The sequence below is a fragment of the Rosa chinensis genome, unplaced genomic scaffold (assembly GCF_002994745.2).
Source record: "Rosa chinensis cultivar Old Blush unplaced genomic scaffold, RchiOBHm-V2 RchiOBHmChr0c17, whole genome shotgun sequence".
In the NCBI taxonomy this organism is placed as follows: Eukaryota; Viridiplantae; Streptophyta; class Magnoliopsida; order Rosales; family Rosaceae; genus Rosa; species Rosa chinensis.
In genome coordinates this window covers 120,093-192,181 of record NW_020126830.1, presented here as the reverse complement: position 1 = coordinate 192,181, position 72,089 = coordinate 120,093, and the positions used below count along the sequence as shown (strand labels likewise).

Here is a 72,089-nt window from a genome sequence, read left to right as displayed (position 1 = left end):
GTTGATGCTTGGATCCGTTGGGGATCTAATTAACGTAAGTAAGAGAGAGAGGGAGAGAGTGACACGAGATGTATAGTGGTTCACCTCCCGCCTTAGCGGGAGACTACGTCCACTTGAAAGCTTATACTAGTGTGTCGAGCCTTGCGGCCTAACAAGATTACAAGAGATGTAATGGGATTATGTTGAATGGTGTTTAAGTGGGAGGAGGCATTCCTTTTATAGGTGAAGGAATGCTTCTCCTTTACATTGTTTTCGATGTGGGACAAGCAACCATAACTATTCTAGTCTAGAGAGCCTATTTGTGAGGGCATGTTGGCAAGGCCGGGAAGGTGGCTTCCCGGCGACGGATTTGCGACTTCCGGATACCGTAGCGTAGCTTGAACATAGGGCTACAAGATGCATATCTCGGTTGGGCCTCACCATGGCTTGTGGGTGTCTCAAAGAGGGTGTTACTTATGCTTGGTGATGTAGAGAACTAGCTTGCTAGTGTAGGTATAAACAAGTCCCCGAAGTCCCCGAGTAAGAGTAGCTTCTTAGTTGGGGAGTTCAAATCATGAAGTCATCAAGCATAAGTAATACCCGAGAGGCGCACGGCCCCTACAAGTCCCCGAGCTCCGCAAGCAAGAAGGGACTCGCTATCTTGTATCACAAAAGACAAAAATTCGTATATGTAGTTACATCGAAGGTGCACTAATGTATGAAGTGCATGAGATAATGGGGCGTCGTCCTGCCGCATGGCGGTAGGTCGCAGACCATAGACTCGTGGAGCCCGGAGGATAGATCATATGTAAGAAGACATGAAAAAGTGTGGTGCCCGGAGGCTAGACCACATGTGTGAAGCATTGTGAACCGAGAGCGTAACTAAAGCATGTTGGATAAGTGGAGCGAGTTAGGTGTTCGAGCGAGTTGGGTGTAGGCGCTGTACGAGCGTGCGGGGCGTAGCCCAAGCGAGTCGCGGCCATGCTTTGATACCCAAGCTAGTCGTAACCGTTTCGCAAGCGTTTATCCGAGTATGTTTAATTGAGCTATAAGTGTCACAAGGTTCTAGATGAATGTCACATGAAAGTGAATTTAAGCATGTATGTGTGTAGCATGTACTTGTAGGAAAGTTGCTAATTAATAACATGTTGTAGGCATGCTTGAGGGTTATAGAGACATGTATAGTCATGGCATCAGCGGTAGCTCAAATTGCAAGAGCGTAAAGATAAGAGGAAGGTACTTATCTGGCGGATGCGGGGTGTCGAGGACGTGCATCAACTCGTAGTGGAGGTGGAATGATTGAAGGAATTGATTTTCCGTGCATGCAGTAGGTATACCGCCCAGAGAATGCAGCGGAGGAGGTGCATCTTGTAGCGTTGATTGTGGTTCTGCAATGTTGACCATGCACCCAAGCGTTGACTTGGAGTGGATTGTTGACTTGGGAGCTTAGTTCGTAGCGTCGGTGCCCAGCGGCGTTTCCCATGGGAGGACCGAAGCTAGGAGGGCGGAGCTGCAGTTGGAGGGTTCCCAGCGGTGCAGCGCAGCGAGCAGCAGTCTAGCAGTGGCGGAACGGAGCTGTGCAGTGGAACTGCAGCAGAGCCATGCAGATTGTGCAGCGGAGGAGGAGTTGGGCGGAGGATAGCCGGCGGAGATGGACCTTTGCCGCTGGTGGTGCTTAGCGGAGGACGGCTGACACGAGCGGTGTCGCGGTCCGAAAGTTTGGCGGAGCGGAGTGGAGAAAACCAGTGGAGGATGCCGGCGGGGGTCCCCTGGCGGACGACTTTCCGGCGGAGGACCTGGAGCTGCAACCTGGCGGAGGAGTAGGCCAGCGGAGCACGAAGCTAGTTGAAGCTGGTGGAGTCGGCGGAGCACCAGTTCGGCGGGGAACCGATTCGGCGGAGAACCAGTTCGGCGGAGCGGAGGTTGTCCGGCTAGTGGTGGAGGTTTTGGTCAGCGGTGGTGCTCAGCGGTGACTCAGTGGAGTCGTATAGTTCAGCGGTGCCGCTGACCAAGTTCGGCGGAAGTGATGTCCGGAGCGGATGAATGCAGAGGGAGCGAAGATGGCTAGCGGAGGGGGCTGCATTCAGGTCCGGCGGAGCTGCAAAGCAGAGCGGAGGTTCCGAGCTCGCGTTCAGCGGAGCGGAGTCCGAGCTTGAGTCCGGCGGAGATGGAAGTTGGGCGGTGCAGCACTGGGCGGAGCAAGGCGCTGGGGATGCTGAGAAGGAGGGTTGGGCAGTCTGTCTACTGATAAAGTACAGCGGAACAAGTCCGGCGGAGCTTTGCGGAGCGGAGGCTCGAGCTCGCTAGCGGAGACCGGATGCATGGACGCTGACCCAGCAGGTGGATGAAGCAACTTGGCCATGGCTGCTGGCATATCGAAGAAGGAGGAGCTCAGCGGAGTTTGGAGGCTCAGCGGGGGATCTGCAGCGGTGAAGGCTGCAGAGGTTTGCAGTTGCAGAGGAGAAGTGCAGCGAAGATGGTTCCCAGTGGCTGGGTGCCCATAGCAAATCTCTGGGTGTCCAGAGAAGTTTGCCGCCAATTTTTCAATTTTTTTTTTTTTTTTTTTTTGGTGTTTTGAAGTTCTGCGTTGACTAACCATGGTCAGCGTTGACCAAGCTAGCCCGGCGTTGATCAGCCATGTTGGGCGTTGACGGGACCCTATATATGGGCGTTGACCGGCTCCGCTGGGCGTTGACCGACCCCGCCGGGCGTTGACCGACCCGCGCGGGCGTTGACCGACTCCGATTTGATGTTGAATGAGTGTTGACTCGACACTTTCGGGTCAAAGTTCGTGGTAGGTGACGAAGCCTTTGTGTTGGCTTCCCACAGACGGCGCCAATGTTAATGCTTGGATCCGTTGGGGATCTAATTAACGTAAGTAAGAGAGAGAGGGAGAGAGTGACACGAGATGTATAGTGGTTCACCTCCCGCCTTAGCGGGAGACTACGTCCACTTGAAAGCTTATACTAGTGTGTCGAGCCTTGCGGCCTAACAAGATTACAAGAGATGTAATGGGATTATGTTGAATGGTGTTTAAGTGGGAGGAGGCATTCCTTTTATAGGTGAAGGAATGCTTCTCCTTTACATTGTTTTCGATGTGGGACAAGCAACCATAACTATTCTAGTCTAGAGAGCCTATTTGTGAGGGCATGTTGGCAAGGCCGGGAAGGTGGCTTCCCGGCGACGGATTTGCGACTTCCGGATACCGTAGCGTAGCTTGAACATAGGGCTACAAGATGCATGTCTCGGTTGGGCCTCACCATGGCTTGTGGGTGTCTCAAAGAGGGTGTTACTTATGCTTGGTGATGTAGAGAACTAGCTTGCTAGTGTAGGTATAAACACGTTGGAAACTTGCTTGGTAAGCCTTCCTCCATTTCGCAGGGTTTCCTGGTTGGAACAGGAAAGCTTATTTCTTCATTTCTGCTCAATTGTGTGGCCCTTTTCGTCTCATATTCGCTCGTCTTGATGTTCGCAAGCTCCTCTTTCCATTCGTGAGTTCATTTCCACTTTTTAGCTCGGAGGTCCTGAAAATAGAAACTACCATTAAAAATAGAAACTTTCCTAAAACGAAAATAGAAACTTTCTAAAAATGAAAAATAGAAACTTACTAAAAGTGAGAAATAGAAAGTTTCCTAAACTAAGAATGGAAACTTGCCAGAAATGAGAAATGGAAACTTTCTACAATAAGGAACTTTCCCAATCAAAGAATGGAAACTTTCCCAAACAGGGATTTTTCAAGGAAATGGCGCAGAAAATGTAGGGAAATGCAGTTAAAACGTCGCATTAAAATGCTCCTATCAAATTCCGCCACACTTAGCTTTTGCTAGTCCCTTAGCAAAATCACAACACAGACACGACTACGACTCAACGAAAACTAAAGACTCGACACATAACAGACTCTATTGCCCTTCAACTATTTGTCTCAGCAATCTCTTACTTTCACAACACCAAGATTAGCACTTCACCAAAAATCAATGTTTAGGCATTCGAGAGTTAATTAAAACACATAATTTTCATATACACAAGTAGGACTTGGTTGGAACAATGGTGATGGTTTCTGTTAAGCATATTTTAGACAAGTATGATTCAAATCCTCACAAGGTATATCCACTCTTTCTTCTCTCAAATCATGGCAATGCTTAAAAGCTTATACACTCAAGTATATGTGAAAGATAGCAATTATATCACATAATGTAAGAAACGAAAGCACATGTATAAATTTCTCTTTTAAAGATCTCATGAAAGATACCAACTACTTGCATAGATGGACCCAAGCCATAGGTTCAACTCTTGTAACTCATCTCCACATCAAGGGCTGTCCCATCTTAAGGATCAAGAAGGTCTTATCAAGGGTTCTAATGGGGTTATGGCTCAAGGTTTTAAAGAAACGAAGGGTAAGGACTTTAACAAAGTGTCCTAAAAACCTAGCAGAGCTCATGTAAATGTAGAGAGACTTCTAGAAATCCACCAAGTATGCAAAAACGTCACTATTCCATGGGGGTGTTATAAAGGGGCCTAATGTCTTCATGTTGGGCCCAAACTTCACTATAAACTTCCTTTGATCTCTAGTAAGTTGGACAAAGGCCAAATTTTTCTGTAATGGGCCTTCAATTCAAAGTAAACTCCAAACTTACCAAGTATGGGGGACTAAAATCCATAGAAATTTCTTTCTTTTCTTTTTCTTTTAGCCGTGCAAATTTTTTTTTTTTTTTTTTTTTCACTTTCTTTTTCTCGGCTTTTTCACACATTTTTCTTTTATGGACAAGACTACCCCCACACTTGAACTTTCACCTCTTCTCATCCTTTAGTATTGACGCCAAAAATCTTCAAGTAAAGTCTCAATTTAGCTCCACTAAGTTCTTAGAACAAAGGGTAGGGTTATAGCTATACTAAGGTTCAAAGTTAAAGATTTTTAAGGGTGATGAAAGAAAATGCTTAACGTTGGCTCAAAGGGGTTTATCTAAGGGAGTCCCACGACGGGCACAAATAGGGACACAAGTTCATTTGACAATGGTGATAATTCCTAGGGTGCCTCTATCCTTTCCAGAATCAGGGCCATGTATTGATAAAACGTCTCAACAAGCACAAGAGTGAATTCTAGCATTCTCTAGTCCATCAAACTTAATCTATGGCAAGTAGTCAATCAAGATGAAAGAATAATGAGATCATCAAAACATCGCCAAGAAAATAAGAATATATTTTTCATTTCACTCCAAGAAAAAGGGACATGGGCTCAAATATCTCATATGGGTTGTTATGAATCAAAACTCATCTTAACATGCTCATATTCTGTACCAAAGTCACGAAATCCATATCCACTACAAGGCACACATTTTTCATATATCTCAATTAACCAAAGAATACCATTTTAAAATCATCTCAATCGTGTGATCCTCTTTTAGCCATAATTTCAGAGATATAGAATCATCCTAAACAGTTGAAAGGGCATCCTAAGACTCAAAACAAAATGACTCAAGACAAAGACTCAATGGACGCCAACTAGGGACTAGGGTTATTTCCTTTCTCCTTTCGGTAACTCCTTTGGGATGTGACCAGGTAAGGAAGGGAACGATTTTGGCGGAGCTCAGCTCACTTGTTTAGCAGGGGACGAGACCCTTTGCTAGCACTTCTCGTATCCAAACCAGACCTAGACATCACACCTTAATAGATGCGCCTACGATGAAGAAATTATTTCACCCAAAACATGACTCAATGACTCAATAAAGCAACGAAATTTTTGTTATTTTTGACATTTTTCGATTTTTTTTTGTATTTTCCAATACATATGACTCAAGACAAAAGTATAAATCCCTTCCCCCACACTTAAATATTGCATTGTCCTCAATGTAATCAATCAAAAGCATGCAATGAGACACTTAAGCATATAGGGTAGAAATTTACGAAAATAACTACTAAAACAAATAAGCAAAAACGAAAAATAAAGATAAGGATAAAGAAAGCAAATCTGATTTGATTGGGTTGCCTCCCAAATAGCGCTTGGTTTTAACGTCTTCTCAGCCTAGACGTGGTTTCCTCTTGTCCTCAGTTGGTGGGACCTTCAAAACCTCTCTTTGGGTTTGGAATTGTGTTGCTTGGAAGCTTACCATTTTCATGAAACTTGGTCATGAAATCCACCACTTGTCCCATTTTCTTCTTGAGGTCTGCAATGTCCTTGGTATGGTTCTGTTGTCCTTGAACCAAGGCTTGAGTGGAATTGGTTAGTGCCTCAATAATCTGATCATAGTTAAGATTCGAACTTCCTGAGGCATGTTGATTCTGCATAAAAGGCCTTTGAAAGGGTGGTCCTTGAGGACGTTGGAAGTTACTTCCAAGGGGATTCTGAGTGTTCTCAGTGTTTGTCCATTTGAAGTTGGGGTGGTCCCTCCATCCAGGGTTGTAGGTATTCGAATAAGGATCATACCTTGGACGTGGGGGACCTCCATGGTTCCCTTGGTATCCTCCTATGGCGTTCACAGATTCCCATCCTCCATTTTCCTTGAGTTGGGGCATTGATCAGTCACGTGCCCTTGCATAGAGCATACCCCACAAGCTTGCTTTGGTCCCTTGGCGTTTACAACTTGGTCCATGAGAAGGGTGAGTTTGTTCAATCTTTCCTCAATGACCGAGTTGGTACCTATCTCATTCACCCTTCGAGTTGTGAGACCTACACCTTCATACTGTTGGGCATTCTTGGCTCGATTCTCAATCATGGCTCTTCCTTCAGTAGGTGACTTATCCACAAAAGCTCCTCCAGCTGCAGCATCTAACATGTCACGTTCCAGAGGTAGGAGACCTTCGTAGAAGCAAGTAAGCAAGGTTTCTTCCTTCATTTGGTGTTGAGGGCATTGGGCAATCAAGGACTGAAACCTTTCATAATAAGCAGAGTAAGATTCATCTTGAGCTTGTTTTATTCCACTTATCTTCTTCCTGAGTGTAATGATCTTGGAAGCTGGGAAGTATTTCTTGAGGAAGGCCTTCATCATAGTTTCCCAAGATGTGATGCGCCCAGAAGGAATCTCATATAGCCAATCTTTGGCACGGTCAGCTAGAGAGAAGGGGAATGCCTTCATCTTAAGGATATTCTCATCTGCTCGTTGTGGTAACATGTTGATACACACAAACTGGATATTCCATTATGGTCAAAAACTTATAATAAAATTTATACTCTCATAAACCATGTTTTTCACTATTCACGAAAATCATGTATAATTTCTATCTTTTCTTTTCTTTTATTTACAATTATTTCAACACTTAGGTACGGGAACAGGGAGTCTCGATGTGCAATGGGACTGAAACAGCTACCCTTTTCAAGACTATGTTTAATCCAATATACCTTAGTGTAACACAACATTTTCTTTTGTTATAAATATCATTGATATCAAATTAAATTCCAAGTGGTAAATCAAGTGGACGTGCAGCCCAAGTATAGTTGTCTAGACACAAAGTCCCTCCTACATCCTTTGGGCAACCTTACTGAAATGGCCAGGTAGGGGAGGGTGAACACAAGAGGCAGAATCCATTTTGGAATGAGCTACTCCCACAATGTGGTTTAGGCCCATTTGTACACACTTCTAGATCCAAAACCCGTTATGAACGTTGTCCCTTTCCTAGACACTATTCCACATAGGCTATACTTAGATGAAAAAGGTCCTAAGTGTGAAGACAGTTCACTGAATATTAATAAAAACCGCCCTCAACCTTAAGGGACCTGAACTAGGTACCAATAAGGGGTTTAGGTCAATATTAATAAACACGACTTCACCTATTCCTCTTTAATTTACAACTCACAATAAAAATTCGTATTCAATAATATAAATAACAACCTAAGTAATATATTAACAAATTTTTCGAACACATATAAGCACATATAAGATATTTACGAAATCAACAATATATCCAACGATTATTCACACTTCAACAAGTGATTTTTCAATCCCCGGCAATGGCGCCAAAAATTGATACGCTCAAAGCAAGCATATAATTTAACCCTAGAAATATCATTAGTAGTACAAGCAAGTAGGGATCGTTCTATTCCGGGGATTGAGGGTACACCTGTCAATGTAAGACAATTTAAACAATTAAAATAAAAACAAAGTATAATATTCACACATATAAACATCATTTACGATTTAACGGGGGGTTTTAGGTTTTTGGTTTTCGAAAATTAAAAACTAGAATTAAAACTAAGTATAAACAAAAACACAAATACAAGAATGAAATGTAAGAAACAAAGATTAAAACCAAGTTCATGATTAAATTCGAATTAACCTTATAGTTGTTCTTCCAAGTCATGTGAAAGGAGTTGATCATGTGAAACATTAGAAAGCAAACGATTTCCCATATTTTACTTTCAACACTAATTAATCTAAGTGAAAGCACAAAGACTAATCCTATCAAACATGCATTCAAGCTCTAGAAAGCTAGACAATCAAACATATTCAACGCATGAAGTACATAGAAAGGCTATCAACTCAAGTGTACAACTTAGAATGAATAAGTTCACCTAATTGCAATCATTTTCAATTGAATTCGATTTTTGTCCAAAACCTTTCCTACTTTCGATTTAAGTTCATAACACAAGAAGTTGAATCATGTTCTTAAATCTAGCACCACTCATACATAAACCCTAAAAGTTTCGAACCAATTAAGATTAACATACAAGAGATATCAATTAAGCAAATTCAATCGAACAATCACACATAAGCAACTTTGGAATCACAACATAGGAATTGAAATTCTTTATTCAATCATAAATTTTCAGAATATAAACCTTGTTCAAACATCAATGTTAACTAGAACAATCTCTAAAGAAATCAAACAAGGAGAATCAAAAGTGATTACAAGAAAGAAGGTTGAATTACACCGTGAATGGAGATGGTGATGAAGAACTCGAATGATGAACTAACGAAACTCGAAAGCAAGCTTCAAAGGAGCACGGCTTCAAGGTAGAATGATGGAGATGACACGGCTTGGTCTTGCTTCTTCCTTCCTTGCTTGAAAACGCAGAAGATGAACTAGAGAATGGAGAGAGCTTTTGTGTATGAAGTAATTTCTGAATTAGGGGCGTTATGTGAGACATCTAGGGTAGAGAGTATATATAGGGAATGGCCAAACTTGGTGTCCAAGCTGTGGATTTTCTGTTTATTTTCCCAAGGAATTAAATTAATAATTCCACATAGCTTCCACCAATGAGAAATTGTCAAATAAGCCCTAGTGTGTCATGCAACCAATCACAAAACTCCAAGATGATTCCCTAATATATTCTTGCCGAAATTCCTTTAATATATTTCTGATTTTCTTCTTGTAATTCGGCCAAAATACCATTAGGGTTTCTAGGAATGAATCTAGACGCCATTTGGTCCTTTTCTTGATTTCTTTCCTTAAACTCCACCCTAGAAAATCTCTTGGCGTAATCTTTTATTTTCCTCTTGATTTTCACGCCATCTTTCTCTTCTCCCTTTGGTTTTCACCGCAAAGCATCCCTAGGGTTTAGGTTTTGCGTCACAAACCCTAATTCCCTGGGCTTTCATGGGCCTTGATCCATTTTGCCGAAAATCCAACTCAAATCCATAGAGTTCTTGGGCCTTGTTGCTTCAACTTCAAGACTTTTCATCCTCCAACGTCAAGACACTTCATTTTTCCATTTCTTTTTCATGGTTGCGTTGGAAACGTGCTTGGTAAGCCTTCCTCCATTTCGCAGGGTTTCCTGGTTGGAACAGGAAAGCTTATTTCTTCATTTCTGCTCAATTGTGTGGCCCTTTTCGTCTCATATTCGCTCGTCTTGATGTTCGCAAGCTCCTCTTTCCATTCGTGAGTTCATTTCCACTTTTTAGCTCGGAGGTCCTGAAAATAGAAACTACCATTAAAAATAGAAACTTTCCTAAAACGAAAATAGAAACTTTCTAAAAATGAAAAATAGAAACTTACTAAAAGTGAGAAATAGAAACTTTCCTAAACTAAGAATGGAAACTTGCCAGAAATGAGAAATGGAAACTACAAAAATGGAAACTTTCTACAATAAGGAACTTTCCCAATCAAAGAATGGAAACTTTCCCAAACAGGGATTTTTCAAGGAAATGGCGCAGAAAATGTAGGGAAATGCAGTTAAAACATCGCATTAAAATGCTCCTATCAATCTAATGCTGTAAATCTATCTCAGTAAGAGCACTTGTAAACAATGTTATATACGTAAACTTTATTTAGGATTGCAATAGTAAACGCATAGTAAATTAGGATTGCAGAAACATATCTATCCTAATATATGGATGAACTATTTAGGAGTGATATACTAGTCGTATCCTAATATAGGACTGAAACAACATTTCTATCCTGATATCTGTAATGTATATAAACTGTACAATATGTAAAGGAGTCTTACACGATGCACTTGAATCATTCATCTTAGTCTTCTCCTGATTCCACCTCTAGTATTCTCTTAGTATGATGGTACTAATTTATGAGAACAGATCGTGTATCAGAAGGGACTAAAACGTTATGTATAAAGCAATGTAATAACAGTTTCTTCCATCAAGAAACTGCCATCACCCTTTAACTGCCATTTCAAATATATATAACTTCTTGCAACTGTCCTAATTTGATTTCAAATCAATCCAAACATATTAGGATAAGTATTTAAACTTATTTTAAATACAAACTCCAACAAATACGTTTACTTAAGTGTATATGATGTACATACAAGGTTTTCTATGTAATGTCCTGTTTATCAGGCTTTCTAACAATCTCCCACTGAACTTGACATTGCTTAGAAATTGATATGTGCATATACATGTATCAGTTAGCTAAATTGTGCACATTCAGTTTGTATTCCCTGCCTGTTCCAAATTCTGTCAATCATGTTTGTTGTCAAGAATCATAGAACAACACAATGAATCAGAGAAAACATTAGTGTTCCATGATCACATTGCAGCAACCAAAATCACATGAATCATCCTTATTACAGCTGCACTGTAATCAAGCTTAAATCATCATACCATATATGATATAAGCATGCATAATGTAGTACCAAAATATCTAATCATATAGAACTGAAGCAAATTATATTTCACTCGCCTAATATCATGAATCTGCATATTTGCTGTTTATAAACAACAATATGAAATTGTACAACTTAATCATGCAAATACACAATGAAGTGAAAACTCAAGATTGTAATAATATTTAACTGATCATTGTCTGAAAATCCACAAATTGCAATGAGTGAGATACCATCAGACTTCATCACGATTGAAATTGTCCAACACTCCCATATTTTTGGTGTGTCTAATAAAATCAGAAACTGCCAAGGCTTTTGTCAAAGGATCAGCCAATTGATCTTTAGTTCCAATCTTCACTACCTCTCTCTCCTCATCTCTGACACTTTCTCTCACTGCAAAGTATTTCACATCAAAGTTCTTAGAAACTGAAGACCTTTTATTATTCTTTGAAACGAATACCGCAGATGCATTATCACAGTAGATTGTTATAGGCCTTGACACAGATTCTACAATATTTAAGTGAGCAATGAAATTCTTCAACCATAGTGCATGCCCAGTAGCTTCAAAGATGGCAATATATTCTGCCTGAAATGTTGAAGTTGCTGTCAGAGTCTGTTTAGCTGTTTTCCATGAAATTGCTCCTCCAGTCATAACAAATATATAACCTGATGTCTATTTCAAGTCATCTGAATCTGCCTTGTATGATGCATAAGTATAAGCTTTCACTTCAAGTTCTTGATCTTCAATTCTTCTGTAAACTAACATGTGACTTTTGGTTTTCTTCAAATACCTTAATACTTTCTTACCAGCCACCTAATATGCATGACCTACACTTGACTGATACCTTGATAACATATTCACAGCAAAGGATATATCAGGCCTTATACACACTTGAGCATACATCAAACTCCCAACCAATCTAGCATATGGCATGTTCTGCATATTCTTCCTCTCTAATGCATTCTTAGGACATTGACCTTTATGCAACTTGTCTCCTTTTGACATTGGTGACTCTCCTAAATTACAATTCTGCATCCCAAATCTCTGAAGTATTTTATCAACATAATTCTTCTGAGACAAGCCTAAGGCATACTGTTTTCTCTCCCTTGTTATCTCAATCCTGATAGGAGCATTTTAATGCGACGTTTTAACTGCCATTTCCCTACATTTCTTGCGTCATTTCCTTGAAAAATCCCTGTTTGGGAAAGTTTCCATTCTTTGATTGGGAAAGTTCCTCATTGTAGAAAGTTTCCATTTCTGTAGTTTCTATTTCTCATTTTTGGCAAGTTTCCATTCTTAGTTTAGGAAAGTTTCTATTTTTCAATTTTAGAAAGTTTCTATTTTTCATTTTTAGAAAGTTTCTATTTTTCGTTTTAGGAAAGTTTCTATTTTCAGTAATAGTTTCTATTTTCAGGACCTCCGAGCTAAAAAGTGGAAATGAATTCACGAATGGAAAGAGGAGCTTGCGAACGTTAAGACAAGTGAATATGAAACACAGTGGGTCACACAAATGAGCAGAAATGAAGAAATAAGCTTTCCTATTCCAACCAGGAAACCCTGCGAAAAGGAGGAAGGCCTACCAAGCAAGTTTCCAACGCAACCATGAAAAAGAAATGGAAAAATGAAGTGTCTTGACGTTGGAGGATGAAAAGGCTTGAAGTTGAAGCAACAAGGCCCAAGAACTCTATGGATTTGAGTTGGATTTTCGGCAAAATGGATCAAGGCCCATGAAAGCCCATGAAATTAGGGTTTGTGACGCAAAACCTAAACCCTAGGGATGCTTTGCCGTGAAAACCAAAGGGAAGAGAGAAAGTGGCGTGAAAAATCAAGAAGAAAATAAAAGATTACGCAAGAGATTTTCTAAGGTGAAGTTTATGGAAAGAAAAAGTGTGGACATCAAGAAACGAACCAAAAGGCATCTAGATTCATTCCTATATTCCCTAAGAATATTTTGGCCGAAATAAGAGAAGAAAATCAGAAATATATTCAAGGAATTTCGGCAAGAATATATTAGGGAATCATCTTGGAGTTTTGTGATTGGTTGGATGACACACTAGGGCTTACTTGGCAATTTCTCATTGGTGGAAGCTATGTGGAATTATTAATTTAATCCCTTGGAAAATAAACAGAAAATACACGGCTTAGAGGCCAAGCATTGCCATTCCCTATATATACTATGCACCCTAGACGTCTCACATCTTCCCCTAATTCAGAAATCAGTTTATACGCGAAAGCTCTCTCCATTCTCTAGTTCATCTTTTGCGTTTTCAAGCAAGGAAGGAAGAAGCAAGACCCAGCCGTGAGCACTCTCCCATTCCACCTTGAAGCCATCAGGTTTTGAAGCTTGCTTTCAAGTTTCATTAGTTCATCATTCGAGTTCTTCATCACCATCTCCATTCAAGGTGTAATTCAACCTTCTTTCTTGTAATCACTTTTGATTTTCCTTGTTTGATTTCGTTAGAAGTTGTTCTAGTTAACATTGATGTTTGAACAAAGTTTAATTCTGAAATTTTATGATTGATTAAGGATTTTTGATTCTTATGTTGTGATTCCAAAGTTGCTTTTGTGTGATTGTTCGATTGAATTTGCTTAATTGATATCTCTTGTATGTTAATCTTAATTGGTTCGAAACACTTAGGGTTTATGTATGTGATAGGAGTATTTTAATACGACGTTTTAATTGTTATTTCCTCATATTTACTTAGTTATTTCCTTAAATAAATCCTTCTTGTTTAGGAAAGTTTCCATCTTTAGAAAGTTTCTATTTTTAGTAATTTTAATAAAAGTTTCTATTTTCTAGGTACCTTGGAATAAATGGAGCTGAAATGAGCTGACTAGGAATGGAGTTTTCCTGATCCGACTAGGAATCCCAGTCAACGTAAGAATCCTGATGAGGCTAGGAAACCTGAAGGCATTAGGAGACAACATGATGACGTGGGAGATATTTTGGGAGATTAAATCTGATTTTTGCATGGAAAATCAAGAAGATTACGTGGAGAATGTCAAGGGAGAATTTTAAGGAAGAAAAGTTTCAAAACAAGTCCAGATTTGTTCCTCAATTCCCTCAAGATATGTTGGCTGAAATTAGAGAATAAAATCTGCAATTTTAATGTGAAAATCAAGGGGAGGACATTAAGGATAAAGCCATGGAGAGATTTAAGGGAGAAAAGGTCCAAAATGCGTCCGGAGACATTGTCTAGGTTCATGCCTAGATATTTGGCTGAAAATGGTGAATAAAATTAGATAAAATCTTGGGAAATCAGCAATAATATATTTGGAAAGATTATGGAATTATTTTGGAGCTTTTTGATTGGTTGAGTGACATGGCAGAGCTGACGTGGCATTAATTCATTGGTTGGAGCTGTGTGGTGCAACCAGAAAATTCCTTGGAAATTAAATTCATGAAGCCTTGCCTTCCCCTATATATAGCCTCCTCTCTAGATGTTTTAACACCAACCACCACAACACACCACACCACCACAACAACACCAACACACCACACCATCACAACAACACCAACACCATCACACCACCACAATACACCTCTTCATTCAGAAAATTCTCTCCATAACGTCAAGCTTTCTCTCCATTCTCTAGTCTTCAGAAGCTCTACGTCTCAACCAAGGAGGAGAAGAAGTCATGCAATACATCAAGATCCTAACCGCCATCCACCCTTGTGTCGTCCCTAGAAGATTGCTTGCTTTCAAGGATTTTCGAGTTCTTCGTCTCAAGGCCATGTCATCCATCTTTCACGGTGTATTTCATCTTTTTCTTTTGTTTCCTTTGATTGATTTCGTAGAGTTATGAATTCTAGTTAACATGACGTTAAGGGCAAAGTTTAAAGCCCATTTATATGTTTTGAAATAAAGTTGTGATTTCTTTATGTTGATTTATATGTTGCTTATGTGAGATTGCTTAATTGATTTTGGATTATAGAAAACTTTTTCATGTTTATGTTCTTTGGTGGCCAACTTAGGATATATGCATGTAATTGGAGCTAATTTAAGTAGTAAAGGCTTTGGACAAAAGTCGAAATCAATTAAGGAGGATTGCAAATAGGTGAACTTATTCATAACTAGGTTGTGCACTTTGGTTGACATCCTTTCTTTGTTCTTCATGCGTTAAATGTGTTCTTGATTAGCTAGCTTTCTAGACTATAATTGCATGTTCAATAGGATTGATTTAGGTGCTTTCACTTAGATTAATTATTCAAGGAAAGTAAAAAATGGGAAATCGTTTGCTTTCTAACGTTTCACATGGTCAACTTCTTTCTCATGACATAGAAGATCAATTATAGGAATTGTGATTGGATTTCATTCATATGATTGTGGATTTGATCTTTGTTCCTTGCGTTCCACCCTTGTATATATGTTTTTAACTTTCTTTTATTTTATTTATTTTAATTTTCAATTATTAATCCTAAACCCCCTTCTTTATGTTTTCTTTTATATATTTCTATTCTTTGTTTTATTTTTGTAAATAATACTTTATACTTATTTTAATTCTTTAGTTGTTTTTACAATTACAGGTGTACCCTCAATCCCCGGTTAGAACGATCCCTACTTATTCTATGCTACTAATGATATTTTTAGGGTTAAATTATGCGCTTGCTTTTAGCGTGTCAGTATGAGTGGTGCTAGATTTAAAAACATGAATCAACTTATTGTTTTGTGAACTTGAATCGAAAGTAGTAAAGGTTTTAGACAAAAATCGAATTCAATTGAAAAGGATTGCAATTAGATGAACTTTTTCATACTAAGTTGTGCACTTGAGTTGATAGCCTTTCTATGTGCTTCATGCGTTGAACATGTTATGATTGTCTAGCTTTCTAGAGCTTGAATGCATGTTTAATAGGATTAGTCTTGATGCTTTCACTTAGATTAATTAGCATTGAAAGTAAAATATGGGAAATCGTTTGCTTCAAATGTTTCACATGATCAACTCTTTTCACATGACTTGGAAGAACAATGTAGGGTTTAATTCAAATTCAATTATGAACTTAGTTTTGATCTTTGTTTCTTATGTCTCATTCTTGTATTTGTGTTTTTGTTTGTACTTAATTTTTATTCTTTCTTTTAATTTTCGAAAACCAAAACCTAAAACCCCCCTAAATTCGTGAATACTGTTTATGTGTGAATATTATACTTTGTTTTTATTTTAATTGTTTAAATTGTCTTACATTGACGGGTGTACCCTCAATCCCCGGAATAGAACCATCCCTACTTGCTTATACTACTAATGATATTTATAGGGTTAAATTATATGCTTGCTTTGAGCGTATCAATAAATGAATTATAGGTACCAAACTTTAGTTCATTAAAAAATATAGCAGTATGAAGGATTATGGGTAAATGAACATGTCAGACATTACACTTGTATTGACAAATTGAGAAAGCAACATTCGTCAAAAGGAAAAGCAAAACACTATGAAATGAAACAAAAAGAACCCAGATTATTCTACTATGGTCTTTGGCTTTTTTTTTTTTCCTTGTCAATATATCATTTGTATGCCAGTAAAGGGAATGGAAACAATCTTTCAAACAAAGAGAAGCCTTGGAATATTGCAAGAGTATGATGCTACAGATAATAGATTAAATAAAACAAAACTTTAGGATCCTCTGTTATGAGACCATGGGCATTTGGATAGTTCAGTTGAAACTTCCATACCACTAAAACAAAAATGAGACAAGACCAAGATTGGCTACAAGTCATCCTTTGACGATATCATGAACTTGTGGCTCAGAAGCAAAAACTTTCCCTTGCAGCAGGGGCAATTGAAAAACGACCCAGTACTGCAATTATAGTTGTGCTACTTCCAAACTTCTCAATCCCTCTACAGATAATTGCAAACACCAAATTACTAGACCATCTAAACCAACTAGAATGTTACCAATGAATACAAAATTCAGCAAAATAATAAGTGGTGGACACGACTTGGAGTCTTACCCTAAAACATATGAGGAAATTTTCAATCACATAGATGCTATTATGAGATAAACCCAAATGAAATTTGCAATCCGTAACTGTAATCTAAGTAAGAAAATCAAACAATTAACCCCAATTTCACAATTGATATCCATAAACCGAAACCCAAAAACTAAATACAATTTCTCAAAAATCTTCAATCAAATAGATGCTTTCACAGGAAATAAACAATATGAGTAATACCCAAGAGAAAAATCGGACTCCAACCTGAGAAATCAATTGTTCTTGGACTAAAGGAGATGATTTCTCAATGTTCTAAACCTCAAACATGAAGAAGTGAAATGGAAATTGAGTTGAACCAAGATAATAAGAGATGGTATATATTGTTACCTCAAAGCTTTTAGACGATAGATTGAAACATTGAGTCTTGAGCTCAGAGTTTTTCTTTAAGTAGCTAGCATAGAGATAACGAGGCGGCGGAGCTGCGAGAGAGAGAGAGAGAGAGAGAGAGAGAGAGAGAGAGAGAGAGAGAGAGAGAGAGAGAGAGAGAGAGAACGAGAAGAAAAAAGTAAAGTGTTGAAAAGAATAAAAAATCCTTAATAAGATGACGGGCGCGAAACGAAAAGACCGAGAGCGGCAGATTAAAAACAATTGGGCATGGCTTTTAGGACGTTTCTAAACGTCATGGGCTCAAACAATTTTTATGACGTTTCCAAACGCCATTAAAAAACTTTTGGTGACGATTAGGAAAACGCCATAAATTTCAATGACATTTCAAAAACGCCGTTAAAATTTTTAAACTTCTATGGCATTTGCCAAACGCCACAACCATAAGATAACATTTTGGTATCAAATAAACAATGACGTTTCAGTAAAAAAAACGTCATTGAATGTACTTTTCATGACGTTTTTCATAAAATGCCATAAAAAAAATGTCATTAAAAGTACTCTTCCTAGTAGTGGGTTGGTGTCTCATATTGGTCTTCTCCAAAAGTCGTGAGCAATGGAGGGTCACCAAAGGGGATTTCCGTATCTTTTCTCCACATTTAGTTTAGTATAATTATGTAGGTTTTTCTTGGGCCTTCGCCCGGACTTCACTCTCATGCCTAACTCCGACTTGAATTTAGCTTTCGGGCTCACTTTACATCATTAAGGGCAATGTTGGTTTTAATTGTGTGGGTGAGTGATAGGAGCATTTTAATGCGACGTTTTAACTGCATTTCCCTACATTTTTCTGCGCCATTTCCTTGAAAAATCCCTGTTTGGGAAAGTTTCCATTCTTTGATTGGGAAAGTTCCTTATTGTAGAAAGTTTCCATTTTTGTCTTCATTTCTCATTTCTCATTTCTCATTTCTCATTTCTCATTTCTCATTTCTGGAAAGTTTCTATTTTTCATTTTTAGTAAGTTTCTATTTTTCATTTTTAGAAACTTTCCATTTCTCAATTTTAGAAAGTTTCTATTTTTCAAATTAGGTAAGTTTCCATTTTTCATATTAGTTTCTATTTTCAGGACCTCCGAGCTAAAAAGTGGAAATGAACGCACGAATGGAAAGAGGAGCTTGCGAACGTCAAGACAAACAAATATGAGAAGAACTGGGCCACACATTTGAGCAGAAATGAAGAAATAAGCTTTCCTAATCCAACTAGGAAACCCTGCGAAATGGAGGAAGGCTTCCCGAGCAAGTTTCCAACGCAACCATGAAAAAGAAATGGAAAAATAATGAGTTTTGCGTTGGAAGATGAGAAGACTTGAAGTTGAAGCAACGAGGCCCAAGAACTCTTTGGATTTTCGGCAAAATGGATCAAGGCCCATCAAAGCCCATGAAATTAGGGTTTGTGACGCAAGAAGTAAACCTTAGGGATGTGTTGCCGTGAAAACCAAAGAGAGGAGAGAAAAGTGGCGTGAAAACCAAAGAGAGGAGAGAAAAGTGGCGTGAAAATCAAGAAGAAAATAAAAGATTACACCAAGAGATTTTCTAGGGTGAAGTTTAAGGAAAGAAATCAAGAAAAGCACCAAATGGAGTCTAGATTCATTCCTAGAAACCCTAAGTATATTTTGGACGAAAATACAAGAAGAAAATCAGAAAATATTCAAGGTATTTCGGCAAGAATATATTAGGGAATCTTCTTGGAGTTTTATGATTGGTTGGATGACACACTAGGGCTTACTTGGCAATTTCTCATTGGTGGAAGCTATGTGGAATTATTAATTTAATTCCTTGGAAGAAAATCAGAAATTCACGGCTTGGAGACCAAGCATAGCCGTCCCCTATATAAACTCCACAACCCTAGACGTCTAAAACAGCCCCCCATAATTCAGAAAATTCTCTCTACGCGCGAAAGCTCTCTCCATCCTCTAGTGCATTCAACGTTTCAAGCAAGGAAGAAGAAGAAGAAGAACCAAGCCGTGAGCATCATCATCCATTCTCCACCTTGAAGCTTGCTTTCGAGATTCAAGACTCCATACGTTTTACCTTTCATCCCCATCTCCATCTCACGGTGTAATTCAACCTCTTTCTTTGTAATCTTGTTTGATTTCGTTGGAATTGTTCTAGTTGACATTGATGTTTGAACAAGGTTTTAATTCTGAAATTTTATGATTGAATGAAGATTTCGAATTCTATGTTGTGATTCCATAGTTGCTTATGTGAGTTTGTTCGATTGAATTTGCTTTACAGAAAACTTTTATATGTTTATGTTCTTTGGTGGCCAACTTAGGATATATGCATGTAATTGGTGCTAGATTTAAGAACATGAAATCAACTTTTTGTTTTGTGTAACTTGAATCAAAAGTAGTAAAGGTTTTGGACAAGAATCGAATTCAATTGATGAGGATTGCAAATAGATGAACTTTTTCATACTAGGTTGTGCACTTGAGTTGATAGCCTTTCTATGTGTTTCATGCGTTGAACATGTCATGATTGACTAGCTTTCTAGGGCTTGATTACATGTTTGATAGGATTAGTCTATGTGCTTTCATTTAGATTAATTAGCATTGAAAAGTAAAATATGGGAAATCGTTTGCTTTCTAACGTTTCACATGATCAACTCCTTTCTCATGACTTGGAAGAACAATGTAGGGTTTATTCGAATTCAATCATGAACTTAGTTTTGATCTTTGTTTCTTACATTTCATTCTTGTATTTGTGTTTTTGTTTATACTTTGTTTTAATTCTTGTTTTTAATTTTCGAAAACCAAAACCTAAAACCTCCCCTAAATCGTAAATTGTGTTTATATTATGTGAATATTATACTTTGTTTTATTTTAATTGTTTATATTGTCCTACATTGACAGGTGTACCCTCAATCCCCGGAATAGAACGATCCCTATTTGCTTATACTACTAATGATGTTTAAAGGGTTAAATTATATGCTTGCTTTGAGCGTATCAATTTTTGGCGCCGTTGCCGGGGATTGAAAAATCACTTGTTGCATTGTGAATATTGTTGTTTTCGTAAATATTATATATATGTTCATATTGTGATCGAAATTTAGTAAAGTAAATACTTAGGTTGTTATTTATATTATTGAATACGAGTTTTATTGTGAGTTGTAAATTAAAGAAGGAATAGGTGAAGTCGTGTTTATTAATATTGACCTAAACCCCTTATTGGTACCTAGTTCAGGTCCCTTAAGGTTGAGGGCGGTTTTTATTAATATTCATTGAACTGTCTTCACACCTAGGACCTTTTTCATCTAAGTAAGTATAGCCTATGTGGGATGGTGTCTAGGAAGGGGACAACGATCATGACGGTTTTTGAATCCAGAAGTGCTTACAAATGGGCTTAGCTCATGCCAAAATGGATTTTGTCTCTCGTGTTCGTCCTCCCCTACCTGGCCATTTCAGTAAGGTTGCCCAAAGGATGTAGGAGGGACTTTGTGTCGAGACAATTATACTTGGGCCGCACGTCCCCTTGATTTACCACTTGGAATTTAATTTGATATCAATGATATTTATAGCAAAAGAAATTGTTGTGATACACTAAGATATATTGGATTAAACATAGTCTTGAGAAGGGTAGCTGTTTCAGTCCCATTGCACATTGAGACTCCCTGTTCTCGTACCTAAGTGTTGAAATAATTGTAAATAAAAGAAAAGAAAAGATAGAATTGTACATGATTTTCGTGAATAGTGAAAAACATGGTTTAGGAGAGTATAAATTTTATTATAAGTTTTTGACCATAATGGAATAGGTGAAGGACTTTGTCTTTAACATTAGTCTTGCACCCTTCTCTCTCATGTGGCGCACCTTAGTAGCATAGGGTGTCTAGGTTGATTGGATATGAGAAGTGCTAGCAAAGGGTCTCGTCCCCTGCTAAACAAGTGAGCTGAGCTCCGCCAAAATCATTCATCTGCTACCTGGCTCTGTGTGAAAAGAGTTACCAAAAGATTGAGGAGGGCGACTAGTATTAAGGGTCGAGCCCTTGGGCCGCACGTCTAAACTTTGGTTAAGGATTTATAATGAGATTCATGCTTTTATTAATTATTTATTTCACACCCTAACTAAAATTTGTACATATATGTGACACTTTATTGTGTGGAAATTTTGTACATTATACTTTTCTTTATACTTGTAAAAATCGTGAATAGTAAATTGTGAATAGTATCGTGAATAGTGACGTTTTATTGTATAAATCATTATTTTGTATTTCTTTTATTGTATAGTCACTAACTTTATTAAATGGAGGTACAAGTCTAGGCTGAAAGACTATAAACATTAAGCGCTGCTTGGGAGGCAACCCAATTCAGAAGTAGTTGTGAAGGAGTCTACACACGCAGATTTGATTTCTCCTTCCCTATTTCTCTTTCTTTTCATGTTTTCGTTTTGAATTTAGTAGGTCTTTTCGTAAATCTCAACCCTATGTGCTTATGTGTTCATTGCATGCTTATGATTGATTACATTGAGGACAATGCAATATTTAAGTGTGGGGGAAGGGATTTATACTTTTGTTTTGAGTCATATATATTGAAAAATTTAAAAAAAAATTGAAAAAAAATGTCAAAAATCATAAAAATTTCGTTGCTTTTATTGAGTCTTTGTCTTTTGTTTTTGTTTTTGAGTCATAGGATGCCCTTTCAACTGTCTAGGATGATTCTATATCTCTGAAATTATGGCTAAAAGAGAATCACAAAATTGAGATGACTTTAAAATGGTATTCTTTGGTTAATTAAGATATATGAAAAATATGTGCCTTGTAGTGGATATGGATTTCGTGACTTTGGTACAGAAATATGAGCATGTTAAGATGAGTTTTGATTCATAAAAACCCATGTGAGATAATTGAGCCCATGTCCCTTTTTCTTGGAGTGATAATTGAAAATATATTCTTATTTTCTTGGCGATGTTTTGATGATCTCATTATTCTTTCATTTGATTGACTACTTGCCATAGATTAATTTTGATGGACTAGAGAATGCTAGAATTCACTCTTGTGCTTGTTGAGACGTTTTATCAATACATGGCCCTGATTCTGGAAAGGATAGAGGCACCCTAGGAATCATCACCATTGCCAAATAAACCTGTGTCCCTAATTGTGCCCGTCGTGGGACTCCCTTAGTAAAACCCCTTTGAGCCTACATTAAGCCTTTTCTTTCGTCACCCTTAAAAATCTTTAACCTAAACCTTAGTATAGCTATAACCCTACCCTTTGTTCTAAGAACTTAGTGGAGCTAAACTGAGACTTTACTTGAAGATTTTTGGCGTCCATAATGAAGAATAAGAAGAGGTAAAAACTCAAGTGTGGGGGTAGACTTGTCCATGAAAGAAAGAAAAAAAAAAAAATGTGTGAAAAAGCCGAGAAAAAGAAAGTGAAAAAGAAAAAGTGTACGGCTAGAAAACAAAAAGAAAGAAAAAGATGAAATATCTATGGATTTTAGTCCCCCATACTTGGTGAGTTTGGAGTTTACTTTGAATTGAAGGCCCATTACAGAAAAATTTGGCCTTTGTCCAACTCATTAGTAACCAAAGGAAGTTTAGAGTGAAGTTAGGGCCCAACATGAAGACATTAGGCCCCTTTATAACGCCCCCATGGGATAGTGACGTTTTTGCATACTTGGTGGAGTTCTAGAAGTCTCTCTACATTTACATAAGCTCTACTAGGTTTTTAGGACACTTTGTTAAATTCCTTACCCTTCGTTTCTTTAAACCTTGAGCCATGGCCCCATTACAACCCTTGATAAGACCTTCTTGATCCTTAAGATGGGACAGCCCTTGATGTGGAGATGAGTTACAAGAGTTGAACCTATGGCTTGGGTCCATCTGTGCAAGTAGTTAATATCCTTCATGAGATCTTTAAAAGAAAATTATACATGTGCTTTCGTTTCTTGCATTATGTGATACACTTGCTATCTTTCACATATACTTGAGTGTATAAGCTTTTAAGCATTGCCATGATCTGAGAGAAGAAAGAGTGGATATACTTTGTGAGGATTTGAATCATACTTGTTTGAAGCATGCTTAACAGAAACCATCACCATTGTTCCAACCAAGTCCTACTTGTGTATATGTAACTTATGTGTTTTAATTAACTCTCGAATGCTTAAACATTGATTCTTGGTGAAGTGCTAATCTTGGTGTTATGAAAGTAAGAGATTGCTGAGACAAAAAGTTAAAGGGCAATAGAGTCTGTTATGTGTCGAGTCTTTAATTTTTGTTGAGTCGTAGTCGTGTCTGTGTTGTGATTTTGCTAAGGGACTAGCAAAAGCTAAGTGTGGGGGAATTTGATAGGAGCATTTTAATGCGACGTTTTAACTGCATTTCCCTACATTTTTCTGCGCCATTTCCTTGAAAAATCCCTGTTTGGGAAAGTTTCCATTCTTTGATTGGGAAAGTTCCTTATTGTAGAAAGTTTCCATTTTTGTCTTCATTTCTCATTTCTCATTTCTCATTTCTCATTTCTCATTTCTCATTTCTGGAAAGTTTCTATTTTTCATTTTTAGTAAGTTTCTATTTTTCATTTTTAGAAACTTTCCATTTCTCAATTTTAGAAAGTTTCTATTTTTCAAATTAGGTAAGTTTCCATTTTTCATATTAGTTTCTATTTTCAGGACCTCCGAGCTAAAAAGTGGAAATGAACGCACGAATGGAAAGAGGAGCTTGCGAACGTCAAGACAAACAAATATGAGAAGAACTGGGCCACACATTTGAGCAGAAATGAAGAAATAAGCTTTCCTAATCCAACTAGGAAACCCTGCGAAATGGAGGAAGGCTTCCCGAGCAAGTTTCCAACGCAACCATGAAAAAGAAATGGAAAAATAATGAGTTTTGCGTTGGAAGATGAGAAGACTTGAAGTTGAAGCAACGAGGCCCAAGAACTCTTTGGATTTTCGGCAAAATGGATCAAGGCCCATCAAAGCCCATGAAATTAGGGTTTGTGACGCAAGAAGTAAACCTTAGGGATGTGTTGCCGTGAAAACCAAAGAGAGGAGAGAAAAGTGGCGTGAAAACCAAAGAGAGGAGAGAAAAGTGGCGTGAAAATCAAGAAGAAAATAAAAGATTACACCAAGAGATTTTCTAGGGTGAAGTTTAAGGAAAGAAATCAAGAAAAGCACCAAATGGAGTCTAGATTCATTCCTAGAAACCCTAAGTATATTTTGGACGAAAATACAAGAAGAAAATCAGAAAATATTCAAGGTATTTCGGCAAGAATATATTAGGGAATCTTCTTGGAGTTTTATGATTGGTTGGATGACACACTAGGGCTTACTTGGCAATTTCTCATTGGTGGAAGCTATGTGGAATTATTAATTTAATTCCTTGGAAGAAAATCAGAAATTCACGGCTTGGAGACCAAGCATAGCCGTCCCCTATATAAACTCCACAACCCTAGACGTCTAAAACAGCCCCCCATAATTCAGAAAATTCTCTCTACGCGCGAAAGCTCTCTCCATCCTCTAGTGCATTCAACGTTTCAAGCAAGGAAGAAGAAGAAGAAGAACCAAGCCGTGAGCATCATCATCCATTCTCCACCTTGAAGCTTGCTTTCGAGATTCAAGACTCCATACGTTTTACCTTTCATCCCCATCTCCATCTCACGGTGTAATTCAACCTCTTTCTTTGTAATCTTGTTTGATTTCGTTGGAATTGTTCTAGTTGACATTGATGTTTGAACAAGGTTTTAATTCTGAAATTTTATGATTGAATGAAGATTTCGAATTCTATGTTGTGATTCCATAGTTGCTTATGTGAGTTTGTTCGATTGAATTTGCTTTACAGAAAACTTTTATATGTTTATGTTCTTTGGTGGCCAACTTAGGATATATGCATGTAATTGGTGCTAGATTTAAGAACATGAAATCAACTTTTTGTTTTGTGTAACTTGAATCAAAAGTAGTAAAGGTTTTGGACAAGAATCGAATTCAATTGATGAGGATTGCAAATAGATGAACTTTTTCATACTAGGTTGTGCACTTGAGTTGATAGCCTTTCTATGTGTTTCATGCGTTGAACATGTCATGATTGACTAGCTTTCTAGGGCTTGATTACATGTTTGATAGGATTAGTCTATGTGCTTTCATTTAGATTAATTAGCATTGAAAAGTAAAATATGGGAAATCGTTTGCTTTCTAACGTTTCACATGATCAACTCCTTTCTCATGACTTGGAAGAACAATGTAGGGTTTATTCGAATTCAATCATGAACTTAGTTTTGATCTTTGTTTCTTACATTTCATTCTTGTATTTGTGTTTTTGTTTATACTTTGTTTTAATTCTTGTTTTTAATTTTCGAAAACCAAAACCTAAAACCTCCCCTAAATCGTAAATTGTGTTTATATTATGTGAATATTATACTTTGTTTTATTTTAATTGTTTATATTGTCCTACATTGACAGGTGTACCCTCAATCCCCGGAATAGAACGATCCCTATTTGCTTATACTACTAATGATGTTTAAAGGGTTAAATTATATGCTTGCTTTGAGCGTATCAGTGAGGGCTCGGGCGCCCCTTGTGTGGGTGAGGGCTCGGGCGCCCCTTGTAAAAAAAAAAAAAAAAGATAGCTTTTTGTAATTAGAATTTTAGTGGTTAATGCCTTTTCCAACCCCAATGACGAGACATGGACTTAAATTGTTATGATTGTGGATAGATTGAGCATGATCTAGGACTTTGAATTTGTTTTGTGATTAAGTGTATATGTGATCTATGCTTGATTATATGTGTGCTCATAGCTTATGTTAGGTTCGTTCATCATAGTTAGAGAAGCATATAGATTATTCGATTAACTTGCATGCCTTATTTGTGAGCTTTTGAGCCTAATATCTATAGTATATGCATTGTTCATTCACTTATTCTTTCATGTGTGTACAATTTCATGACATTGCGTATCTAGAACTTGCTTGAGACCTCTCGAGACTACTTTTCGCTTACAACGGGATAGAAAAGATTGAGGCAATTAGGCTTAATACCACCATGGCCAAAGAAGCATGTGCCCAAAAATGTTTCCCACTAGATTGCCACTTTGAGCCTATTTATATTTTTAGCTTTTTTGTTCATTCGCACCACAAATCTCTACCTAGCCTAAACACTTTTATCCTACCCTTTCATGATAGTTGGTGAAGCGATTCGAGAGAATGATTTTATGTTTGAGTGCTTCAAAAGAAAAGAAAAGTCAAAAGTGAGAGGTTACAAAAGAACAAGTGTGGGGGTGACTGAATTTTGTATAGAAAAGAAAGTTTTGAAAAAGTAAAAAAAAAAAAAAAGTCAAATAGAAGAAAATCCAAAAATAGAAATAAAGTAAAGTATTATATATAGTTTAGTGTGGGTTGTACATCGGGATTAGAGTGAGTGACATAGCATTCGAAAGCAAAAGTCATATATCTCTGCAAGAGAGAGTCGCTTCATGAGCTTCTATGGACTTTGTATTTCCTTATCTTTCATTTCTATGGATATCACATGCATATACTTGAGCATCTATCACATGTGCATCTTAATCGCCTTACAAATTCAAAAATCTTATGTTGTGCTTACATCTATTTCATGGTCATCTACATAATTAGTTCTCCGAGGGTTATGGTTGGAAAGGCTAATACTACACTACCTGTATGTTTGTGAGTTATTCGATTTTCGGATTTTATTTCATTTAGTTTGCTTGAGGACAAGCAAAATTCAAGTGTGGGGGTGTGATTGCACGCATTTCTATGTATGTAATTGTATCTAAAACACTAGAATTAAGTTAATCCTCAAGTAAATTATTATGTAATTAATCTATTTTTTATTTATTTTGTAGTAAATAAGCGGAGTTGTGAATTTCGGAAGAAGTTGTGCAAAAATGGAGCAATTTGGAGTTTCTAACAAAAAGACAAAATAGCCAACGCGGGTCAACCCATAGTCAAAGCCATCAAAAGAGCGGAATTCAATTGCCGCCAATAGTATATGCGGAATCACATTGAGAAGGGAGAAGAAGAAGAAGAAAGATAAAGAAAAAGGAAAAGGAAAGAGAGCGAGAAAATATATATATATATATATATATATATATGATTTTGCTGACCATTCCCTCTATCTCATGCATCTTTCTTTTCTTTCTCTCCTCCTCTCATAAGCTGACACGTCAGCTTAGCCTATCCTTTCTTTCCTCTTTCTCGACAACACCAGCCACTACAATTAATATCAATCTCATTCTTCCTCTTCATAACACCACCAGACCCATTAATTCCAATTCCAATTTTTCCTTCTCCTACAACACCGAACACACCTCTCATCAAAATCTCTTCCTTCTCCATTTTTCCATTCTCCTCACCAAGATCTACACCTCCTCACTAAGATTCATTCTTCTCATCTTTTCTTCTCCTCACCAAGATCCACACTTCCTCACTAAGATCCACCTCACCAAAATTCCATCTTCTCATCAATTTCACAAGATTCAAAGGATAAACACTTCAAACATAAGGGGTTTAATCACTACTTGGGTAAAAGGGAGAAATTATAATTCCAAGGTTTGTTATGTTTGCTTTTTAGCATTTGTAACTTGTCTTGGTTGTTCTCCCTCTTCTATACCTTTTCCTCTTTTGTTTGTATGAAATTGATGGAATTGATGATGTATATATTTATGGGTAGTGAGTAGAGATTTTGTTGGGGATTAGGGTTATGTGCCCTAGCCCAAATTTTATGTAAAGGATGCCTATTTTAATGTCATGATGCAATTTAATTTGATGGATGCTTATATCAATTTTTGTTGGGTTGAAATACATGCCTAGGAGCCTAGTCAACTCTATGGTATGTATTTTGAGCATGTCTAGGAAGGAGTTAGAGGCTTGACCTCATCTAATTCCTAAGCTAGAACCCTTAATTTGGTATTGTAGGGGTTATAAGCATGGTGATTTACACCCGCCGCGTGATTGCGAGGGTGAATCGCTTAATGGTCTAATTCTTGTGCTTTATGCCAATTAGAGTGATTTAGAAACCCTTGAACCGGCTCTAGCTCTCTCTAATTGAGCACTACTAGAAAAACACAATTTAAGGACACTGAAACTGTGTCCTTAAATACATACAAGGACTCTTTTTTAGAGTCCTCTATCCAGCAGTCATTATAAGTCTCAAACAAGGACACTGAAAACGTGTCCTCTTTTCTATACGAGGACACAGTTTGTGTGTCCTTAAAGCTCTAGATGCAGTGTCCTTAAATCCATAAGAGGACACCTAAATTGCATCCTTATATCTTCTAATAGGTGTCCTCTATTCTATACTAGGACACACAAACTGTGTCCTAAAAGCTCTGAAAATGGAGTCCTTAAAACCATAAGAGGACACAAAAAATACACTCATATGTGTCCTTAAAACTAAAACAGGACACTTAAAAGAGTCATAGAGGACATTTAAAACGTGTCCTTAAAACTTGTAAAAAACCCAAAAAAAAAAAAATTTATTAATAATAAAAGGAAGCTTTCTCCAATTGTACACCCCTCAAAATACACCACCAAATGCAATATTAACTGAATCAAAATACACCATATGCAAACAAATTTATAAAGTATAACAAATTACAGTTCAACAATTCTAGTCAAGTAAATCAATGTCCTGCACCTTGTCGGTTTATAGTTGCTTAATCTGCTTCCCAATATCTTCAATTATAACCTGATAAATATAGCACAAACCAATATCAAGTACATATTAACACTCCTGGAGCGTACTTGTGAAGACAAATACAACACAATGAGGTTATGAACATTAAAGATGAAACTGGAGCGTACTTGCCATTCAGTCTGTCCTTCCGCATTTTTTGTCTACAGGCTTTAGAATGAAACACATTGCACGATCCGGACCTCAGACTGTGATGGAAACAGTACAGATAATTCAAAATTGCATCATCAAGAAGAGAGATCGATGGAAAAACTACATGGGACATGATGAATACAACTTTTATCTCACATCAATAAAAATCAAATAAAAAAAACTCAAAAACTGTACATGGGTAGTAATATACAAATTTATGTTTCACAGGTCAGTAAGAAATAAGAATAGAACTGAAAATATAGGTACCATTTGTTCAACCCAGTTTTCTTGAGAATCTCGAAATTTCTAAATAAGCCATCAATGCCCACTAAGATGATAACAACAACAAAAAATGAGTTCTTTCTTGAAACAAAGATACTTATAATAATTATTATACTCATTTTCTTGAAACAAAAATGAGTATAATAATTATACTCAAATGAAAGGAAAACCGCATTTAAGTTGGTTAGTGTACTTGCATCAACATCTCCATACTTAAAGATTCCCACAGGAAAATGACCTATTTGAAAATGCGCAAAACAGAAATGAGATGCCTTTATATACAAACATCACAGCAATGTCATCCTCTTAGTCACACACACATGAAAACAATACCTCAAAACTGAACTGAAAATGGAGAACACAGAAAAATACTCACAGGCACACCGAAACAGAAACGAATACTTGACAACTGGAATTCAACGATTTCCCATATCTAATTACACAAAGCTGAGCTTAAATGTCAACCCTCACAAAACCTACAAAGAAAAATATCGTTCACCCACAAAACCAAAGTCAAAAGTGCATGCATCGAATTCAAAACTAACCAACAAAGGTCTAGATAGCAAAAACACCTATGAAAGGCGGTGTTTTTTGCCGAGCCTCTGACTAATCTATTCATGACAAATAGAAATATTAAAGGGGATCCATATTGAAGCACACTGAAATATTAAAGAACACAATGATGTAAGACACTACAACAGAAATGCCAATTTGCGAGGAACAAATTTGTCGCTGAAAACTGAGATTTCCTCGCCGTAGTGTTTTCGCGAGGAAAATATTTTTGTCACCAGTTCCTCGCGGTAGGGTGGTCAAGAAAAGTTTCCGCGAGAAAAATACTATTTCCTCGCCAATCCCTTTTCGCGATGAATATATTTTTTTTCTCGCCTTTATTTTTTAGCTACAATTTTTTTCCTCGCCTAAACTCATAATTTTTTCTCACTAAAAATTTTTGAAGGCCAGAAAATAGTCGTTAAATATATTTCCCGATAAAATAAATTTCATCGCTAAAGTATTATTTCCTCGCTAATGATATGTAAATAATTTAGAAATTATAAATAATAAAAAAATTGAAAAAATATTCCTCGCCAAAAGTACTCAATGACGAGGAAATTTACATTTGTTGATATACGTTATATGGTGTATTCCTCGCCAAAGGTACTCAATGACGAGGAAATTTACATTTGTCGATATAGGTTATATGGTGTATTCCTCGCCAAAGGTACTCAATGACGAGGAACTTTACATTTGTCGATATAGGTTATAAGGTTTATAGTGAGGAAATTTACTTTTGTCGTTGTAGGTTGTATTTGCTATAGCAAGGAAATTTACTTTTGTCGTTGTAAGTTGTATAGTCTATAGCGAGGAAATTTATCTTTTGTCGTTATAGGTTGTATAGTCTATAGCGAGAAATTTTACTTTTGTCGTTGTAAGTTGTATAGTCTATAGCGAGGAAATTTACTTTTGACGTTGTAGGTTGTATAGTCTATAGCGAGGAATGTTACTTTTGTCGTTTTAGGGTGTATAGTCTATAGCGAGAAATCTTACTTTTGTCGTTGTAGGTTGTAGTCTATAGCGAGAAAATTTACTTTCCTCGCTGTAGATACTATATTCTATAGCGAGGAAATTTACTTTTTGTCGTTGTAAATTGTATAACTTATAGCGATGAAATTTACTTTCATCGTTGTACATATTATAATCTTTAACGAGGAAATTTATTTTTGTCGTCATAAGTTGTGTATTGTATAGCGATGAAATTTATTTTCATCGTTATACATTCTATAGCCTATAGCGAGGAAATTCTTTTTCGTTACAATTGATTGTTTATTACGAGAAAAATGTTGACAATACATATGATTTTGTCACCAATTGTTCTCTACCATATTACATGAAAATAATCAAACCAATATAAAATAAACAAATTGAAATAATCAAACCAATATAAAATCTCATAATAATAAAACCAAAGTAACAATCAAAGTGTTTCCTAACATAAGGAGTAACAAAAATAGTCTAAAACCAATAACAAAATCAAGATGATGTAAAAAAATTATTTCTCCATGTTTAAGTTCTCTAATAAAGATACTAACTTGATGGATGTTGCCTAGAAAAGTTAGCCATGAACTCCTCAAACTTTTTGGCTTGCTCCTCCAATCTTTGGATCACCTCATTTTGTGCATCAATCTTTTGTTGTTGAGTCCCTACAAGGTGTTGGGTCTCTTGAAGCTGTTCTTGCAACTCTTTGTTCTTTTCAGACATTTCATTTATAGACGAATGAGAGACTCTTGATGGTGGAGGTCTAGGGCCAAAACCACAACCCTTGATGTAGCCTGATTTGACTCCGAGGACTTTTGCACAAATTTCATCATCTGTCATTGTCTGAGTTCCATCAGGTTGAGTTGTCTCAGTTCGCATCTTAATCATTTCATCCTACAATAAAAAATATATACAATTAGATATGATATGCAATTTCTCAATTACAACCTGATCAATTTAATCATATTTAGGGAATTTATATTAATTTCACCTATGGTCATGGTCAACATATATACATTATAGAACTTTTTTCCATACGTATGCATCATTAACAACTTACTTACCCACTTTGCTTTTGCTCCCAAGTCCCAACCTTTTTTAGTGCTTTTGTACTCTGTTTCAAAGCGATCAATTGCACCTTGCATCTCTCCAGTCTGTGCTGCCTATTGCATTCAAACATATTCTTTTAACATCTACAAATATATATTGAAGCTATAAATTTATTAACAAAATTTATAAATATCTTACAATTTGCTCTTGGTGAGACATAAATGACTTTGACCCAGCTTTGTGGTGATGTGTCAGCTTTGACCTATTTATAGCATTCTTCTCTGAACGAATCTGAAAATTATTATGAAATATCCAACAGTTAGTTGTAATCTGAATAAAAATGAAAACTAAGATAACAAAAAAGTGAACTGTGTTGAAAAATAGTTTAAAAAAATAAACAATATTGTACCTGAAACTTCTCACTAGAAAAACGAGCACAGAGAAACTCCCATTCTTCCTGAGTCTTGACATCATCGTGTTTGTTTTCAATTGCTTCCTCGATTGTTGAAAATTTCTCAAAATGTTTCTTCAACTTATAACGAAAATTACAAAATACAGTCTGACATGTTGTAATTACATATCTCTCGACCCAAAGGAGAGACATGTCAATGTCAAACTTGTTCTGCATATAAATAATTTCATGTCAAACAAAACATTTAATTAAAGTAATCAATGTAAACTTACATTTTAGAAAAACAAACTATCACTCACCGTTATTCTTTTAACCAACTTATCCACGTCAATTTTCGGAATCTTCTTCCATTTTTCCACATTTAGTGGGGCATGGTTTCGAACTGTGAAACCAATTTCATTGGCCAACATTTCAGCATATGGGCCTGTAGGCCTACCATTTTGTTCAGTCAGAGTGACAGGTATTTTAGCATTCAATTGAGAAAGCACTTTATCTGCATTCACTCCTCTTGTCTTTCCCCGCACCTTTTTTGTTGGACCTTTAACATAATTCTTAATTAATGTACACAAATATATTTAGTTCTCAAAATATAACAATATATATATAATATTGTATATACCTGTAGGAGGGTCTTGATTACTGGCTGACATCACATTATCATTTTGCTCTTCAGTTGTAACATTTATCAATGGCTGATCATTAGCAGTTTGATGCTGAAGACGTGAACTAATTCTGACCCCTGTCATTATACATATAATTTAGGTATACCCTTCTAATTTGCAATTCATGAAAACAAAATTGCATTTCGCTCTCTTTTCCCTATACTTCTTAGTACATAAATAATTAAAGTGATAAAAATTGAATTCAAGAAGACTGCAATACTACTTACCAGTAGTAGTTCGTTCTGTAGTGGTACCAATAGCAGAATTGAGTCCATCTTCTACATAATTTTCGCATGACTGATTAGTAGTTTGCACACGAGAGCGTTTACTCATTGCACTACCTGTTATTACACACATGTTAAATTAATTAATATGAGTCAAATAAATAAGTTAAATCTAACTTTTTGTAAATATTGTTGTAGCAAAACAAAATTGAAGAATTACCTGAAGTAGAACGGGATCCATTTGGACATGGCTGATCAGTAGTTTGCACACGAGAACGTTTACTCGGTGCATTACCTGTTGTTATACATACATGTTAAATTAAATTATTAATCAATCAATCAGCTAAATGAATTATAAACTTATAAAAAAAAACAAAATACAATACGTACCAGTAGTAGGCTTTTGGATGTTAGACACATTGGAACGGCGCATCTTGTGACTACTATTATAAAAATACAAAATCAACAAATAACAAACTTCTCTGTCAAAAAAGAAAAAAAAAATCTATAACGATAGATAAGAAAGCAGTAGCCAAAGAGGCATTTATAAACCTCAAATAAATATAAATAGAATAATTACCACTACAATTTGTCATTATAAATCTCAATCCCAAAACGTCACAGATTATAATAAGGTTTAGTCCATAAAAAAAAATGAATAACAAAAAATTAATATTAAGCTATATTATAAACTAATCACTATCTTCATCGCTTGAAATGATTTCTTCTTCATCACCGTCTTCAATATCATATTCTTCTTCTTCAATATCATTGCTTATGAAATTATCGCTCCTACCATCGTTCATCCATTCATTGTTCACAATATTTGAAGCAATAACATCCGGCTCAATATCGTCCAAATGCAATTCAGGAGTTTCAAGACCCTCTTCTTGAACAAACCACTGAATATCATTAAACTCATCTTGTTGATAAACATCATTTGCCACAGGATCAACACCATCCTCATCTACCTCTTCATTGGCATCCTCAACCTCTGGAACATCCCACACATGTCTCAATTGCACCTTTTGTACGACTTTCCAGTGAGAACCCAACTTATAATCATCAAGATAAAATACTTGTTGTGCTTCCGTAGTAAGTATAAAGGGTTCATCATCATACCAGGTACTGCTTGTATTAATGCTAGTAAGATTATAATCATATCGTATCATTCTCCTCCTTTCGTCCCTACTTGATTCGTCGGTGTTGAACCATTTACACTTAAATAAGAAGACCTGATTCATATCTAAGTACGTTAACTTCACAATACTTAGCAAAACACCATAATAATCATGACTTCCACCAGTGAAAACTCCAGAAACATATACCCCACTATTTTGTGTGGTTCGATGATCGTCAAGATCTTTTGTATGAAATCGAACTCCATCAACAATACAACCAGTGTATGTATGAACACGTAAATCCGGTTTACAAGCCAGAGAATAAAGCTTATCAGTTGCATCCACCAATCCACTTTCTCTCATGTTAGTTATCTATGAATGACATTAACAAAATTTAACATATTTATAAAAATATAATACAAAGTTCCTATTTAAAATTGAGCATGGATAACTTACTCGTTTCTCAAACCAAGTAGGAAACTCTTCTTCTTGTCTTTTATATAGGTTGGCATTACTTATTTGCCTCAACTCATCTTCATGTTCCCTACATGTGTAAATTAGACAATTAAATATCTAATTTGATTTAAAAAAATTGAACCTAATAAACATAAATGCACAAAGGACACTCACTTGAGATAAGGTTGCACCTCCTCACAGTTGTATAGCACATACCAATGAGCTTTATCCACTTCCTTCCGGTCCAGTAATATATATTCTTTTCCACTAAATGGACGAACTTTTTGAGAGAACACCGATAAATCACTGTCTACTTGGTCATGTTCTACATCAACATTCCGTTCTGCTTGATTGAAACGGGTTTCAATCTCACGAAAATACATAGAACAGAATGTAACTGCTTCATTAACAATATATGCTTCTGCAATAGAACCTTCAGGTCGAGCTTTATTTGTAACATACTTTTTATATGTTCCCAAATTCCTCTCAATAGGATACATCCACCGAAAGGTAACAGGACCTCCAAGCATAGCTTCACGAGGTAAATGAACTGCCAAGTGAACCATTACATCAAAAAAGGCCGGTGGAAAAATTCTCTCTAATTTGCACAGTATCAAAACTATCTCTTTCTCCATTCTTTCCAAGTCGGATACTTTTAAAGTTTTCGCACATAATTGTTGGAAGAAAATGCACAGCTCAACAAGTGCAGTGCACACATCCTTGTCCAAATACGAACGAATACCAACAGGGATGAGACGTTGAAGTAAAACATGGCAATCATGACTTTTTAGTCCATGTATCTTTCCATCGACAATGTTCACATTTCTACAGATGTTGGCAGCATACCCATCAGGATATTTGACAAATTTAAGAAACTTACAGAAAAGTCTACGATATTCCAATTTCAGCACATATCTGGCATGGGGCTTCTTTAATTTATTACCTTGACGTTTGAGATGCAATCCCTTCCTTATCTTCCTATCTGCCAAGTCTAAACGAGCCTTTTTTGTGTCTTTTGTTTTTCCATCAATATCCAACAAAGTTCCAATGACACTATCACATATATTTTTTTCAACATGCATCACATCAATATTATGTCTCAACCTAAGCTTTGACCAGTACTCTAACTCAAAAAGAATACTCTTTTTGGTCCAATTTAGCTCATGAGGCCCACGCTGCCGTTTTAGATCTGGATTGTCAGGATGTTTACCAGGTTTAGCTTTGTAAACACGATCTAATTGCATTAATATATCATCCCCAGAAAAAAATCTAGGAGGAGGACGATTTTCAGCTAAACCGTTAAAATCTTTACTCCTTCTCCACTCATGATCAAGAGACAAAAATCTTCGATGACCCATGTAACATATTTTTCCTCTTAACCCCTCTGAAGTTATATCTTTGTTACAAATAGGACAGGCTTTATACCCCTTAGTACTCCATCCAGATAAATTTCCATAAGCAGGAAAGTCATTTATAGTCCACAACACACATGCTCGCATATTAAAAATTTTCCCAACAGAAACATCAAAAGTTTCAACCCCAACCTCCCACAATTCTTTCAACTCATCTATTAATGGACGAAGATATACATCAATATCTTTTCCAGGTGCTCGAGGACTAGGTATAAGCAATGACATCATAGAAAACATTCCCTTCATGCACTTCCAAGGTGGCAAATTATATGGCACTAGCATAACTGGCCACATACTATAACTAGTGCTCATGTTTCCAAATGGATTAAAACCATCTGTAGCAAGCCCCAACCTAACATTTCGACAATCTGCAGCAAAATCAGGATACTCTTCATCAAACTTCTTCCATTCTTCAGAATCAGCTGGATGCCGAAGAAAACCCTCTTCATTCTGTCTTTTTCGTTTATGCCATTTCATATCAGTCGCCGTATGTCTCGACATAAATAACCTCTTCAGTCTCGGCTTCAATGGAAAATAGCGCAATACTTTTTGTGGAACTTTCTTGCGTTTTCCATCATTAGACTTGTATCTTGGCTCATTACATTCAGGACATTTATCAAGTTTCTCATTCTCTTTCCAAAACAATGCACAATCATTTTTGCATGCATGTATGGATTCATACCCTAAACCTAATTCTCGCAACATTTTTTTAGCTTCATAATGTGATGCTGGTATAGATGCACCTTCTGGATGCGAGTCTTTTAACATTTTGAGCAAAATATTAAAACTTTTATTGCTCCAACGACCAAGTACCTTGACATGCATTAACTTTAAAATAAAAGATAATGCAGAGAACTTTGTACAACCCGGGTACAATTCTCGTTGGGCTTCATCAAACAAATAATCATATTTGTTAGCATGAGTATTGTTGTCATTCCTTGCCTCCTCATCGTCCATCTCCATATTTGTACGCCCTTGAACATCATTTAACATGTCGAACATCAAAGCATTGTCATCATCATCCTCGTTGTCAGTTTCAATTTCCTCATCCATTTGATCGTTTGCCACATCACTATAATCTTCCCCATGCTCAGTCCATGTCGTATAATGTCTTGCAAACCCATTCACTAATATATGCCTGATAGGAGCATTTTAATGCGACGTTTTAACTGCATTTCCCTACACTTTTCTGCGCCATTTCCTTGAGAAATCCCTGTTTGGGAAAGTTTCCATTCTTTGATTGGGAAAGTTCCTTATTGTAGAAAGTTTCCATTTTTGTCTTCATTTTTCATTTCTCATTTCTCATTTCTCATTTTTCATTTCTCATTTCTGGAAAGTTTCTATTTTTCATTTTTAGTAAGTTTCTATTTTCATTTTTTAGAAAGTTTCTATTTTAAGTATAGTTTCTATTTTCAGGACCTCCGAGCTAGAAAGTGGAAATGAACGCACGAATGGAAAGAGGAGCTTGCGAACATCAAGACGAACGAACATGAGAGAAAATGGCCCACACATTTGAGCAGAAATGAAGAAACAAGCTTTCCTAGTCCAACCAGGAAATCCTACAAAATGGAGGAAGGCTTCCCTAGCAAGTTTCCAACGCAACCATGAAAAAGAAATGGAAAAATATTGTGTTTTGCGTTGGAAAATGAGAAGGCTTAAAGATGAAGCAACGAGGCCCAAGAACTCTTTGGATTTTCGGCAAATTGGATAAAGGCCCATCAAAGCCCATATATTTAGGGTTTATGACGCATGAATAAACCCTAGGGGAGTGTTGCCGTTCAAAGCAAGAGAAAAACAAGGAAAGTGGCGTGAAAATCAGAATTATGTGTGGAGATTTTCTAGGGAGATTCTCTAGGGCTATTTTTATGGAAAGAAAATACTTGGAGATATTCCCTAGAAGTTTTGCCGTGAAAAAGGAAGAGATAAACAAGGGAGGACGCCAAAACCCTAGGGTTTTGGACGGCAAAGATATTCCCTAGAGATTTTTAAGGAAAGAGAAAAAGGTGGAGACCAAGGAAAGATCAAAAGAAGTCTAGATACATTCCTACATTCCCTAAAGAGTTTTGGCCGAATTTGGAAGCATAAAATCAGAAATTATCTCTTTATTTCGGCAAGAATTATTTAGGGAATTAATATTGGAATTTTGTGATTGGTTGCACCACCTCATAGGGCTTATGTGGCAAGAATTCATTGGAGGAAATTATGTGGAGGAAGCAAGCACATGCCGTGAACATCTCTAGGGTTTTGGACGGCTTGGACACCTAGGGGCCGTCCCCTATATATTCCTACACTTTCTCAACGTCAAAGGTTCCGAATTCCACACTTTTGCGTTTATACTTTGAGAAAATAATTCAGAAATCTCTCTAGCCTAGCCGTGTTCTTCTCCATCCTCTAGGGCAACCACGAAGTGCAAGCAAGGCCAAGGAAGAAGAAGACAAGCCGTGCACACCATCCACCCTCCACCTTGAAGATTGCTTTCGAAATTCAAGAGACCACATCATCACTTCATTCATCTCATCTTCATCACGGTGTAATCCGATTCTCCTTGTACCTTTGCTTTGTATTTTCGTTGGTTTTGCCTTAGTTGACACATATGTATGAACAAGTATTGTTTTCTGAAATTTTATGATGAATTGTTAATTTTCAGATTCATATATTGCGATTTATGGTTGCTTTTGTGTGAGTGTTTGATTAAATTTGCATGATAGAAATCTTTTGTATGATTATCTTGAATGGTTCGAAACATTTAGGGTTCTTATGTGATTGTTGCTACGAATTTGAGAACATGAATCAACTTTTTGGTTTTGTGTTCTTGAATCGATAAGTAGTAAAGGTTTTGTACAAAAACCGAATTTAATCAAAGAAGATTGCAATTAGGTGGACTTTTTCATACTAAGTTGCACATTTGAGTTGATAGCCTTTCTAGGTGTTTATTGCGTTAAACATGACATGATTGACTAGCTTTCTAGGGCTTGATTGCATGTTTGATAGAATTAATCTAGGTGCTTTCGCTTAGGTTAATTAGCATTGAAAGTACAATATGGGAAATTGTTTGCTTTTGAACGTTTCACATGATCAACTCCTCTTGCATGACTATGATGAACAATGATGAACTTGAATCAATTTTAATCATGAGTTTCGACTTTGATCTTTGTTCTTACATTCCATTTATATTTTTATGTTTTTGCATTTTTAATTATTTAGTTAGCTTTTATTTTCGAAAATAGAAAACCAAAATCAAAAATCCCCCCTTTTTCGTAAATATGTATATATTTTGTTTTATTTTTGTAAATATTATACTTTGTTTTAATTTTAATTGTTTAATTGTTTGATAATGACAGGTGTACCCTCAATCCCCGGAATAGAACGATCCCTATTTACTTTATACTACTAATGACATTTCAGGGTTAAATTGGTCGCTCGATAAAAGCGACATCAATTTTTGGCGCCGTTGCCGGGGATTGAAAAATCATTTGCCATTTTGTGAATATGTGTTTTGTTTATATTGTGACCGAAAAAAAAAAAAAAAAATTTTACTTGTTTATTTTGTAATTGTCGAAATTTAGTTAATTACTTACTTAGGTTGTTATTTTTATTGTTGAATATGAATTTTAATTGTGAGTTGTAAATTAAAGAAGGAATAGGTGAAGTCGTGTTTATTAATATTGGCCTAAACCCCTTATTGGTACCTAGTCCAGGTCCCTTAAGGTTGAGGGCGGCCTTTATTAACATTCATTGAACTGTCTTCACACTTAGGACCTTTTATATCCAAGTAAGTATAGCCTATGTGGGATGGTGTCTAGGAAGGGGACAACGCTCATGACTGGTTCTTGAATCCAGAAGTGCGTGCAAATGAGCCTAAACCACAATGTGGGAGTAGCTCATGCCAAAATGGATTCTACCTCTCGTGGTCGCCCTCCCCTACCTGGCCATTTCAGTAAGGTTGCCCAAAGGATGTAGGAGAGACTTAGTGTCTTGACGATTATACTTGGGCCGCACGTCCACTTGATTTACCGCTTGGAATTTAATTCGAAATCAATGGTATTTATAACAAAAGAAAATGTTGTGATGCACCTAAGGTATATTGGATTAAACATAGTCTTGAAAAGGGTTGCTGTTTCAGTCCCATTGCACATCGAGACTCCCTGTTCCCGTACCTAAGTGTTGAAAATAATTGTAAAGAAAAGGAAAGAATAGAAGTAATTTTACTTAATTTCGTAAAAAAAAAAAAAAAAAAAAAAAAAAAAAAAAAAAAAAAGAAAAGAAAAAAATAATAATAATAATAATTAGATGTGAATAGTGACGTTTTGTTTGTTTGTGTGAAAGTTTTGTGTAAATGGTGTCTAATCTTGTAAACAAAAGAAGTTTAAAGAATTAATTGCAAATATTGTTAAATTCTTGATTGTTATAAGTGTGTAAAATCGTATGAGTAGATAAGGGCCCTTTTGTTAATATTGGCCTTAACCCTTCATTAGTGCCCTTCTAAGGTCTTATGAGGTTGAGGGCGGCTTTTATTAGCATTTGGAGAACTGTCTAACACATGAGTCCTTTCCAAGCTGAGTAAGGGGCATATAGGTGGTGTCTTAGGTTGAGACCCTGGGTGATGGGTTCAAATTGGATCTCAGAGATACTATAGACCGTGCGTAAACCACAATGTGGGAGTAGCCAATAGGGGCCTAAACCTCAATGAGGGAGTAGCCTCCGTAGTGTCACCAAAATGAGTCCTCCCTCTCACTTACCTCTTAATCTGGCCATCTAGCCTTCTGAAACAAAGGGAAGTGACTTATGTCTAGGCGACTATCCCTAGATCGTATCTCACCAATAGTAGTGGTTTCTATTGGGCTCGACTTACAACTTGTAATCAATTGAGATATTAACTTTATTTTGTAAAGATAATAAGATACTTGAACATAACCTCCACTTGTAAATTGTGTTGTTTTGTACATTTTATACTTGTATAAACTTCTTACGTGGTTTATTTGTGAAAAGATTGTGGATAGTTTGTAATTTATACTTCTCTTTATACTTGTATAAATCATAAATAGTAAAGTCGTGAATAGTAACTTGTGAATAGTGACTCGTGAATAGTAAGGTTGATGTATAAATCACTAATTTGTAATTAACTCACTTTATACTTTGCTAACTTCTTTGAATTTTGATGATGTTCAGGATTCCTATGAATGACCGAGCCTTTTAGATCCTCTACACTAAAGGAAATTGAAGCAAGGCTCGCTCGCTTGAAGGGTCCTTCACTTCTTGAGCAGACAAGCCCTTCCCCTTCGACACACAGAGGGTACATCTTTAACGAACAAGGGAAGAGGACCTACTGTTCTGAGGAGTCTACATCACCTACACCAAGTCCATCTCCTCCTTCACGTTCACCTTCACCTGTGATTTCGTCCAACTCTACACCACCACCTTCACCACCACCTGAAGAAGTCGAAAAAGAGAGAATGGCATCTATTAGGGAACTTTCCACTGCAACTGTTGAAGGAGGACCCCCTACAGGCATAGTATACCCTCCCCCTGCAGCTGGAAGACAAGCAGAGTTTGAGCTAAAGAGTGGTTTGTTGCACAAGCTCCCTATCTTCCATGGACTTAATATGGAGGACGCTAACAAGCATGTTCGAGAATTTCAATCTGTTTGTGCAAACATGCAACCACAAGGGGCAGATGAGAACCTTCTTAAGATGAGAGCATTTCCATTCTCTCTAGCTGATAGAGCCAAGGATTGGCTATATGAACTCCCTGCAGGACGTATCACCTCATGGGAAACAATGAGAAAGGCCTTCTTGGAGAAATACTTCCCAGCTTCTAAGGTCATCACACTCAGGAAGAAGCTCAGTGGAATAGAGCAAGCCCATGATGAGTCCTATGCTGCCTACTATGAGAGGTTCAATTCCCTACTTGCACAATGTCCTCAACATCAGATGAAGGATGAGACCCTACTCACATGTTTCTATGAAGGACTCTTACCCTTGGAAAGGCAAATGTTGGATGCTGCAGCTGGAGGAGCTTTTGTGGATAAGTCCCCTACAGTTGGGAAGGAGCTTATAGCTAATCGTGCTTTGAACTCCCAACAATATGAGGGAGTAGGACACTCTACTCGTAGGGTGCATGAGATGAGCAAGAATACTGCAATTGAGGACCAACTGAATAAGCTTACTCTACTCATGAATCAAGTGGTAAGTTCCAAAGGACCAAGTGCAACAATAGCTTGTGGGGTATGCTCTATGCAAGGGCATGTTACAGATCAGTGCCCTCAACTTAATGAGAATGGAGGATGGGAATCTGCAAATGCTATTGGAGGATATCAAGGAGGATACCAAGGAGGACCTCAACGTCCTAGACATGACCCTTACTCCAATACGTACAACCCAGGATGGAGGGACCATCCCAACTTCAAGTGGACTAACAATGATAACGTTCAGAATCCTCTTGGTGGGAACTTCCAACGTCCTCAAGGGCCTTCATTCCAAGGATCATCTTTTCAAAGGCCCTACATGCCCCCTCCTCAACAGAACTCAGGACCTTCAATGTCTCACTATGACAAAACGTTGGAAGCCTTGACTAGTTCCACCCAGGCCTTGACAAACTCTACTCAAGCTTTGATTCAAGGACAACAGACCCACACTAAGGATATTGCAGATCTTAAGAAACAGATGGGCCAAGTCGTGGACTTCATAAGCAAGATTCATGAGACTGGGAAGCTTCCTAGTGGCACAATACCTAACCCTAAGGGTAATGTGGAGAATGCATCAGTTGTGACTACGAGGAGTGGGAGACCATTTGTGGATCCACCCAAGCAACCCAAGAAGGTCCAAATGAGCATAGAAATTGAGGAAGACCAAGAACCCACCAAGTTGGGTATTGAGAAGGACCCTGCAACGTCAAAGGAAGAGACCAAGGCATCCTCATCTTTAAAGGCAAAACCGGAAATCAAAGGTAATAATTCTAACTTATCAAATTCGGTTATTGCTAACCCTTCTTCTTCTTGCATGCCCTTCCCACGCAGGTTTGCCCAATCTAAGAAGGATGAAAGTGACCAGGCCATCTTGGAAACTTTCAAGAAGGTGCAAGTAAACCTACCCCTCCTAGAGGCCATCAAGCAAGTCCCTAAGTATGCCAAGTTCCTCAAAGAGCTTTGCACTACTAGGAGAGTAAACCGTGAAAAGGAGGTGGTAAAGGTAAGTGAGAATGTCTCTGCCCTAATTCAGAGGAAGATTCCTCCAAAGTGTAAGGATCCTGGAAGCTTTACTATTCCGTGTACTATTGGTAACTCTAGATTTAAGAATGCCATGCTAGACCTAGGTGCATCTGTTAATGTTATGCCCTATTCTGTTTATGAAACCCTAGGTCTAGGGGAACTCAAATCTGACAATGTTATCATTCAGTTAGCTGACAGATCCAATGCATACCCTAGAGGTTTGTTGGAGGATGTGCTTGTACAGGTTAACCATCTTATCTTCCCAGCTGATTTTTATGTATTGGAAATGGAGGACTCCCCTGTAAGTTCCACTCCATTGCTTTTGGGACGTCCTTTCTTAAGGACAGCTAGGACGAAGATTGATGTGTATGAAGGCTCTCTTACAATGGAGTTCGATGGTGACATTATTGGCTTTAACATCTTTGAAGCCATGAGGTATCCCCTAGAGGTTAATGATTGTTTTTCTGCTGACATTTTGGATGAACTTGCGCAGAAAATGTTTGATGTTATGCATGAGGATACCCTAGTCACTACCCTTGAGAGTGGGGTAGGCTATACAAAGGAAGGCGTCACCATCTCAGAGGACAAGTTGAAAGACACTTGTGAGGATAAAATCATTGAAAACGTCTCCTTCCTTGAGGCATCACCCTTTATAGGTAAGTCTGTTTCTCCATTGTCCATTCAGTTATCCACTAACAAGACTTTACCTTCAGTGGTCCAGGCCCCAGAACTTGAGCTAAAACCTCTTCCAGACCATTTGAAGTATGTCTACTTAGGGGACAAGGAAACCTTGCCAGTGATTGTGTCCTCTGCACTAACAACTCCACAAGAAGAGAAGTTGGTGGAAATGTTGAAGCAACACAAGACCGCCATAGGATGGACATTGGCGGATATCAAGGGAATCAGCCCTACAACTTGCGTCCACAGGATACTTCTAGAGGAGGGGTCTAAACCCACTAGAGAGGCTCAACGTCGTCTCAACCCTCCAATGATGGAAGTAGTGAAGAAGGAGGTTATCAAACTCCTTGATTGTGGGGTAATCTACCCTATTTCTGACTCCAAGTGGGTCTCTCCAGTTCAGGTCGTGCCCAAGAAGTCTGGGATCACTGTGGTAAAGAATGCTGATAACGAACTGGTGCCCCAAAGGACAGTAACAGGCCACAGAGTATGCATTGACTATAGGAGGCTCAACGCAACCACAAGGAAAGACCACTTTCCTCTGCCATTCATTGACCAGATGCTTGAGCGCCTAGCTGGACATGACTACTACTGCTTCCTGGATGGATACTCTGGTTACAACCAGATTGCAATTGCAAATGAAGATCAAGAGAAGACAACCTTCACTTGCCCCTTTGGAACGTTTGCCTATAGACGTATGCCTTTCGGACTTTGCAACGCTCCAGGTACCTTTCAGAGGTGTATGGTAAGTATCTTTTCAGATTATATTGAGAAAATCATAGAGGTATTCATGGATGACTTTTCAGTTTTTGGAAAGAATTTTGATGATTGTCTTAATAATCTGGAGATAATTCTGAAACGTTGCATGGAAACTAACCTTGTCTTAAACTGGGAAAAATGCCATTTTATGGTTAAACAAGGAATAGTTCTAGGACATATTGTCTCTGCTAGGGGTATAGAGGTTGATAAAGCCAAGGTTGATATTGTGCGTCACTTACCCTCTCCCACTTCTGTGAGAGAGATTCGTTCTTTCCTTGGTCATGCAGGTTTTTACAGGAGGTTCATCAAGGACTTCTCCAAAATTTCGAGACCCTTATGTCAACTACTCCAGAAGGATGTGCCCTTCCACTTTGACAAGGAGTGTCAAGAAGCTTTTGACAAGCTTAAGGAGTTGTTGACATCTGCCCCCATCATGTTACCTCCAGACTGGTCCTTGCCCTTTGAATTAATGTGTGATGCCTCTGACTACGCAGTTGGAGCCGTTTTGGGACAAAGGAAGGAAAAGCTGCCCTATGCCATCTACTACGCCTCAAGGACTCTCAATGATGCACAAATGAACTACTCCACCACAGAGAAAGAGCTCCTTGCAGTTGTCTTTGCCCTTGAGAAGTTTCGCTCCTATTTACTTGGTACCAAAGTTACTATCTTTACTGACCATGCAGCTTTGAAATACTTGATGACCAAGAAGGAGGCGAAACCAAGGCTCATCAGATGGATCCTACTCTTGCAAGAATTCGACGTGGAAATCAAGGACAAGAAGGGTAGTGAGAACGTGGTAGCTGACCACTTGAGTCGCTTAGTGCATGCAGAAGATTATCTCCCTCTGGTGGAGACATTTCCAGACGAGCAACTCTTTGGACTTCAGGTAAGTGAACCATGGTATGCAGACATTGTGAATTATATTGTGTCTAGAAAGATTCCTGATACCATGTCACGTGCTCATAGGGATAGGCTTAAGAAAACTGTTAAGCAATATGTTTGGGATGAACCTTATTTGTGGAAGTATTGCTCTGATCAATTGATTAGGAGATGTGTGCCTGAACATGAACATAATGCTATACTTTCTTTTTGCCACTCTAAAGCATGTGGGGGACACTTTGGGTCTAAGAAGACTGCGTTTAAGGTGCTAGAGTCTGGGTTCTATTGGCCAACATTATTTAGGGATGCACATGCCTATTGTTTAACTTGTGATAAGTGCCAAAGAACAGGAAATCTAGGTCCTAGAGATCAAATGCCATTGTCCAATATAATAACTGTTGAAATATTTGATGTCTGGGGTATAGATTTCATGGGACCTTTCCCTTCATCTTTTGGGTTTCTCTATATCTTACTTGCAGTGGACTATGTTTCCAAATGGGTGGAAGCAAAGGCCACTAGAACTAATGACTCTAAGGTTGTTGCAGATTTTATCAAGTCTAACATCTTTAGCAGGTTTGGAATGCCTAGAGTTCTCATTAGTGATGGAGGATCCCATTTTTGCAATCGGACGATTGAGGCTCTCTTGAAGAGATATGATGTCACACATAAGGTTTCTACACCTTATCACCCACAAACTAGTGGGCAGGCTGAGGTCTCTAATCGTCAGATTAAGGGGATATTGGAGAAGACTGTGAACCCCAACAGGAAGGACTGGTCCTTGCGTCTAGAGGATGCTTTGTGGGCCTACAGAACTGCATACAAAACTCCCATAGGTATGTCACCATATCGAATTGTCTATGGCAAACCATGCCATTTACCTGTGGAGTTGGAGCACAAAGCTTGGTGGGCTGTGAAGCAGTTCAACATGGATATGGATGCAGCTGGGCTTCATAGGAAGTTGCAATTGCAAGAGTTAGAGGAGATAAGGAATGATGCCTTTGAAAGTGCTAAAATTTACAAGGATAAGACTAAGGCATTCCATGACAAAATGATTCGAAGAAAGACTTTTGTTGTGGGTCAAAAAGTTCTTCTCTTCCATTCTCGTCTCAAACTCTTCCCAGGTAAGCTTCGTTCTCGTTGGATTGGGCCTTTTGTTATCACTCATGTGTTTCCTCATGGAGCTGTGCAGATAAAGAGTGAACATACAAGCAACGAGTTCAAAGTGAATGGCCATCGCTTGAAGCCTTACTATGAGGCATTTGTGGAACATGAAGTGGAGGATGTACCCCTCCAAAACGTTCCAAACCCTGAGGATTAAATGGAGGTACAAGTCTAGGCTGAAAGACTATAAACATTAAGCGCTGCTTGGGAGGCAACCCAATTCTGAAGTAGCTGTGGAGGAATCATCAACGCAGATTTGTTTTCTCTCTCCCTTTTACTCCTCCAATTTTTCTTTATGTTGGTAGTCATTTTCGTAAATTTCATCCCTATATGCTTAAGTGTTTCATTGCATGCTTTTTATTGATTACATTGAGGACAATGCAATATTTAAGTGTGGGGGAAGGGATTTACACTTTTATCTTGAGTCACATATTGAAAAATACAAAAAAATTGAAAAATGTCAAAAATTTAAAAATTTTCGTTGCTTTTGTTTTTGTTTTGAGTCTTAGGATGCCCTTTCAACTGTCTAGGATGATTCTATATCTCTAAAATCATGACTAAAAGAGGATCACAAGATTGAGATGATTTTTAAACATGGTATTCTTTGGTTAATTGAGATATATGAAAAATGTGTGCCTTGTAGTGGATATGGATTCGAAAACTTTGGTACAGAATATGAGCATGTTAGGATGAGTTTTGATTCATATAAGCCCATGTGAGATAATTGAGCCATGTCCCTTTTTCTTGGAGTAAAAATGAAATATATATTCTTAATTTCTTGGCGATGTTTTGATGATCTCATTATTCTTTCATTTGATTGACTGCTTGCCATAGATTAAGTTTGATGGACTAGAGAATGCTAGAATTCACTCTTGTGCTTGTTGAGACGTTTGTCAATACATGGCCCTGATTCTGGAAGGGATAGAGGCATCCTAGGAATTACCACCATTGCCATATAAACTTGTGTCCCCATTTGTGCCCGTCGTGGGACTCCCCTAGATAAGCCCCATTGAGCCTACATTGAGCCTTTTCATTCATCACCCTTAAAACCCTTAACCATGAAGCTTAGTATAGTTAAAACCCTACCCTTTGTTCTAAGAACTTAGTGGAGCTATCTTTTGAGACATACTTCGTGGGTTTGGTGCTAAGGATGAAAATTGAGAAGAGGTGAAAGTTAAAGTGTGGGGGTAGACTTGTCCATAAAAGAAAAATATATGAAAAAGCCGAAAAAAAAGAAAAAAAGAAAAAATGTATACGGCTAAAAAGAAAAGAAAGAAAAATGTTTATGGATTTTTAGTCCCCCATACTTGGTGATTTTGGAGTTTACGTTGAACTGAAGGCCCACTACAGAAAAATTTGGCCTTTGTCCATTCACTATAGTTCAAGGGAAGTTTACAATGAAGATTGGGCCCAACATGAAGACATTAGGCCCCTTTTATGTTACCTCTAGGGAAAGTGACGTTTTTGCAATGCCTTGGTGGATTTCTTGTGGTCTCTACATTTACATGTGCTCTGCTAGGTTTTTAGGACACTTTGATAAATCCTTACCCTTCATTTCTTAAAACCTTGAGCCTTGGCCCCATTACAACCTTTAAGAAGACCTTCTTGATCCTTAAGATGGGACAGCCCTTGATGTGGAGATGAGTTACAAGAGTTGAACCTATGGCTTGGGTCCATCTGTGCAAGTAGTTGGTATCCTTCATGAGATCTTTAAAGAAAATTATACATGTGCTTTCGTTTCTTGAATTATGTGATATACTTGCTATCTTTCACATATACTTGAGTGTATAAGCTTTTAAGCATTGCCATGATCTGAGAGAAGAAAGAGTGGATATAACTTGTGAGGATTTGAATCATACTTGTTTGAAGCATGCTTAACAGAAACCATCACCATTGTTTCAACCAAGTCCTACTTGTGTATATGTAAGTTATGTGTTTTAATTAACTCTCGAATGCCTAACATTGAATTTTGGTTAAGTGCTAATCTTGGTGTTATGAAAGTAAGAGATTGCTGAGACAAATAGTTGAAGGGCAATAGAGTCATTGTTTTTGTCAAGTCTTTAAATTTTCGTTGAGTCTTAGTGTGTGTCTTAGTTTGATTTTGCTAAGGGACTAGCAAAAGCTAAGTGTGGGGGAATTTGATAGGAGCATTTTAATGCGACGTTTTAACTGCATTTCCCTACACTTTTCTGCGCCATTTCCTTGAGAAATCCCTGTTTGGGAAAGTTTCCATTCTTTGATTGGGAAAGTTCCTTATTGTAGAAAGTTTCCATTTTTGTCTTCATTTTTCATTTCTCATTTCTCATTTCTCATTTTTCATTTCTCATTTCTGGAAAGTTTCTATTTTTCATTTTTAGTAAGTTTCTATTTTCATTTTTTAGAAAGTTTCTATTTTAAGTATAGTTTCTATTTTCAGGACCTCCGAGCTAGAAAGTGGAAATGAACGCACGAATGGAAAGAGGAGCTTGCGAACATCAAGACGAACGAACATGAGAGAAAATGGCCCACACATTTGAGCAGAAATGAAGAAACAAGCTTTCCTAGTCCAACCAGGAAATCCTACAAAATGGAGGAAGGCTTCCCTAGCAAGTTTCCAACGCAACCATGAAAAAGAAATGGAAAAATATTGTGTTTTGCGTTGGAAAATGAGAAGGCTTAAAGATGAAGCAACGAGGCCCAAGAACTCTTTGGATTTTCGGCAAATTGGATAAAGGCCCATCAAAGCCCATATATTTAGGGTTTATGACGCATGAATAAACCCTAGGGGAGTGTTGCCGTTCAAAGCAAGAGAAAAACAAGGAAAGTGGCGTGAAAATCAGAATTATGTGTGGAGATTTTCTAGGGAGATTCTCTAGGGCTATTTTTATGGAAAGAAAATACTTGGAGATATTCCCTAGAAGTTTTGCCGTGAAAAAGGAAGAGATAAACAAGGGAGGACGCCAAAACCCTAGGGTTTTGGACGGCAAAGATATTCCCTAGAGATTTTTAAGGAAAGAGAAAAAGGTGGAGACCAAGGAAAGATCAAAAGAAGTCTAGATACATTCCTACATTCCCTAAAGAGTTTTGGCCGAATTTGGAAGCATAAAATCAGAAATTATCTCTTTATTTCGGCAAGAATTATTTAGGGAATTAATATTGGAATTTTGTGATTGGTTGCACCACCTCATAGGGCTTATGTGGCAAGAATTCATTGGAGGAAATTATGTGGAGGAAGCAAGCACATGCCGTGAACATCTCTAGGGTTTTGGACGGCTTGGACACCTAGGGGCCGTCCCCTATATATTCCTACACTTTCTCAACGTCAAAGGTTCCGAATTCCACACTTTTGCGTTTATACTTTGAGAAAATAATTCAGAAATCTCTCTAGCCTAGCCGTGTTCTTCTCCATCCTCTAGGGCAACCACGAAGTGCAAGCAAGGCCAAGGAAGAAGAAGACAAGCCGTGCACACCATCCACCCTCCACCTTGAAGATTGCTTTCGAAATTCAAGAGACCACATCATCACTTCATTCATCTCATCTTCATCACGGTGTAATCCGATTCTCCTTGTACCTTTGCTTTGTATTTTCGTTGGTTTTGCCTTAGTTGACACATATGTATGAACAAGTATTGTTTTCTGAAATTTTATGATGAATTGTTAATTTTCAGATTCATATATTGCGATTTATGGTTGCTTTTGTGTGAGTGTTTGATTAAATTTGCATGATAGAAATCTTTTGTATGATTATCTTGAATGGTTCGAAACATTTAGGGTTCTTATGTGATTGTTGCTACGAATTTGAGAACATGAATCAACTTTTTGGTTTTGTGTTCTTGAATCGATAAGTAGTAAAGGTTTTGTACAAAAACCGAATTTAATCAAAGAAGATTGCAATTAGGTGGACTTTTTCATACTAAGTTGCACATTTGAGTTGATAGCCTTTCTAGGTGTTTATTGCGTTAAACATGACATGATTGACTAGCTTTCTAGGGCTTGATTGCATGTTTGATAGAATTAATCTAGGTGCTTTCGCTTAGGTTAATTAGCATTGAAAGTACAATATGGGAAATTGTTTGCTTTTGAACGTTTCACATGATCAACTCCTCTTGCATGACTATGATGAACAATGATGAACTTGAATCAATTTTAATCATGAGTTTCGACTTTGATCTTTGTTCTTACATTCCATTTATATTTTTATGTTTTTGCATTTTTAATTATTTAGTTAGCTTTTATTTTCGAAAATAGAAAACCAAAATCAAAAATCCCCCCTTTTTCGTAAATATGTATATATTTTGTTTTATTTTTGTAAATATTATACTTTGTTTTAATTTTAATTGTTTAATTGTTTGATAATGACAGGTGTACCCTCAATCCCCGGAATAGAACGATCCCTATTTACTTTATACTACTAATGACATTTCAGGGTTAAATTGGTCGCTCGATAAAAGCGACATCAATGCCTACGTATCTCATGTAAAGTAAGGCACGGCAATGCATTTTGACATTTAGAACATGGGCAACGTGTCTTATTTTCATGATCCAGATGTTGGGCAGCAGCAGTCAAAAATGTTTTCAGACCATTGGTGAAATCAGGGTGGTGAAACCTATCTCGTAAGAACATCCAACTTCTGTCCATCCTAAAAAAGTCTAAAATAATGTACATGTTATTTTCGGGTTCAATATGCCACATATCAACCATACAGAGTAAATTTCATCCGGTCACCATCTACGCTAACCTATGCGCATGCCGGGAATGCATCTAGGGTTCATATGCATAACAACAATTAAATATTCATATATAAGTGTCTCTGTGTGTGTGTTTATATATTGCAATAGTACTAGTAATCATACTTTATTTAGGCATGATAATGATAAGTAAGAAGAACTACTCACATGGAGATCGATCACAAAACTAACTTAACGGCTCTTCTGCTCTCAACAATTCGAAAACAATTTAAAGGTTCTCCTTTATATCGAGCACATGTACTCTACCAAAGGACTGCGCAATATAGTCAACTGCTGAGAAATTTGAAAGAAAATGACCTTGAGAAACTAGACCAATAACTAGTTTCATTCTAAAATCAAGATCAAAGAATCTAAAGTGATGGCCTGCCGTATACCCTTATATTAAAAGAATCATTGAAAAATCAAAAGTGACAACCTGTTGTGTGAATTTAAATTACATGGGAAAACTGAATCAATATTAAATTATCTCATTCTCAAATCAAGACCAAAGAATAAATAGTTATTTCCTATTCTGTACCTTTATATCAGCAATAGCTTGTGAAATTTGGATCCTTTATTGCTGTTTACTTTAGATTAAGGTTGAATAAATAAAAATCAAGTTTAAAAATATACCCTGAGATTGGAAATTTTGAAGTGCGCACTCCGCATTTTAAAAACTATTTATGCTTGTTAGACCATGATAATTAACTGATTTGTGATAAATGTAAAACAATCTATGCAGAATGGTCCAAAGAGTCATAATGAAAAAAGAAAAGAAAAAAGATGGACAGATTCTATAGTTTCTGAAAATCAAAGCAAGAAAGCCATAGTAATAGTTTCTGAACAAAGAAGCTTTTTGTTTTTTGGGTGAGAATTGAAGAGGCCAAACAAAACAACAATGAAAGTACACAACCTTAATCTCACTATCCATACTTAAACCTTAATTTCGTATAGTTTCTTAGCTGCACAAAATTGGGATCATTGAAAAATCAAAAGTGACAACCTGTTGTGTGAATTTAAATTACATGGGAAAACTGAATCAATATTAAATCATCTCATTCTCAAATCAAGACCAAAGAATAAATAGTTATTTCCTATTCTGTACCTTTATATCAGCAATAGCTTGTGAAATTTGGATCCTTTATTGCTGTTTACTTTAGATTAAGGTTGAATAAATAAAAATCAAGTTTAAAAATATACCCTGAGATTGGAAATTTTGAAGTGCGCACTCTGCATTTTAAAAACTATTTATGCTTGTTCGACCATGATAATTAACTGATTTGTGATAAATGTAAAACAATCTATGCAGAATGGTCCAAAGAGTCATAATGAAAAAAGAAAAGAAAAAAGATGGACAGATTCTATAGTTTCTGAAAATCAAAGCAAGAAAGCCATAGTAATAGTTTCTGAACAAAGAAGCTTTTTTGTTTTTTGGGTGAGAATTGAAGAGGCCAAACAAAACAGCAATGAAAGTACACAACCTTAATCTCACTATCCATACTTAAACCTTAATTTCGTATAGTTTCTTAGCTGCACAAAATTGGGATCATTGAAAAATCAAAAGTGACAACCTGTTGTGTGAATTTAAATTACATGGGAAAACTGAATCAATATTAAATCATCTCATTCTCAAATCAAGACCAAAGAATAAATAGTTATTTCCTATTCTGTACCTTTATATCAGCAATAGCTTGTGAAATTTGGATCCTTTATTGCTGTTTACTTTAGATTAAGGTTGAATAAATAAAAATCAAGTTTAAAAATATACCCTGAGATTGGAAATTTTGAAGTGCGCACTCTGCATTTTAAAAACTATTTATGCTTGTTAGACCATGATAATTAACTGATTTGTGATAAATGTAAAACAATCTATGCAGAATGGTCCAAAGAGTCATAATGAAAAAAGAAAAGAAAAAAGATGGACAGATTCTATAGTTTCTGAAAATCAAAGCAAGAAAACCATAGTAATAGTTTCTGAACAAAGAAGCTTTTTTGTTTTTTGGGTGAGAATTGAAGAGGCCAAACAAAACAGCAATGAAAGTACACAACCTTAATCTCACTATCCATACTTAAACCTTAATTTCGTATAGTTTCTTAGCTGCACAAAATTGGGAGACCATCAAATAAATTTCTTTTCCATTCCTCTACTACATATTATTGGAATTAAATCAAAACCCATAATCAAGATTTCATTTTTCCGAAAAATCAAAACTATTTGAACCCGATAATAATGATGACAATAGTGATTTGAATCAAAATAAGCAATTGATGGTAGGGTTTTTCGAAGGCTACCTTGTCTACTCGACTCTCTCTGAAACGGGTTTTGATTGGAAATAGCAGAAGAAAAGATGGACTGGGATGATGTGATATGATAGATCCACGTTTGCAGTTGTTTATTATATTGGCACCCACCTTTATAATCAAAGGAACCAAAACAAAAGGCTTAAAGAAGTTGATGAAAATCAGAAGCAATTTCATTATATAATAAACGAATAAAAATTCCAAGAAGAGCACAATATGAATTCTTCAACCATATTGCTTAGTACAGAGAAATTAAACTCATCGATCATCTCTAGGATATTTACAGTAGCAAACTCCTAAATCATCATCATTATTATCTTTTGCAGATGGACAACTGAGTTATAGTTTCTGGTAATTATTCAATTCAACCCAGACCCAATTCAATTCAATCCCAATTCGATCGAAACCTTTATTGTGTTCTTGAAAATAAGATTTTCGTTAATCAAACTATACAATAATGATGTATAAGGAGGAAGAAAGATGAATGTAGTCTTACCTGCAGAGATCAGAGCTTCAAAGATGGGAGATGCAGAGAGGGAGGCTCAAAGACGTATTATGAAGATGAAGGTCGACGAGATCGCCGTGAGAGAGAGAATTGAGTTTTGTTTCTTTTAGGTTTTATCTCTAATTGTTTTCCTTTTTAGATTAGCGCTTTTTTTTTTCCCTCCCCCTTCGGTAAATGAAACCAAAATGTCCCGCTTCTTTATTTTTAATTTTTTTCTTTTTTTCTTTTTTTTCATCTTTCTAATCCTTCAATATGTCATTTATAAAAATAAAAATGTGTTTATAAAAATGAAAATGGGTTTAGGGTATCTCTATGATTGTGAATATCTTAACAGTTTTTAATTGTGGAGAAGTCTATGATATTTTCATCATAATTTTAAAAGCATGAATATGAATAATGCTTATGCATATGAATAATGATTATGAAATTAGATACGTCATTATCGCATTGCACATTTGTCGGTGTGTCTCTTATAGAGCAGTTACCCTTAATCTATTAGAAATATGAAAACTTCTCAATCTAATGGGAATAGCAAAATAATATGTAGTTTTTGGTTATCTTTTTTACTTGTTTTTCTATATTCTCAATGAGAAGATTTCTTGTTTAGAGGAGATATCCTGTTAAGGTGGAGATATCTAATTAAGACGAGAATATCTAATCGAGGTGGAAATATTCGGTCGAGGTAGGAAATTCTGGTCGAGGTTGAAATATCTGGTTGAGGTGGGAATATCTGATCAAGGTGGGAATATCCGGTCAAGGCATGAATATCTAATCAAGGAGGAAATAACTTGTAGAGGAGGATCTTGATAGGATGAAACTCTTTAAGGAGGATTTGAGTGACGAGAGATTTGCTCAAGGAAAAATCCGAATGAGGTACAATCTCTTTGAGATACAATCTATTCAAGGCACAATCCCTTCGAAAAATAATTCTCTCGAGTGGATCGAAATAAGGCAGAATCAGTCAATTGATTATTATTAGCTATCTTGATTCGAAAGCCTTCTGAGAATAGAGGCAACCTTAAAGTGTGCAGGTGGTGCCGCCAGCCGCACTAAGTCTCTGATCTTTGTAGGCCTCTGATTATATGCCTTTGTTGACACACACACACACACACATCCTATCCAAAGTGAGGCCTCACTCTGAAATTAACGTGTGAGGTTGGAGTTTAGGGTCACTTTTCAATCTCATATCCACATCTCGACCGTTCAGATTTTAGGTACTAATGTATAGATCATCTCTGCAAAGTTTCAGCCAAATTGATGATCTTTAAGGTATCTAACTCACTTAAACCAATGGCCTGCCTGAATCTGTCCACCCTAAACCGTAGTAACTTTAAGGCAGTTATCAACGTCTTAACGACCATCAATTTGGCTGAAATTTTGCACAGATGATCTATACATTAGTACCTAAAAACTGAATGATCGAGATGTGGATATGAGACCGAAAAGTGACCCTAAAGTCCAACCTCACACGTTAATTTCAGAGTGAGGCATCACTCTGGATATGATATATATATATACACACACACACACACACACACATACATATATATATGTGAATTTGTGTGTGTGTGTGTGTGTATATACATGTATGTGTGTGTGTGTGTATATATATATATATTTGAAATCGATGGCCTCCAAACAAGTGTGTATGTGTGTGTATATATATATGTTAGAAGTTATGAATAACGATTGCATTGCTAGTTCAATTAGCAAGACCGTTGCACAATTTTTCAGTCTTCGAATCCCTGAGGAGGTCTTCTTGATTTTTTTCATTCTCTATTTTTTTTCTTTTCTGTCTCCATTGACTTATTCTATGTCTTTTTTGGTAATTTTACATTCATAAATCTTAACATAAAACAGTAGCCTTTTTTTATTACTTTTACTGTTCTTTTTTTTTGTTGTTGTCTTTTTTTGGCTTTGTTTTATGTGCTTTTTTCATAAGTGTCTATGATTAAATCAATAGTACCAAATTATCTTCTGGATTAAAAAAAGAATTTGCTCCTGATCAAAGTAAAAATTCGAAGTAGTCTTTAGAGTGAATAAATTATTGCTAACTCAAAATCTTCTAGAAATAAATCATCATTACTAACTCGAAACAATCTAAAAATAAACCATCAATACTAACTTCAAACAATCAAGAAATCTTTGTTTGGTCAACATAAAAGAAACTACACTATTGGTGTTAAGCTGGAAATTTTGCAATCAATTCTTGCATACTTTTGGCATCCTCCTTCAATTCTTCAAATATTTTGGCATGCTCCTTCAATTCTTCAAATCTTACAATCTCATCTTCATGGGATATGAAATACTTCGACCAAGCATTGTGGTGATATGTCAAATGCAACTTGTTTTCAGCATCCTGTGAGTTGATCTAAAAAGTTTGACAAATCAAATGATTAATTTTGAATACTTCCCTTCAATTTCTCTTATTAATCAAATCTAAGAAAAATATATGAATAAATTGGTTTACAATCTAAAAACCAATCAAGTTGCCATTAGAAATAGCTATTAAGATACCTGTAATTCTTCACTGGAAAAACGAGCACACAGAAAATCCCATTCTGCTTGAGTTTTAACTGCTTTAGGCTTGTTTTCTCGTGCTTCATTCACTGTTGGGAATTTATCAAAATACTTCTTTAGGCTATAACGGAATTTAAAGAATGCCGTCATACACATCTTGTTTATATATCTCTTAACCCAAGGAAGAGGCATGTTAATGTCGAACTTGCTCTGCATATACATTAGTAAACTCATGTCAAACAAAATATTGTACTCGTATAAAAAATATAAAATGTTAAGAAATAAAAATTTATCACTCACAGTTATTCGTTCAATCATCTTAGTCACATCAGCTGATTCGATGTCATTCCATTTTTCCACATTCATAGGTGCAAAGTTCCGAACTGTTAAGCTAATATCATTCAAGAATAATTCTGCATATGGACCTGTGGGCTTTCCATTATATTGTACCAAAGTGATGGGTATCTTAGCATTAAGCTGGGTATGCAAATTCTCATAATTCAGTTGTCTTGTCTTTCGTCGCACTTCTCTTTCTGGACCTTTAATACAAGTTTTAATTAGTTAGTCAAATAATTTGTTCTCTAATTATAGCAAATATAATACAATGCGTACCTATAGGAGGCTCATGGATATTTGTTGACATTGTAATATCACTTAGCCCGATCGTTGTAGCAATACTCATTGGCTTCTCCAAATCTTAACTTCTATCTAAGTTGGACACCATCCGGTACATGAAATAAATTCAAGAGTAAGATTACTGCTTCACAAAATAATAAGAGCAAGACAATTTCATGAAGCAAAAACACAGGCCCAATCTAAAGCAAACATCGAATAACTTTATGTAAATATTTTTCTATCGAACGTTGTATATAAAAAGAATTATATATAACATAATATGTGAAACCCAAACCTAAACTCATTCAGTTTGTTTCCGTTTCACAGTTGGTCTATGTTCTTTAAATTCCAATCAGTTTGATATATATATATATATATATATATATTGTAAAGGAGAAGGTGGGAATGCTGAGAGGTTAGGACTTAGGCACATCAATTGTTTTAATTATAAGGAGAGGTTACTTATAAGCTATATATTGTAAATGAGAAGGTGCGAATTGATACGCTCATAGCAAGCGCATAATTTAACCCTGAAATGTCATTAGTAGTACGTAATAAATAGGGATCGTTCTATTCCGGGGATTGAGGGTACACCTGTCATTGTCAAACAATTAAACAATTAAAATTAAAACAAAGTATAATATTTACAAAATATAGACATATTTACGAAAAGGGGGGAGTTTTTGGTTTTTGGTTTTAATTTCCGAAAATAAAATCTAAGTTACCTAAATAATTAAAATGCAAAAACATAAAAATACAAATGGAATGCAAGAACAAAGATCAAAGTCGAAACTCATGATTAAAATTAATTCAAGTTCATCATTGTTCATCATAGTCATGCAAGAGGAGTTGATCATGTGAAACGTTCAAAAGCAAACAATTTCCCATATTTACTTTCAATGCTAATTAACCTAAGTGAAAGCACCTAGATTAATTCTATCAAACATGCAATCAAGCCCTAGAAAGCTAGTCAATCATGTCATGTTTAACGCAATAAACACCTAGAAAGGCTATCAACTCAAATGTGCAACTTAGTATGAAAAAGTCCACCTAATTGCAATCTTCTTTGATTAAATTCGGTTTTTGTACAAAACCTTTACTACTTATCGATTCAAGAACACAAAACCAAAAAGTTGATTCATGTTCTCAAATTCGTAGCAACAATCACATAAGAACCCTAAATGTTTCGAACCATTCAAGATAATCATACAAAAGATTTCTATCATGCAAATTTAATCAAACACTCACACAAAAGCAACCATAAATCGCAATATATGAATCTGAAAATTAACAATTCATCATAAAATTTCAGAAAACAATACTTGTTCATACATATGTGTCAACTAAGGCAAAACCAACGAAAATACAAAGCAAAGGTACAAGGAGAATCGGATTACACCGTGATGAAGATGAGATGAATGAAGTGATGATGTGGTCTCTTGAATTTCGAAAGCAATCTTCAAGGTGGAGGGTGGATGGTGTGCACGGCTTGTCTTCTTCTTCCTTGGCCTTGCTTGCACTTCGTGGTTGCCCTAGAGGATGGAGAAGAACACGGCTAGGCTAGAGAGATTTCTGAATTATTTTCTCAAAGTATAAACGCAAAAGTGTGGAATTCGGACCCCTTGACGTTGAGAAAGTGTAGGAATATATAGGGGACGGCCCATAGGTGTCCAAGCCGTCCAAAACCCTAGAGATGTTCACGGCATGTGCTTGCTTCCTCCACATAATTTCCTCCAATGAATTCTTGCCACATAAGCCCTATGAGGTGGTGCAACCAATCACAAAATTCCAATATTAATTCCCTAAATAATTCTTGCCGAAATATGTAGATAATTTCTGATTTTATACACCAATTTCGGCAACAATATATTTAGAGAATAAAAGGGGGATGAACCTAGACTCCTTTGAGAGCTTTTTGTGTTCAACACATATTCTCTTTCCTTTAAAAGCTCCCTAAGAAATCTCCACGAAATCTCTTTATTTTTCTGATTTTTCCTCACGGCAAAAACCCTAATTTCTCTCTTCATTATCTCTTGCCGAATTCCCTAGGGTTTGCACGGCATCCCCTTGTTTTCCTCTTGGCTTGGACGGCTAGGTCTTCTAGGGTTTTATCTCTTGATTTATTTCCATAAAAATAACCCTAGAAAATCTCCATAGAAAATCTTCTTTATTTTCTGATTTTTGGACGCCTCTTCCTTGTTTCTCTCATGCAATTTCACGGCAAACATATCTTTAGGGCTAGGGTTTGCGTCACAAACCCTAGTGTCATGGGCTTTGATGGGCCATTATCCAATTTGCCGAAAATCCAAAGAGTTCTTGGGCCTCGTTGCTTCATCTTCAAGCCTTCTCATTTTCCAACGCAAAACACATTATTTTTCCATTTCTTTTTCATGGTTGCGTTGGAAACTTGCTAGGGAAGCCTTCCTCCATTTCGTAGGATTTCCTGGTTGGACTAGGAAAGCTTGTTTCTTCATTTCTGCTCAAATGTGTGGGCCATTTTCTCTCATGTTCGTTCGTCTTGATGTTCGCAAGCTCCTCTTTCCATTCGTGCGTTCATTTCCACTTTCTAGCTCGGAGGTCCTGAAAATAGAAACTATACTTAAAATAGAAACTTTCTAAAAAATGAAAATAGAAACTTACTAAAAATGAAAAATAGAAACTTTCCAGAAATGAGAAATGAAAAATGAGAAATGAGAAATGAGAAATGAAAAATGAAGACAAAAATGGAAACTTTCTACAATAAGGAACTTTCCTAATCAAAGAATGGAAACTTTCCCAAACAGGGATTTTTCAAGGAAATGGCGCAGAAAAGTGTAGGGAAATGCAGTTAAAACGTCGCATTAAAATGCTCCTATCAAATTCCCCCACACTTAGCTTTTGCTAGTCCCTTAGCAAAATCAAACTAAGACACACACTAAGACTCAACGAAAATTTAAAGACTTGACAAAAACAATGACTCTATTGCCCTTCAACTATTTGTCTCAGCAATCTCTTACTTTCATAACACCAAGATTAGCACTTAACCAAAATTCAATGTTAGGCATTCAAGAGTTAATTAAAACACATAACTTACATATACACAAGTAGGACTTGGTTGAAACAATGGTGATGGTTTCTGTTAAGCATGTTTCAAACAAGTATGATTCAACTCCTCACAAGTTATATCCACTCTTTCTTCTCTCAGATCATGGCAATGCTTAAAAGCTTATACACTCAAGTATATGTGAAAGATAGCAAGTATATCACATAATTCAAGAAACGAAAGCACATGTATAATTTTCTTTAAAGATCTCATGAAGGACACCAACTACTTGCACAGATGGACCCAAGCCATAAGTTCAACTCTTGTAACTCATCTCCACATCAAGGGCTGTCCCATCTTAAGGATCAAGAAGGTCTTCTTAAAGGTTGTAATGGGGCCAAGGCTCAAGGTTTTAAGAAATGAAGGGTAAGGATTTATCAAAGTGTCCTAAAAACCTAGCAGAGCACATGTAGATGTAGAGACCTCAAGAAATCCACCAAGGCATTGCAAAAACGTCACTTTCCCTAGAGGTAACATAAAAGGGGCCTAATGTCTTCATGTTGGGCCCAATCTTCATTGTAAACTTCCCTTGAACTATAGTGAATGGACAAAGGCCAAATTTTTCTGTAGTGGGCCTTCAGTTCAACGTAAACTCCAAAATCACCAAGTATGGGGGACTAAAATCCATAAACATTTTTCTTTCTTTTCTTTTTAGCCGTATACATTTTTTCTTTTTTTTCTTTTTTTTTTCGGCTTTTTCATATATTTTTCTTTTATGGACAAGTCTACCCCCACACTTTAACTTTCACCTCTTCTCAATTTTCATCCTTAGCACCAAACCCACGAAGTATGTCTCAAAAGATAGCTCCACTAAGTTCTTAGAACAAAGGGTAGGGTTTTAACTATACTAAGCTTCATGGTTAAGGGTTTTAAGGTTGATGAATGAAAAGGCTCAATGTAGGCTCAAAGGGGCTTATCTAGGGGAGTCCCACGACGGGCACAATTAGGGACACAGGTTTATTTGGCAATGGTGGAAATTCCTAGGGTACCTCTATCCCTTCCAGAATCAGGGCCATGTATTGACAAACGTCTCAACAAGCACAAGAGTGAATTCTAGCATTCTCTAGTCCATCAAACTTAATCTATGGCAAGCAATCAATCAAATGAAAGAATAATGAGATCATCAAAACATCGCCAAGAAAATAAGAATATATATTTCATTTATCACTCCAAGAAAAAGGGACATGGCTCAATATCTCACATGGGTTTTTATGAATCAAAACTCATCCTAACATGCTCATATTCTGTACCAAAGTTTTCGAATCCATATCCACTACAAGGCACACATTTTTCATATATCTCAATTAACCAAAGAATACCATGTTTAAAAATCATCTCAATCTTGTGATCCTCTTTTAGTCATGATTTTAGAGATATAGAATCATCCTAGACAGTTGAAAGGGCATCCTAAGACTCAAAACAAAAACAAAAGCAACGAAAATTTTTAAATTTTTGACATTTTCCAATTTTTTTGTATTTTTCAATATATGACTCAAGATAAAAGTGTAAATCCCTTCCCCCACACTTAAATATTGCATTGTCCTCAATGTAATCAATAAAAAGCATGCAATGGAACACTTAAGCATATAGGGATGAAATTTACGAAAATGACTACCAACATAAAGAAAAATTGGAGAAGTAAAAGGGAGAGATAAAACAAATCTGCGTTGATGACTCCTCCACAGCTACTTCAGAATTGGGTTGCCTCCCAAGCAGCGCTTAATGTTTATAGTCTTTCAGCCTAGACTTGTACCTCCATTTAATCCTCAGGGTTTGGAACGTTTTGGAGGGGTACATCCTCCACTGCATGTTCCACAAATGCCTCATAGTAAGGCTTCAAGCGATGGCCATTCACTTTGAACTCGTTGCTTGTATGTTCACTCTTTATCTGCACAGCTCCATGAGGAAACACATGAGTGATAACAAAAGGCCCAATCCAACGAGAACGAAGCTTACCTGGGAAGAGTTTGAGACGAGAATGGAAGAGAAGAACTTTTTGACCCACAACAAAAGTCTTCCTTCGAATCATTTTGTCATGGAATGCCTTAGTCTTATCCTTGTAAATTTTAGCACTTTCAAAGGCATCATTCCTTATCTCCTCTAACTCTTGCAATTGCAACTTCCTATGAAGCCCAGCTGCATCCATATCCATGTTGAACTGCTTCACAGCCCACCAAGCTTTGTGCTCCAACTCCACAGGTAAATGGCAAGGTTTGCCATAGATAATTCGATATGGTGACATACCTATGGGAGTTTTGTATGCAGTTCTGTAGGCCCACAAAGCATCCTCTAGACGCAAGGACCAGTCCTTCCTGTTGGGGTTCACAGTCTTCTCCAATATCCCCTTAATCTGACGATTAGAGACCTCAGCCTGCCCACTAGTTTGTGGGTGATAAGGTGTAGAAACCTTATGTGTGACATCATATCTCTTCAAGAGAGCCTCAATCGTCCGATTGCAAAAATGGGATCCTCCATCACTAATGAGAACTCTAGGCATTCCAAACCTGCTAAAGATGTTAGACTTGATAAAATCTGCAACAACCTTAGAGTCATTAGTTCTAGTGGCCTTTGCTTCCACCCATTTGGAAACATAGTCCACTGCAAGTAAGATATAGAGAAACCCAAAAGATGAAGGGAAAGGTCCCATGAAATCTATACCCCAGACATCAAATATTTCAACAGTTATTATATTGGACAATGGCATTTGATCTCTAGGACCTAGATTTCCTGTTCTTTGGCACTTATCACAAGTTAAACAATAGGCATGTGCATCCCTAAATAATGTTGGCCAATAGAACCCAGACTCTAGCACCTTAAACGCAGTCTTCTTAGACCCAAAGTGTCCCCCACATGCTTTAGAGTGGCAAAAAGAAAGTATAGCATTATGTTCATGTTCAGGCACACATCTCCTAATCAATTGATCAGAGCAATACTTCCACAAATAAGGTTCATCCCAAACATATTGCTTAACAGTTTTCTTAAGCCTATCCCTATGAGCACGTGACATGGTATCAGGAATCTTTCTAGACACAATATAATTCACAATGTCTGCATACCATGGTTCACTTACCTGGATTCCAAAGAGTTGCTCGTCTGGAAATGTCTCCACCAGAGGGAGATAATCTTCTGCATGCACTAAGCGACTTAAGTGGTCAGCTACCACGTTCTCACTACCCTTCTTGTCCTTGATTTCCACGTCGAATTCTTGCAAGAGTAGGATCCATCTGATGAGCCTTGGTTTCGCCTCCTTCTTGGTCATCAAGTATTTCAAAGCTGCATGGTCAGTAAAGATAGTCACTTTGGTACCAAGTAAATAGGAGCGAAACTTCTCAAGGGCAAAGACAACTGCAAGGAGCTCTTTCTCTGTGGTGGAGTAGTTCATTTGTGCATCATTGAGAGTCCTTGAGGCGTAGTAGATGGCATAGGGCAGCTTTTCCTTCCTTTGTCCCAAAACGGCTCCAACTGCGTAGTCAGAGGCATCACACATTAATTCAAAGGGCAAGGACCAGTCTGGAGGTAACATGATGGGGGCAGATGTCAACAACTCCTTAAGCTTGTCAAAAGCTTCTTGACACTCCTTGTCAAAGTGGAAGGGCACATCCTTCTGGAGTAGTTGACATAAGGGTCTCGAAATTTTGGAGAAGTCCTTGATGAACCTCCTGTAAAAACCTGCATGACCAAGGAAAGAACGAATCTCTCTCACAGAAGTGGGAGAGGGTAAGTGACGCACAATATCAACCTTGGCTTTATCAACCTCTATACCCCTAGCAGAGACAATATGTCCTAGAACTATTCCTTGTTTAACCATAAAATGGCATTTTTCCCAGTTTAAGACAAGGTTAGTTTCCATGCAACGTTTCAGAATTATCTCCAGATTATTAAGACAATCATCAAAATTCTTTCCAAAAACTGAAAAGTCATCCATGAATACCTCTATGATTTTCTCAATATAATCTGAAAAGATACTTACCATACACCTCTGAAAGGTACCTGGAGCGTTGCAAAGTCCGAAAGGCATACGTCTATAGGCAAACGTTCCAAAGGGGCAAGTGAAGGTTGTCTTCTCTTGATCTTCATTTGCAATTGCAATCTGGTTGTAACCAGAGTATCCATCCAGGAAGCAGTAGTAGTCATGTCCAGCTAGGCGCTCAAGCATCTGGTCAATGAATGGCAGAGGAAAGTGGTCTTTCCTTGTGGTTGCGTTGAGCCTCCTATAGTCAATGCATACTCTGTGGCCTGTTACTGTCCTTTGGGGCACCAGTTCGTTATCAGCATTCTTTACCACAGTGATCCCAGACTTCTTGGGCACGACCTGAACTGGAGAGACCCACTTGGAGTCAGAAATGGGGTAGATTACCCCACAATCAAGGAGTTTGATAACCTCCTTCTTCACTACTTCCATCATTGGAGGGTTGAGACGACGTTGAGCCTCTCTAGTGGGTTTAGACCCCTCCTCTAGAAGTATCCTGTGGACGCAAGTTGTAGGGCTGATTCCCTTGATATCCGCCAATGTCCATCCTATGGCGGTCTTGTGTTGCTTCAACATTTCCACCAACTTCTCTTCTTGTGGAGTTGTTAGTGCAGAGGACACAATCACTGGCAAGGTTTCCTTGTCCCCTAAGTAGACATACTTCAAATGGTCTGGAAGAGGTTTTAGCTCAAGTTCTGGGGCCTGGACCACTGAAGGTAAAGTCTTGTTAGTGGATAACTGAATGGACAATGGAGAAACAGACTTACCTATAAAGGGTGATGCCTCAAGGAAGGAGACGTTTTCAATGATTTTATCCTCACAAGTGTCTTTCAACTTGTCCTCTGAGATGGTGACGCCTTCCTTTGTATAGCCTACCCCACTCTCAAGGGTAGTGACTAGGGTATCCTCATGCATAACATCAAACATTTTCTGCGCAAGTTCATCTAAAATGTCAGCAGAAAAACAATCATTAACCTCTAGGGGATACCTCATGGCCTCAAAGATGTTAAAGCCAATAATGTCACCATCGAACTCCATTGTAAGAGAGCCTTCATACACATCAATCTTCGTCCTAGCTGTCCTTAAGAAAGGACGTCCCAAAAGCAATGGAGTGGAACTTACAGGGGAGTCCTCCATTTCCAATACATAAAAATCAGCTGGGAAGATAAGATGGTTAACCTGTACAAGCACATCCTCCAACAAACCTCTAGGGTATGCATTGGATCTGTCAGCTAACTGAATGATAACATTGTCAGATTTAAGTTCCCCTAGACCTAGGGTTTCATAAACAGAGTAGGGCATAACATTAACAGATGCACCTAGGTCTAGCATGGCATTCTTAAATCTAGAGTTACCAATAGTACAAGGAATGGTAAAGCTTCCAGGATCCTTACACTTTGGAGGGATCTTCCTCTGAATTAGGGCAGAGACATTCTCACTTACCTTTACCACCTCCTTTTCACGGTTTACTCTCCTAGTAGTGCAAAGCTCTTTGAGGAACTTGGCATACTTAGGGACTTGCTTGATGGCCTCTAGGAGGGGTAGGTTTACTTGCACCTTCTTGAAAGTTTCCAAGATAGCTTGGTCACTTTCATCCTTCTTAGATTGGGCAAACCTGCGTGGGAAGGGCATGCAAGAAGAAGAAGGGTTAGCAATAACCAAATTTGATAAGTTAGAATTATTACCTTTGATTTCCGGTTTTGCCTTTAAAGATGAGGATGCCTTGGTCTCTTCCTTTGACGTTGCAGGGTCCTTCTCAATACCCAACTTGGTGGGTTCTTGGTCTTCCTCAATTTCTATGCTCATTTGGACCTTCTTGGGTTGCTTGGGTGGATCCACAAATGGTCTCCCACTCCTCGTAGTCACAACTGATGCATTCTCCACATTACCCTTAGGGTTAGGTATTGTGCCACTAGGAAGCTTCCCAGTCTCATGAATCTTGCTCATGAAGTCCACGACTTGGCCCATCTGTTTCTTAAGATCTGCAATATCCTTAGTGTGGGTCTGTTGTCCTTGAATCAAAGCTTGAGTAGAGTTTGTCAAGGCCTGGGTGGAACTAGTCAAGGCTTCCAACGTTTTGTCATAGTGAGACATTGAAGGTCCTGAGTTCTGTTGAGGAGGGGGCATGTAGGGCCTTTGAAAAGATGATCCTTGGAATGAAGGCCCTTGAGGACGTTGGAAGTTCCCACCAAGAGGATTCTGAACGTTATCATTGTTAGTCCACTTGAAGTTGGGATGGTCCCTCCATCCTGGGTTGTACGTATTGGAGTAAGGGTCATGTCTAGGACGTTGAGGTCCTCCTTGGTATCCTCCTTGATATCCTCCAATAGCATTTGCAGATTCCCATCCTCCATTCTCATTAAGTTGAGGGCACTGATCTGTAACATGCCCTTGCATAGAGCATACCCCACAAGCTATTGTTGCACTTGGTCCTTTGGAACTTACCACTTGATTCATGAGTAGAGTAAGCTTATTCAGTTGGTCCTCAATTGCAGTATTCTTGCTCATCTCATGCACCCTACGAGTAGAGTGTCCTACTCCCTCATATTGTTGGGAGTTCAAAGCACGATTAGCTATAAGCTCCTTCCCAACTGTAGGGGACTTATCCACAAAAGCTCCTCCAGCTGCAGCATCCAACATTTGCCTTTCCAAGGGTAAGAGTCCTTCATAGAAACATGTGAGTAGGGTCTCATCCTTCATCTGATGTTGAGGACATTGTGCAAGTAGGGAATTGAACCTCTCATAGTAGGCAGCATAGGACTCATCATGGGCTTGCTCTATTCCACTGAGCTTCTTCCTGAGTGTGATGACCTTAGAAGCTGGGAAGTATTTCTCCAAGAAGGCCTTTCTCATTGTTTCCCATGAGGTGATACGTCCTGCAGGGAGTTCATATAGCCAATCCTTGGCTCTATCAGCTAGAGAGAATGGAAATGCTCTCATCTTAAGAAGGTTCTCATCTGCCCCTTGTGGTTGCATGTTTGCACAAACAGATTGAAATTCTCGAACATGCTTGTTAGCGTCCTCCATATTAAGTCCATGGAAGATAGGGAGCTTGTGCAACAAACCACTCTTTAGCTCAAACTCTGCTTGTCTTCCAGCTGCAGGGGGAGGGTATACTATGCCTGTAGGGGGTCCTCCTTCAACAGTTGCAGTGGAAAGTTCCCTAATAGATGCCATTCTCTCTTTTTCGACTTCTTCAGGTGGTGGTGAAGGTGGTGGTGTAGAGTTGGACGAAATCACAGGTGAAGGTGAACGTGAAGGAGGAGATGGACTTGGTGTAGGTGATGTAGACTCCTCAGAACAGTAGGTCCTCTTCCCTTGTTCGTTAAAGATGTACCCTCTGTGTGTCGAAGGGGAAGGGCTTGTCTGCTCAAGAAGTGAAGGACCCTTCAAGCGAGCGAGCCTTGCTTCAATTTCCTTTAGTGTAGAGGATCTAAAAGGCTCGGTCATTCATAGGAATCCTGAACATCATCAAAATTCAAAGAAGTTAGCAAAGTATAAAGTGAGTTAATTACAAATTAGTGATTTAATACATCAACCTTACTATTCACGAGTCACTATTCACAAGTTACTATTCACGACTTTACTATTTATGATTTATACAAGTATAAAGAGAAGTATAAATTACAAACTATCCACAATCTTTTCACAAATAAACCACGTAAGAAGTTTATAAAATGTACAAAACAACACAATTTACAAGTGGAGGTTATGTTCAAGTATCTTATTATCTTTACAAAATAAAGTTAATATCTCAATTGATTACAAGTTGTAAGTCGAGCCCAATAGAAACCACTACTATTGGTGAGATACGATCTAGGGATAGTCGCCTAGACATAAGTCACTTCCCTTTGTTTCAGAAGGCTAGATGGCCAGATTAAGAGGTAAGTGAGAGGGAGGACTCATTTTGGTGACACTACGGAGGCTACTCCCTCATTGAGGTTTAGGCCCCTATTGGCTACTCCCACATTGTGGTTTACGCACGGTCTATAGTATCTCTGAGATCCAATTTGAACCCATCACCCAGGGTCTCAACCTAAGACACCACCTATATGCCCCTTACTCAGCTTGAAAAGAACTCATGTGTTAGACAGTTCTCCAAATGTTAATAAAAGCCGCCCTCAACTCCAAAAGACCTTAGAAAGGCACTAATGAAGGGTTAAGGCCAATATTAACAAAAGGGCCCTTATCTACTCATACGATTTTACACACTTATAAATAATCAAGAATTTAACAATATTTACAATTAATTCTTTACATTTCTTTTGTTTAACAAGATTAGACACAATTTACACAAAACTTTCATACAAACAAACAAAACGTCACTATTCACATCTAATTATCTTTTTTTTTTTTTTTTTTTTTTTTTTTTTTTTTTTTCACGAAATTAAGTAAAATTACTTCTATTCTTTCCTTTTCTTTACAATTATTTTCAACACTTAGGTACGGGAACAGGGAGTCTCGATGTGCAATGGGGCTGAAACAGCTACCCTTTTCAAGACTATGTTTAATCCAATATACCTTAGGTGCATCACAACATTTTCTTTTGTTATAAATACCATTGATTTCGAATTAAATTCCAAGCGGTAAATCAAGTGGACGTGCGGCCCAAGTATAATCGTCAAGACACTAAGTCTCTCCTACATCCTTTGGGCAACCTTACTGAAATGGCCAGGTAGGGGAGGGCGACCACGAGAGGTAGAATCCATTTTGGCATGAGCTACTCCCACATTGTGGTTTAGGCTCATTTGCACGCACTTCTGGATTCAAGAACCAGTCATGAGCGTTGTCCCCTTCCTAGACACCATCCCACATAGGCTATACTTACTTGGATATAAAAGGTCCTAAGTGTGAAGACAGTTCAATGAATGTTAATAAAGGCCGCCCTCAACCTTAAGGGACCTGGACTAGGTACCAATAAGGGGTTTAGGCCAATATTAATAAACACGACTTCACCTATTCCTTCTTTAATTTACAACTCACAATTAAAATTCGTATTCAACAATATAAATAATCAACCTAAGTAATTAATCTACTAATTTTCGACAATTATCAACAAAATAATTAACAAGTAAATTTTTTTTTTTTTTTTCGGTCACAATATAAACAAAACACATATTATTCACAATATGACAAATGATTTTTCAATCCCCGGCAACGGCGCCAAAAATTGATACGCTCATAGCAAGCGCATAATTTAACCCTGAAATGTCATTAGTAGTACGTAATAAATAGGGATCGTTCTATTCCGGGGATTGAGGGTACACCTGTCATTGTCAAACAATTAAACAATTAAAATTAAAACAAAGTATAATATTTACAAAATATAGACATATTTACGAAAAGGGGGGAGTTTTTGGTTTTTGGTTTTAATTTCCGAAAATAAAATCTAAGTTACCTAAATAATTAAAATGCAAAAACATAAAAATACAAATGGAATGCAAGAACAAAGATCAAAGTCGAAACTCATGATTAAAATTAATTCAAGTTCATCATTGTTCATCATAGTCATGCAAGAGGAGTTGATCATGTGAAACGTTCAAAAGCAAACAATTTCCCATATTTACTTTCAATGCTAATTAACCTAAGTGAAAGCACCTAGATTAATTCTATCAAACATGCAATCAAGCCCTAGAAAGCTAGTCAATCATGTCATGTTTAACGCAATAAACACCTAGAAAGGCTATCAACTCAAATGTGCAACTTAGTATGAAAAAGTCCACCTAATTGCAATCTTCTTTGATTAAATTCGGTTTTTGTACAAAACCTTTACTACTTATCGATTCAAGAACACAAAACCAAAAAGTTGATTCATGTTCTCAAATTCGTAGCAACAATCACATAAGAACCCTAAATGTTTCGAACCATTCAAGATAATCATACAAAAGATTTCTATCATGCAAATTTAATCAAACACTCACACAAAAGCAACCATAAATCGCAATATATGAATCTGAAAATTAACAATTCATCATAAAATTTCAGAAAACAATACTTGTTCATACATATGTGTCAACTAAGGCAAAACCAACGAAAATACAAAGCAAAGGTACAAGGAGAATCGGATTACACCGTGATGAAGATGAGATGAATGAAGTGATGATGTGGTCTCTTGAATTTCGAAAGCAATCTTCAAGGTGGAGGGTGGATGGTGTGCACGGCTTGTCTTCTTCTTCCTTGGCCTTGCTTGCACTTCGTGGTTGCCCTAGAGGATGGAGAAGAACACGGCTAGGCTAGAGAGATTTCTGAATTATTTTCTCAAAGTATAAACGCAAAAGTGTGGAATTCGGACCCCTTGACGTTGAGAAAGTGTAGGAATATATAGGGGACGGCCCATAGGTGTCCAAGCCGTCCAAAACCCTAGAGATGTTCACGGCATGTGCTTGCTTCCTCCACATAATTTCCTCCAATGAATTCTTGCCACATAAGCCCTATGAGGTGGTGCAACCAATCACAAAATTCCAATATTAATTCCCTAAATAATTCTTGCCGAAATATGTAGATAATTTCTGATTTTATACACCAATTTCGGCAACAATATATTTAGAGAATAAAAGGGGGATGAACCTAGACTCCTTTGAGAGCTTTTTGTGTTCAACACATATTCTCTTTCCTTTAAAAGCTCCCTAAGAAATCTCCACGAAATCTCTTTATTTTTCTGATTTTTCCTCACGGCAAAAACCCTAATTTCTCTCTTCATTATCTCTTGCCGAATTCCCTAGGGTTTGCACGGCATCCCCTTGTTTTCCTCTTGGCTTGGACGGCTAGGTCTTCTAGGGTTTTATCTCTTGATTTATTTCCATAAAAATAACCCTAGAAAATCTCCATAGAAAATCTTCTTTATTTTCTGATTTTTGGACGCCTCTTCCTTGTTTCTCTCATGCAATTTCACGGCAAACATATCTTTAGGGCTAGGGTTTGCGTCACAAACCCTAGTGTCATGGGCTTTGATGGGCCATTATCCAATTTGCCGAAAATCCAAAGAGTTCTTGGGCCTCGTTGCTTCATCTTCAAGCCTTCTCATTTTCCAACGCAAAACACATTATTTTTCCATTTCTTTTTCATGGTTGCGTTGGAAACTTGCTAGGGAAGCCTTCCTCCATTTCGTAGGATTTCCTGGTTGGACTAGGAAAGCTTGTTTCTTCATTTCTGCTCAAATGTGTGGGCCATTTTCTCTCATGTTCGTTCGTCTTGATGTTCGCAAGCTCCTCTTTCCATTCGTGCGTTCATTTCCACTTTCTAGCTCGGAGGTCCTGAAAATAGAAACTATACTTAAAATAGAAACTTTCTAAAAAATGAAAATAGAAACTTACTAAAAATGAAAAATAGAAACTTTCCAGAAATGAGAAATGAAAAATGAGAAATGAGAAATGAGAAATGAAAAATGAAGACAAAAATGGAAACTTTCTACAATAAGGAACTTTCCTAATCAAAGAATGGAAACTTT

The 72,089-nt window shown here is 37.3% G+C and overlaps 2 protein-coding genes across 2 annotated transcripts; both read right to left on the bottom strand.

Annotated features, from left to right (window-relative positions):
* Positions 1 to 31,449: 31,449 nt before the first annotated feature.
* LOC112181265 lies at positions 31,450 to 54,037 on the bottom strand. Its single transcript, XM_040512302.1, has 11 exons — positions 53,942 to 54,037; positions 51,818 to 51,943; positions 33,660 to 33,712; positions 33,490 to 33,564; positions 33,273 to 33,386; positions 33,003 to 33,122; positions 32,683 to 32,921; positions 32,381 to 32,593; positions 32,170 to 32,262; positions 31,986 to 32,084; positions 31,450 to 31,815 (listed from the first exon to the last, which is right to left on the bottom strand). Exons 3-11 carry the CDS (start codon positions 33,700 to 33,702, stop codon positions 31,471 to 31,473), a joined length of 1,341 nt encoding a protein of 446 aa, XP_040368236.1. The 5' UTR covers positions 33,703 to 33,712; positions 51,818 to 51,943; positions 53,942 to 54,037; the 3' UTR covers positions 31,450 to 31,470.
* On the bottom strand, positions 33,962 to 37,311 carry LOC112181264. Its single transcript, XM_024319686.1, has 3 exons — positions 35,021 to 37,311; positions 34,847 to 34,934; positions 33,962 to 34,762 (listed from the first exon to the last, which is right to left on the bottom strand). The coding sequence occupies exons 1-3, from the start codon at positions 37,309 to 37,311 to the stop codon at positions 33,962 to 33,964; spliced, it is 3,180 nt and encodes a 1,059-aa protein (XP_024175454.1).
* Positions 54,038 to 72,089: the final 18,052 nt, after the last annotated feature.

Bases quoted from the DNA above. Each gene is read 5' to 3' on its own strand.
- LOC112181265 (XM_040512302.1), bottom strand. From the start codon at position 33,702: ATGCGCCGTTCCAATGTGTCTAACATCCAAAAGCCTACTACTG. The intron at 32,594-32,682 runs GTGAGTGATAGT...ATTTATATGCAG, and splicing joins AGTTGGTTAAAAGAATAACG to AACAAGTTTGACATTGACAT. The intron at 32,085-32,169 runs GTAAGATATTTA...TGAATGCAATAG, and splicing joins TGTCTCACCAAGAGCAAATT to GCAGCACAGACTGGAGAGAT.
- LOC112181264 (XM_024319686.1), bottom strand. From the start codon at position 37,311: ATGGATGAGGAAATTGAAACTGACAACGAGGATGATGATGACAATGCT. The intron at 34,935-35,020 runs GTGAGTGTCCTT...TTACACATGTAG, and splicing joins GAGGTGCAACCTTATCTCAA to GGAACATGAAGATGAGTTGA. The intron at 34,763-34,846 runs GTAAGTTATCCA...TGTCATTCATAG, and splicing joins CTACTTGGTTTGAGAAACGA to ATAACTAACATGAGAGAAAG.